This window comes from Lytechinus pictus, chromosome 17 (assembly GCF_037042905.1).
Source record: "Lytechinus pictus isolate F3 Inbred chromosome 17, Lp3.0, whole genome shotgun sequence".
Classification (NCBI taxonomy): Eukaryota; Metazoa; Echinodermata; class Echinoidea; order Temnopleuroida; family Toxopneustidae; genus Lytechinus; species Lytechinus pictus.
In genome coordinates, this window is record NC_087261.1 from 24,816,918 (window position 1) to 24,873,324 (window position 56,407).

At 37.3% G+C, this 56,407-nt stretch overlaps 1 protein-coding gene and 1 long non-coding RNA gene across 5 annotated transcripts; both read right to left on the reverse strand.

Annotated features, from left to right (window-relative positions):
- Window positions 1-6,197: 6,197 nt before the first annotated feature.
- On the reverse strand, window positions 6,198-14,179 carry LOC135153077 (galactose-3-O-sulfotransferase 2-like). The gene has a single exon (XM_064112074.1). The coding sequence runs from the start codon at window positions 12,879-12,881 to the stop codon at window positions 11,463-11,465; it is 1,419 nt and encodes a 472-aa protein (XP_063968144.1). The 5' UTR covers window positions 12,882-14,179; the 3' UTR covers window positions 6,198-11,462.
- Window positions 14,180-23,672: 9,493 nt separating this feature from the next.
- Window positions 23,673-44,725, reverse strand: LOC129280562 (uncharacterized). Of its 4 annotated transcripts, none has more exons than XR_010296244.1 (5): window positions 44,357-44,725; window positions 34,974-35,029; window positions 28,015-28,117; window positions 27,418-27,454; window positions 23,673-23,769 (listed from the first exon to the last, which is right to left on the reverse strand). It is a non-coding gene; the product is annotated as an uncharacterized LOC129280562 (long non-coding RNA). The 4 variants fall into 4 exon arrangements; XR_010296243.1 differs by having other exon boundaries at window positions 28,015-28,112; window positions 44,357-44,724; XR_010296241.1 differs by lacking the exon at window positions 44,357-44,725 and having other exon boundaries at window positions 28,015-28,112; window positions 34,974-35,213.
- Between the last annotated feature and the right edge of the window lie 11,682 nt (window positions 44,726-56,407).

Here is a 56,407-nt window from a genome sequence, read left to right on the forward strand (position 1 = left end):
CGAATGTTCCCTTAAAAGCAATATCCACAGTAAAGCCGTAGTGAGAAACATTGCCTTGTTTATAATGCAATGAAAATGTTGAAGGCACGGTCATGTATCACCACACTGTAGGCACATTTGCAATATTGCGATTAGTAGAAGTTGAGATCAGTGTGTAATTGTGCACTGATCACACCGGGGAGGGGGGATGTCAAATATATTGCTGTACACATGCGTGACCCCAAAAACGCGTTTAAAGGGTTTTTTTTTTTTTTTTTTTGGACGCGGGCCGCGCGTGCACTCGTTAAGGGTATCAAAAACACCGATTTTCAAGAAAAGGGTGGTTTTGAAAGACTGGACTATGGTCAATCGCGGGGTCAACCTTATTTAGGGTATTTTTTCCAAAGCTTTTTGTTAAGACTAGCCAAACCTGTTAAGGGTATGTTTTTCCCCCGGGGCTTTTTCCTCCTCGTTTCTGAAAAGTGTTCGGGTTTTTCCCGATTGTATACAAAACTCAGTTGTTTAGTGGCCAAAGTGTGTAAAATTTTTAGAGCCCGCGAAATAATTTGGTCAAGCATGTGTACAGCAATACATTTGACTGCCCCCTCTCCCGGGTTCCCCCTCCCACCATAAACAGTTCAGCAGTCTCATCCAAACATCATATCTGTTTCTGTTTATGGTAACTCTCTTATAGGAACTCAGCAGGACAGTTTTTTTTTGCCGGTAAATCCCTAGTTGGCACATAACCAATAAAATAGGAAACAACATTTTATGTTTAAAGGGATTGTCCGGGCTGAAAATAATATGATTTAAAGAAAAATCAGACAAACAAAGCACTAAAAACTTGATCAAAATCGGACAAGGAATAACAAAGCTATGGCATTTTTAAGATTTGCATCATGCAAATAATGATTATTCCGGTGAAACAGTTCTAGACATGTCTTCATGAATATTCAACGAGTAAATTAATGATGTCATATCCCCACGTGTTCTTTTTTTCATTATATGAAATTTGGTTTATTCAAATTTGTTCCAACATGAACTGAAAAAAAAAATGGATTGACAACTGATTTAATGCATTAGATCTTCATTGCTGCAACTTATTTAACTATAAAGGAGACATCGTTCACACACGTATGAAAAAACGAAACAATTATGATTTTATGTAATAGCATAAGAAAAAGGAAAGTGGGTATGTACTTGACATCATTAGCCCACCTAATCATGATAACGTGCATATAACTAGTTTCACAAAATATTGCTAAACTTGAAAATTCAAAAACATTGTTATTATTTTGTATCCGATTTTGATGAAATTTTCAGCATTTTGCTCTGTGGATTTCTCTATTTTTATTAAGATATGAATATTTTCAGCCCGGACCATCCCTTTAAGCAGGGACCGAGTCCCTGGTTTAGATAGTGGCTGACTTTACAGACGACAGATATTACTCTCGGGTCTTTTTTTTTCAAAGTTGAGACAATGGCAGAGCGGGGATTCATGCTCTAACCACTAGACTGGCTGGGTTCATGGTGAAATCGAGGTTAAAGTAATTCATGGTGTTCAGGTTTTTTTTTTGCACACAGAGAAAAAACTCGTTAAGGGGATGTTTGGAAATAATTTGGTTACGCATGTGTACAGCAATACATTTGACTGCCCCCTCTCCCGGGTTCCCCCTCCCACCATAAACAGTTCAGCAGTCTCATCCAAACATCATATCTGTTTCTGTTTATGGTAACTCTCTTATAGGAACTCAGCAGGACAGTTTTTTTTTGCCGGTAAATCCCTAGTTGGCACATAACCAATAAAATAGGAAACAACATTTTATGTTTAAAGGGATTGTCCGGGCTGAAAATAATATGATTTAAAGAAAAATCAGACAAACAAAGCACTAAAAACTTGATCAAAATCGGACAAGGAATAACAAAGCTATGGCATTTTTAAGATTTGCATCATGCAAATAATGATTATTCCGGTGAAACAGTTCTAGACATGTCTTCATGAATATTCAACGAGTAAATTAATGATGTCATATCCCCACGTGTTCTTTTTTTCATTATATGAAATTTGGTTTATTCAAATTTGTTCCAACATGAACTGAAAAAAAAATGGATTGACAACTGATTTAATGCATTAGATCTTCATTGCTGCAACTTATTTAACTATAAAGGAGACATCGTTCACACACGTATGAAAAAACGAAACAATTATGATTTTATGTAATAGCATAAGAAAAAGGAAAGTGGGTATGTACTTGACATCATTAGCCCACCTAATCATGATAACGTGCATATAACTAGTTTCACAAAATATTGCTAAACTTGAAAATTCAAAAACATTGTTATTATTTTGTATCCGATTTTGATGAAATTTTCAGCATTTTGCTCTGTGGATTTCTCTATTTTTATTAAGATATGAATATTTTCAGCCCGGACCATCCCTTTAAGCAGGGACCGAGTCCCTGGTTTAGATAGTGGCTGACTTTACAGACGACAGATATTACTCTCGGGTCTTTTTTTTTCAAAGTTGAGACAATGGCAGAGCGGGGATTCATGCTCTAACCACTAGACTGGCTGGGTTCATGGTGAAATCGAGGTTAAAGTAATTCATGGTGTTCAGGTTTTTTTTTGCACACAGAGAAAAAACTCGTTAAGGGGATGTTTGGAAATAATTTGGTTACGCATGTGTACAGCAATACATTTGACTGCCCCCCCCCCCCGAGCTAGAACATCTTTATTTCTTGTGCATGGTATTTGCGATGATTTCCGTTTCATAAATCTTTTTTTTAAGAACAAATTTGCACAAACAGTTTAAAGCTATTGAAATCATTCAATTTCATCGGCTGTTGGCAAACTTGAATACAGAAATTAGGCATTCATTATTGAAACAGTTCTTTATGAAACGGGACCCCTGCTACACATATTTGTTAATGGATGTCCGCAATGAAGGGGTTACTCTCTTTGGCTAATAAATAGCTTTTTACCACTTTTTAAACATAGTGGATCGACCTCTTATTTTCAGAATGATTCGTTGTGGAGGGGTAAGGGAGAGAAGAAAGAGGAAATGGAGAGTGGGAAAGAGAAAGCGAAAGGGAGAGACAGAAAGAGAGAGGGAGGCCGGGGGGCGAAATTATTTTTCCCACCGAGTTCTGGACCAATATATGAATATTCATGACTTGCGTCTTCGGATTAAGAGTACGCATGCGCGTGGACTTCGCTGTCGTAAGCATTCACGTTCAGTTGCTCAGCCTCAGAATGAATTAGCATCGTCAAATTACCGGTACCCTGACATAGTTACATAGGCCTTATAGGCTTAGATCTATATATATATACATGTATATCCAATTCTTAAACACTTATCAAACTAGCTGCCATTAATGGCAAGACATGTGCTAGGCTAGGGCTCGCTTATAGGCTAGCGCATTAACTTTACCTCAAATCTGGACCTGTCTAATGCCTAGTACTAAATATAGCCGACTAATGCCATGGTTAACTTCGAACTGGGTAATTCCGAACTTTACGTTTAATTAGGTTTAGACAAATGTTAGCTTATTTGTGACAAGCCCTTTTTTTTCTGGGGGGGGGGGGGGGGCACGTGCCCCCCCCCCCACGTAGCTCCGCCACTGATGCACTGGCGTACCTAGGATTTTCCAAAAGGGGGGCAATTTTTTGGAGTATGTTTCGTCTGCGAAAAAATGTGACAAGCCCCCCCCAAAAAAAAAAAAAAAAAAAAAAAAGATCTTCACATTCAAAAGAGGGGACATACATCTTTTTCATTGCATTTTTACATTACAAATTATTAATTTGGCTTCTCAAAGGGGACCCTGAATCAGTTGTGACTCGTCAGAGGGGCAGTCTGCCCCCCCCCCTTTGGTACACTAGTGGTTCCATGCTGATACAGCGTAGATCAGAGTCTAGATCTAGAGACTAGACTCGAACTAAGATAATTTTTTTTGGATCTAGGACTGGTTTTGTATACGGACTAGACAAACCATGGCAAATAAGCTAACATTTGTCTAAACCTAATTAAACGTAAAGTTCGGAATTACCCAGTTCGAAGTTAACCATGGCATTAATTAGTCGGCTATATTTAGTACTAGGCATTAGACAGGTCCAGATTTGAGGTAAAGTTAATGCGCTAGCCTATAAGCGAGCCCTAGCCTAGCACATGTCTTGCCATTAATGGCAGCTAGTTTGATAAGTGTTTAAGAATTGGATATACATGTATATATATATAGATCTAAGCCTGTAAGGCCTATGTAACTATGTAAGGGTACTGGTAATTTGACGATGCTAATTCATTCTGAGCAACTGAACGTGAATGCTTAGGCCCCCATCTCACTAGGAAGGCGATCGTGGCGACCATGGCGATCTGTGTAAATCCCGCAAATCGTAGCAGAATCTTCCTCGAATTCTATTTTTAGCCTGCGAGACGATTGCACTGCAACTTCTATGCGACCGACCTGCGCTGAAGGCGATGGTAATACGCTGAAAGTACGACGATGCCAATTTCTTGCGAAGATTCGAGGCAGATGTGATGCGCTGCTTCTGCGATCAAAGCGATCGTACAACGAGGCTCATACGCTAATTAGGACCTCGGTACGGTGGTGCTACGAATGAAGCGATTATGTTACGTTCATGATGGGCTCTTGAAACGATTTCAAGCAATCGGCATACTAATCGCGGCACATGGCACATTTTTCAGTCGATTGCCAACCTCCGACCAACATGGATGTCCAGAATTAGGTTGGACTTATACATCTTGGCATTCTAAAAGAACAACAGTTAAAAGTTGAATGCGAGGACAGGAGAAGGAGGAGGCCAAAAAGATACAGGGTCCGATCCTGGCTGTCACCTAAGTCATAATATACAATATTTCTAAAATTCATTCAAAAGATGTCGATGAGCCTAATAGTTAATATGAGGGATGCATCCAGAATTTCATAAAAGAGCATAAAAATCTTTGATATTCTGTTTATTTTTTTCCACAAAGTTTGTCACTCAAAAATATTTGGTAAATTCCTTTCAAATTTGCTGACAAGAAGTAGTCTACTGATGTGAGAGCACGCATAAAAAGGGAGGGGGAGGGGGGCACAATGCCAGAATCTCCCTAAAGATTGCCTTTCCCAATCAATACATTAGTGATCGCATCATTAACAAAATTTGATGTTGTCTACTGTCACTGTGGTTAGAATTCAATTTTTTTTCAAAACATAATCAATTTATTTATTTCTGCAGAGGTAACTCATTTCGTCATCAAGACATGTGAGCGTCTTTTTTCTCTTTCCAGCTGGCTAAGCAGTAAGAATTCCATCCTCCTCCTGTACCCCCTCCTCTTCCTCCTCTACCTCCTCCTCCTCTACCACCACCATAACCCCTTGATCTTCCTCTTCGACCGCCGGCCTAAGAGGGGTAGCTTGGGCAGCTTTCCCTTTTCTGGTCCTTTTTCTGGGAGGTATGTTTGAAAACGCCGTGGTATCGCCTCGTAATCTGTTGCAAATATGATAATCCGCCACCATCGGCACGGCGTTTTATAGCAGCGCGGACGGTTGTTGCGCAATCGCTGCCCAGTCATCAGCGGCGCAGCAAAAGCGCAACGCGAACGCCTGTAGCGGGCTGAGAACGTGTGCCACATGCCACCCAAAGAAGGAAGCGTCGTGGTGGAAGCTGTGTGAAGCGTGTCGAGCGCAAGGCATTCGCCTTGTACACGGAAGCAGCGTAGCAGAATTGTCTTGGGAACGGGCCTGAAAACCACGGGCGATCGGTGCCGCTTTTAATGCGCTTATACTACGCTTTATGCGTTGGGGCTCCGTTACAGCTACGAATATGTCGTTTGTAATACGCTCATGACTCGATTGTGATGCGCTTTAGCACCTCCGCGATCTCGCTACGTAAGTTTTGAACATGTTCAAAATTTTGTGGCGACCATAAAGATGGTGGCGATCCTTGCCGCTTCAGAAAAGATCAAGGTACGACGGAGAAGATTGAAAAGATCAAGGCACGATCAAGCCACGTTATACCACGCTTTGTCGATTTTTGACGATCGCAGTGGAATCGCCATCTAGTGAGATGGGGGTATTACGACCGGCATGGTCGAGGCAAAGTCCGCGCGCATGCGTACTCTTAATCCGAAGACGCAAGTCATGAATATTCATATATTGGTCCAGAACTCGGTGGGAAAAATAATTTCGCGGCCGGCGGGGGGGGGGGGGGGTGGAGGAGAGGAGAAGATATAGGAAGATGGAAATTGATAGGGAGAAACAATGGGTAATAGGGAGAGTCAGAGAGGGGAAGGTAAAGGTGAGATGGAAGGAGGAGAGAGGGAACGAGAGAAACACAGAGAGAGAGAGAGGGAGAGAAAGAAAGAAACGAGAACAAATGGCGTAAAGCCAGCTGCATTATTTCAGAATTTGTTTTAAAAAAAAAAAAATCTTTCTGTCGGACGATTTCGATTATTTCTCCATCAGTTTGAATGAAAACCGGACGGTGTAATTATGTTGTCTAGAATTTCTGTTATTTCAAGGATGGATTGAGGCCATCTGTTCCACAGCATTGAGCAAATGTGAATGAACAGGAAAGAAACATAAAATAAAGTGTTTAAAAACTTTATTTACTAATTTATTTTTACAAAAGAAACATAATCAATAAAATCGTTTCACATAAAATAGTTATTTTTACAGGAACATACAAAAACTCCATCATTTAAGGCAGATGCCGGGGCAAATACAGCCACACATGAATATAAAAAACACACATTTTTTCAATTGTTAACATGTTTGATTATCACCATTTTTTAATAGAATTTAATTGTCACAGCACAAATGAGGACCTTTTTTTTTTGCTTGCTTTCTTGTCAAAGTTTTCTCGGGGAAAATCCTGGATCCGCCCCTGCTTGGGATCTACCGAAACTTTTTTAAAGGAATACTTATCTGCGCTTGCTCATTATAAAGGAATTTAAAGTAAATTTTAACGTGCAGACGGTGCAGGACAACGAATTGCACGCTTGACATCTTGGACGCAAGCTACTTCCCAACATTTAAGATTGCGAAAAGCGGTAGACATTTTACATTTTCAAATCAATGTTAAAACACCTCAAATTGTTAAGTGTTAACCAATGAACCATTATAGTCTACCCCCTAATGAACAATTCTGGCAGGCAGTTTGTATTTTTGTATATAGATATTAACAGGATATCAAAGTAAAACAGCTTTGCTGATACGATTGTTTTATTATTTCCTGTAGAAATATGTTTATTGAAATAAATTTATAAGAAATACTACATGTTACTGGTGAGGCATATTTGCTTACGTGATCATACTAATAGTTGTCAAAATGTAAACAATCATTTTTATAATTTTGAAGAAGATATCACCTTTTTTACATGCATATGGTTCTCGCGATACGAAAAATTACTGGCTACTAAAATGAGTATCAACCCATGTCAAGTTTTATTATCGATTTCCCTTTTGAACCCGATGGCGATTTCTCTCAGTGAATACAAAAGGATTTTTTTCATGATTTAACACGGAAGAAAATAATAATCTTGAATACTCGAATGTTCCCTTAAAAGCAATATCCACAGTAAAGCCGTAGTGAGAAACATTGCCTTGTTTATAATGCAATGAAAATGTTGAAGGCACGGTCATGTATCACCACACTGTAGGCACATTTGCAATATTGCGATTAGTAGAAGTTGAGATCAGTGTGTAATTGTGCACTGATCACACCGGGGAGGGGGGATGTCAAATATATTGCTGTACACATGCGTGACCCCAAAAACGCGTTTAAAGGGTTTTTTTTTTTTTTTTTTTGGACGCGGGCCGCGCGTGCACTCGTTAAGGGTATCAAAAACACCGATTTTCAAGAAAAGGGTGGTTTTGAAAGACTGGACTATGGTCAATCGCGGGGTCAACCTTATTTAGGGTATTTTTTCCAAAGCTTTTTGTTAAGACTAGCCAAACCTGTTAAGGGTATGTTTTTCCCCCGGGGCTTTTTCCTCCTCGTTTCTGAAAAGTGTTCGGGTTTTTCCCGATTGTATACAAAACTCAGTTGTTTAGTGGCCAAAGTGTGTAAAATTTTTAGAGCCCGCGAAATAATTTGGTCAAGCATGTGTACAGCAATACATTTGACTGCCCCCTCTCCCGGGTTCCCCCTCCCACCATAAACAGTTCAGCAGTCTCATCCAAACATCATATCTGTTTCTGTTTATGGTAACTCTCTTATAGGAACTCAGCAGGACAGTTTTTTTTTGCCGGTAAATCCCTAGTTGGCACATAACCAATAAAATAGGAAACAACATTTTATGTTTAAAGGGATTGTCCGGGCTGAAAATAATATGATTTAAAGAAAAATCAGACAAACAAAGCACTAAAAACTTGATCAAAATCGGACAAGGAATAACAAAGCTATGGCATTTTTAAGATTTGCATCATGCAAATAATGATTATTCCGGTGAAACAGTTCTAGACATGTCTTCATGAATATTCAACGAGTAAATTAATGATGTCATATCCCCACGTGTTCTTTTTTTCATTATATGAAATTTGGTTTATTCAAATTTGTTCCAACATGAACTGAAAAAAAAAATGGATTGACAACTGATTTAATGCATTAGATCTTCATTGCTGCAACTTATTTAACTATAAAGGAGACATCGTTCACACACGTATGAAAAAACGAAACAATTATGATTTTATGTAATAGCATAAGAAAAAGGAAAGTGGGTATGTACTTGACATCATTAGCCCACCTAATCATGATAACGTGCATATAACTAGTTTCACAAAATATTGCTAAACTTGAAAATTCAAAAACATTGTTATTATTTTGTATCCGATTTTGATGAAATTTTCAGCATTTTGCTCTGTGGATTTCTCTATTTTTATTAAGATATGAATATTTTCAGCCCGGACCATCCCTTTAAGCAGGGACCGAGTCCCTGGTTTAGATAGTGGCTGACTTTACAGACGACAGATATTACTCTCGGGTCTTTTTTTTTCAAAGTTGAGACAATGGCAGAGCGGGGATTCATGCTCTAACCACTAGACTGGCTGGGTTCATGGTGAAATCGAGGTTAAAGTAATTCATGGTGTTCAGGTTTTTTTTTTGCACACAGAGAAAAAACTCGTTAAGGGGATGTTTGGAAATAATTTGGTTACGCATGTGTACAGCAATACATTTGACTGCCCCCTCTCCCGGGTTCCCCCTCCCACCATAAACAGTTCAGCAGTCTCATCCAAACATCATATCTGTTTCTGTTTATGGTAACTCTCTTATAGGAACTCAGCAGGACAGTTTTTTTTTGCCGGTAAATCCCTAGTTGGCACATAACCAATAAAATAGGAAACAACATTTTATGTTTAAAGGGATTGTCCGGGCTGAAAATAATATGATTTAAAGAAAAATCAGACAAACAAAGCACTAAAAACTTGATCAAAATCGGACAAGGAATAACAAAGCTATGGCATTTTTAAGATTTGCATCATGCAAATAATGATTATTCCGGTGAAACAGTTCTAGACATGTCTTCATGAATATTCAACGAGTAAATTAATGATGTCATATCCCCACGTGTTCTTTTTTTCATTATATGAAATTTGGTTTATTCAAATTTGTTCCAACATGAACTGAAAAAAAAATGGATTGACAACTGATTTAATGCATTAGATCTTCATTGCTGCAACTTATTTAACTATAAAGGAGACATCGTTCACACACGTATGAAAAAACGAAACAATTATGATTTTATGTAATAGCATAAGAAAAAGGAAAGTGGGTATGTACTTGACATCATTAGCCCACCTAATCATGATAACGTGCATATAACTAGTTTCACAAAATATTGCTAAACTTGAAAATTCAAAAACATTGTTATTATTTTGTATCCGATTTTGATGAAATTTTCAGCATTTTGCTCTGTGGATTTCTCTATTTTTATTAAGATATGAATATTTTCAGCCCGGACCATCCCTTTAAGCAGGGACCGAGTCCCTGGTTTAGATAGTGGCTGACTTTACAGACGACAGATATTACTCTCGGGTCTTTTTTTTTCAAAGTTGAGACAATGGCAGAGCGGGGATTCATGCTCTAACCACTAGACTGGCTGGGTTCATGGTGAAATCGAGGTTAAAGTAATTCATGGTGTTCAGGTTTTTTTTTGCACACAGAGAAAAAACTCGTTAAGGGGATGTTTGGAAATAATTTGGTTACGCATGTGTACAGCAATACATTTGACTGCCCCCCCCCCCCCGAGCTAGAACATCTTTATTTCTTGTGCATGGTAAACAATTTTCCCCGATTTTGGGGATAGCTTAGGACTTTGGCTTAACTCTCCACGTTTGTCTGCTTTCTGACATCCTTTATTTTATTCCACCATGACTAACCTTTGAATTCAGAAGAATGTGTCCTGCAAAATGCAAAGGAACCTTCTACATGTAGTTTTCATGGCGAAGTCTTTTCAAACTCTTCCCCCAAAATAATGAGCAGTGGGAAACAAACAGATGGTATTATACTGATATCGTTTTTTTTTTAAGATGTCGATATACCCACCATCATTCGTAAGTTGTTCACGAATCAATGTATTGCGCATACACAACCTTACAAGTGAAAAGTTTTAGCTTGCTCTGAACTTCTCTCTATTTTGTAACGCTCTATAGACTATAATTAGCTGCCGAGCACCTGCTAACCACACCCCATTGCGGTGTTAAACACAGCACAAAGATAAAAACACCTACCATATATTACGATCCAATTTTTTTTGGGAAGAGTTTTGAAAACCTTTTGTACAATGAATCATGTATTCTGACAAAAAAATTGTGAAAATACATTATTATCTCAAAAAGCAGATTATAATGGAAGGAGAGTGAATATACGAAAGGTGGTGAAAATGCTTGAAAAGCGGTAGACTACCGCCAATTAAGAGTGATAGAGCTGGCAATTATGCTGACGCCATCTCGATAAACTGTAGCTTTGATCAAATCTTTGATATTTCTGTTTTGTTGATATATATTTCCTTTGAAGCCTACTAATGAACCCGATCTTTTAATGTGATTAAATGGTAGGAATGCTGTAATTAATCATTATACATTGATGGATTCTGAAGCCATCTAGAAAAAAGCGCCCTCATACTGTCAATGTGACCACGAGACATTGGACACCAGGATGAAAGTTGTTCCTTGACATATGAAATATGAACACCGTCAGGTATATATATATATATGAAAGATCAGACGTGGCTAATTTGCCAAAGTATATGATCACGCTGATTCATCTTATTGCCCCTTTTGTTTTTTAGACTGAGAAACTAAGTTTTGATGATATGTCTATTATGGACAATTCCTTCCCTTTTTAGTGACTTGTTTGAATTGCTTACTAGAAATGACGGAAACCCTCCTTCTAGACGATGATACATTTTATTGCCCCTCTTGTTCTTTAGACTGAGAAACTGAGTTTGATGATAGGTCTATTCTGGACAATTCCTTCCCATTTCAGTGACTTGTTTGAATTGTTTTTTTGGAAATGACGGAAATCCTCCTTCTACCCTTCTTGTTCTTCGTTGAAAGATTCGTGCGAATTGCTTTGGCTTTGCCAACTTTCACTTGCTTCTTACGTATTTTACATGCTGCCGTACTTCTATCGACGTCTTGCCTACAATAAACTCTCGTATGTAATTCACGTTTAGATTCAGCAAGCGTTCGGCAGAACAACGAAGCATTCTTGCGCGGCACGCGCTCTTGGTGGCCAAAGAGATGGTCCTTGTCCCACTTTTTTGCTTCTGTTTCCTGTGTGCAGTTCTGCAATAACGATTCCAGAAGATTCCTAAAGTAAACAAGATCGGTTTCAAAGCCTGGTCCGTAGTTGTCAATACGGTACCAAAGCGTGCGGTTAAACGATTGATACAAGAGCGTGTCCGCGGCATTCCACTCGCGTATTCTATCTCTTAGAGAATCTCTCATGCTTGGACGCGTATCCTTGATCCGGATATTCTTGGCGATGTAAGCAATGTCTTGGAAGCTCCAACAGAAGCGCTTGCGCATGATCAAAAGCGATTCGTCGAAGTATTCATTGATAAGGACCAGGCTTAACTCGTCCTGAAGTTTTTGGATCCATTCTTTCACTGCGGTCGTATTTTCGTGGTACTGAGGGTCCAACCCAAGATCGTAAATCTGGTTGTTCCTTGAGTATGCCCATCTCTTTCCCATTACATCTTCCCAAGGCAAGAAACGCAAACGATCCTGGTAGAATTTCGGTCGCGACAAAAACTCTTCTATAAGCTCCAAAATCGTACAATTGGTCTGGTTTACGGACGAGCCTTTTTGCGATGTCTTCAAAAGCTCTTCTCGACATCCTTTGAATTGGGGATTTCGGCTAAGAAACGTGGAGTTACCCAAGGTACTCGTTTCATTGTTCATTGCACTTGAATTTGACTTGACGGTTATGTTAACTAGAATTGCATCATGGAATTGGAAATGATTAAAAGCACTTTCCCACTGCACACCAGGATCACGAATTATTGTCATGTATTTTGTACCCTGTGCAAAGAACCTCTCCATTACAGGCCGCTGATAACGAACATGGACCGCCATCATATTGTAGTTTTTATAATTTGGATAATCATTCTCAGCCACGTGGATAGGGGGCAAGAAATGTGTTTCCGCCGTTTTCTCCGTGAACGGGAGGTGGTAGAAATGGCCATTTGTTGACGACTGCCGGTTCAAAATGAAAGATAAATTATGAAAGAATCCATATCTATTGATTATTGACATTATGGTTGTTGAGCCCGTCTTCAATGTCTTTATGAAAGCGATGTTCTGAACCGCGCAACATGATAAAGGAAAATCCATTTGAATTCCGCTTGTTCCAATGGATGCATTACTTTCCCTCCCACAGCTTTTGTAGATTGGCATTGGCTTGGGCGCAGGAAGGTGCCATCTTTGTAGATATGTCGTATTAGACCTGCAAGAAATAAAACGTGATAAAATGAATCAATAATAATTATGCAGCATTAAGTCAGCGCTTAATACAATACTTCTTTACTAAATACTTTTACCGTGGATTTAGTATGGCTACCCTGATAGAAAGCTCATTATAGATATAAGAATAAGGCAAATGAGTTTTGTAGGGCATGAGAGAACGGTGTTGAAAATTTGGCGCTGACGGGGGAGATAGACGGTGGATGAAGGAAAATGATGAATTGGATGACCAGTCTGTTCTAATGCATGGATTACAGAGAGGTGTGGGTCAGCGGGAGGTGATGATGATGATGATGATGCACAGCATTCAAAGGCGCATTTTTGGAGGAGCCAGCCAATCTGGGTCGCCGAGAAGGGCGCGCACACAGAACTGTGACCCGCACTGAGATCTCTCCTCCCGATATAACTGATTTGGGGAATGCTGGTGGACCACTACACCGGGGTTCCCCCCTACTCTTATTCGAATAGTGCAGTGGTTCTTAACATGCAAAGGTGGTGACTCTCCTCTACACATACTTTAACATACTTTCCAAAACAAGTTTCCTAAAGAGTTGGTGTGTCTGTGTCAGTTGGTGATGTGTGCACTTTCAAAATTCTCTGCTAAATTCCACTGCAAATCTGCTATTTAAAGATATTTTTCACCACAAAACTTGCTTTGCCATTTCTCTGTGTCCTCGCGTAGATATGTCATTGACATGGAAATCAGGCACATCGTTGCTTCTTCTGACAAAACAGAAGCACATGAATTCAACAAAAGTGTTGAATCTTCACTCTGCTATAGCTAGTCACCTTGCTATTCTCCTTCTTCTGAGCGGCCAAGTTGACACAGGACCTGCAGACACATTCCCTTGTGAGTTTTGGAACAGAAATGTCACGGGAAATGACCATGCTCTCCTCTGTGACAACTGCAATATGTGGTGTCATATTGCATGCATCACTGAGCAGTCATAAGAAGTCCTTTCCAGATTTAACAGTTTCTCTTGGGTCTGTGCTAAATGTGAAAGTGTTAATGTAGAATTAACAGCTACGATCAGCATATCCGATCATTTTAAAGTAATCGTTTTGAGTTATTGAGTACTAGTGACACATCTAGTGATGCTTCATACCATCTGCAGACATCCACACCAGCCTCAGGTCATGCACCGAGGCTATACAACCACGGCTTTACTTTTTACCCTCTAAAAACAGCAGAAAGATCCTGGAGGGTATGATAATCAACTGTAACGGCCTCAAAAGCCCTGCCAAGTACACTCAGCTCAAAGCCACAATCAATCATCACAAACCAGATGTAATTCTTGGCTGCGAATCCAAGCTTGATGAAGCAACTTCTACATATAGTGTATTCCCATGTAACTACACGGTATTTCGAAAGGATCGAAATGAACATGGTGTGGTGCTTTGGTAGCAATCCATGAGTCTGTCACATTATCCAGCTGCCCTGAATTTGACTCTCAAAGTGAAATCATTTGGTGTAATTTGCAGTTCACAAATGCAAAGCCGCTTTTCATCGCAAGTTTCTATCGTCCTCCAACAAATAGAAGGCGGGATCTTGAGGAATTCCAACCCTATATCTAAGATGGTTTCCAAACACAGAAAAAGTCATCCTTATATCATCATTGGAGGAGACTTCAACCTTCCGGATATTGATTGGGAATCCTGCATATTGAGCAGTATGAGCCGTGCAAGCATCCACAAACTCCTGCTCGACACCCTTTTGGAATTTTCGCTGGTATAACTTGTTATGGATTTAACCCACCCTGCATCGGGTAACACCCTGGATCTTCTCCTGACATCTAATCCAAGCCTTATTACAGATATACAAGTACTTCCAGCCATATCTGACCACAATGTTGTATCTTTTGTCTTCTCGGGTAACCCTAAGACAGGCCGCAACCCTCCCAGGAATATTTACCAATTCCACAGAGCAGATGAGGAAGCCATCAAAGATGCTGTTGCAAAGATCTCTTCAGATTTCCTCCTTTCAAATCCAGAGCTTGAATCTGTTGATGGGAACTGGAAGAAGATAGCTGTCTTCCTCAAGAAATGCATGGAAGATCTGATACCATCCAAGTTCAGCAAGTCCCGAAGACACCTTCAATGGATCACCAATGACCTGAAAAGGAAAATGAGGAAACGGGACAGGCTATTCAAGAAAGCCCGTAGGAGCCCTAGTACGTTAAGATGGAAGGCCTACAGACTGCACCGAAATATGGTTGCTAAGCTTGTTCACCAGGAACACCACAATTATGTGAACATCATAGGAGACAGCCTACAAGAAAATCCTAAGATGTTCTGGTCTTACGTCAAATGCTGCAGGTCTGAAAACATCAGCATTCCATCTCTGAAATCTGACAAGGGTATCCACACGACTAGCAAAGACAAAGCGGAGTGCCTAAATGCTTACTTTCACTCTGTCTTCACAAACCAAAAGGCTTGTCATACATCTGTGGAAGGTTCTATGCACTATCCTGACATTGGACATTTGCATGTTAATCGCACTGGTGTGGCTAAACAACTATCAGGTCTCAACCCGTCCAAAGCCTGTGGACCGGATGAGATTCCTCCTAAGCTACTTAAACTTGTAGCTGTTGAAATCTCGCCGGCTCTTGGGTTCCTGTTCCAACAGAGCTACAATACAGGTACCGTTCCAACAGAATGGGAGTCTGCCTTGGTGACCCACATTCACAAGTCAGGTGATAAATGCGACCCAGTAAATTACAGGCCGATTTCCCTGACTTGCATCTGCAGTAAGTTAATGGAACACTTGGTACTTAGTCACATGTCAAAGCATGTAGCTGCAAACAACGTCCTAGTAGATGAACAACACGGGTTTAGGCAGAAGTTGTCTACCACTACCCAACTCATCTCAGCCACCCATGATTGGGCACACACCCTACAACGCAGAGGCCAGACGGATATTATTTTTCTTGATTTCAAGAAAGCCTTTGATCGAGTACCTCACTGCCATCTGCAAACGAAGCTAGCATACTATGGCATCAAAGGAGACACCCAAAACTGGATCATGTTACTACTCACCAACCGACAACAGGCAGTTGTTGTTCAGGGATCATGGTCATCTTGGATGCCAGTGACATCTGGGGTGCCTCAAGGATCAGTGATCGGCCCTGCCCTTTTCTTGCTTTACATCAATGACATCACTGCAAATATCCAGTCCAAGATGCACCTCTTTGCAGACGATAGTGTGATATACCGAGATATCAACACAGCACATGATGTCTCCTTCCTGCAGCAAGATCTTCAAACCCTGTCAGATTGGTCAGTAAAGTGGCTTATGGCTTTTAATGTGAAGAAGTGTGCTTCCCTTACCTTTACTCGGAAGCGAGCTCCCATACAACACAGCTACAGGCTTTCCAATGAGGTAAATGCAAAGGTCGACAAATACAAGTACCTCAGAATCACCATCTCCGAAGACCTCTGATGGAACACGCACTGTCAACTTATTGCGAACAAGGCCAGCAAAATCCTTGGGTTGCTGAGAAGAACTCTCTCACCTTGTTCTAAGAAGCCCAAATCAAATGCGTATATGGCCTTGGTTCGACCGCAGCTTGAGTATGGTGCTGAAGCCTGGAATCCACACACCTCTACTACAGCTGCATGCATGGAAACAGGGGCGTCGATCCTTTTTAAGATTGGGGGGGGGGGGGGCCAAAATCATGAATCAACTTTCCAAAGGAGCTCGATCACACAAAACAAACAAACTCACTCACACAAATGCATATATAATTATATATATATATATATATATATATATATATATATATATATATATATATATATGTTTATTTATATGACTCATGAGATAGAAACACATATCTCACCAACAAATTGATGCGAGCGCGAGCTGAAATTGTTTAGTATACTGACCTGAAAACAAGAAAAAGGTGTCTGTTTAGGACTGTTTGTAGTAACTCATGAGGAGGATACATATCTCACTACACAGATAATGCGAGTGCCGAGGGCGAGCTGAAATTTCTTTATATTCTGACCAAAAAGCTTGATATTCTAAGCATTTTTGGTACCAATAATTAAGATGGGTATCTAAAAAAACAATAGATGCGAGCGCGAAGCGCGAGCTTAAAATTTTCGATCTGAAAAAAAATGACAGTTTAATGGACTTTTTAATAAAGAACAAGATTATATCCAACAAAAGATTATTGCAAATCGAAGCGCGAGTTCTTTTGAGGTTTAGAACTGAAAACGGGACATTCTATTCACCTATTTAATCATGAAAAGTATGGGGTATTGCTATAGAAATGATGCGAGCGCGAAGCGCGAGCTGAAAATTTTTATATTCCAATCTGAAAAGCGGACAATTTGAGCACGATTTTGAATAAAGAACGAGTTGTGTAGCTCAATCTCGTTTGCTGATTTCTCTGTAACATTACCGTCTTATTTTATTTTTGCACATGCGGAATTATTGGGGGGGGGGGGGGGGGCAAAACGATATGTTTGCCCCCCCCCCCAATATTTTCATTGGTGGGGCGATCGCCCCCCTGCCCCCCCCCCCCAGGATCGACGCCCCTGCATGGAAAGGGTACAGAAAACAGCTGCTCGCTTTGTCACCCGCGACTATAGAAAATCTACATCAGCCTCAGGACTTGTCTCAAAGTTGGGATGGGACCGGCTACACACACGTCGTCTCCTTGCACAAAGCACTATGCTCTATCAAATACAACACCAGCTTGTGAATATCCATCTTCCACACTTCATAAGCCAGGCTCCATACATCAGTAGAAGAGATCATATGCTAAAACTCTCTGTACCACAAGCAACGATTGATGCAGACAAATTCTCATATTATCCCCCTACCATTCGTATCTGGAACCATGTACCAGCTAAAGCAGTTACTGCCCCATCAGTTGATGTCTTCCGGGGGGGGGGGGCTGCCCTTCCTGTCATCAGAGGGTTAAAGCCTCCTGTAGGTTCCAGGATGCTGTAAGCACTAGGAGCATGATTTTTGCTTGCACTTCACCAATTTTATTGTTAATAGAATTCCAAAAAATTGTCTGCACCACCACCTGTCACAGCACATGCCATCCCAGTTTAGCTTGGAAGAGCTGCTTAAGGGATTATTCCCTCACGGTTCAAGGTACACGGGGCCTCCATTTAACGTCCTATCTGAGGGACGGAGTTCCACTGTAACAGAGCCTTCATCTATGAAACAGGGGAGATACGTTTACACACAACGCACTGGCTTCAGTCACCCGCCTAGGGTGGGCTCGAACCCACGATCTTCGGTTCGACTGGCAGACACTTTACCGACTGAGCCAACTTCGCTCTCAGGTGGAGCTGATTAAAACAGCCAGGAAAGAGATTTGTGGCATGCCATAATCGCCTACGTCTCGTGATACAGCATTTAGAGAGAGAGAGAGAGATCGGACATTCGACCGCATTCAAGGAATTTTCTTCAAACCGGGTACTCATGTACTTCACCTGGGTGGTGAGTGGCAAATGTGGATAAACGCCTTGCCAAAGGACGAGAGTGCTGCGGTAGGATTCGAACCCCGGACCTGTGATTTAAAGCAAGGAAACTTATCCACTGAGCCGCAAAAACTCTACACATTGAATCAACAATAAATTATTGACTTATAAAACACGATATTCTGAACTATGTCCCCTTCAAATTCCCTGCCCTAGGACAGATTATAAAAGCAAATCTTTTAAATATATGTTGCTGCCCTCGTATTTAATTCTCTCCCCTGTGATATAAAAAAATACACGTTCCTCCATGCATTAAAAAAAACCCACTGTAAATCATTTTAATTCTGACTGTCATACATGTAATTACATTGAATAACTTGATGTAAATGTAATAATTCCATGAGTAATTGTTGACTCACTCTATATCTATATAATATTGTGTTTTACTTTATTATATGTTACATACATTGAATTGCTATGATGTTGAGTTATTTGTTACACTGCAGGGCGCCTTTGGAAAGCAGTTTTGCATAACTGAACAGGCCTACCCTGCAGTATAAAATAAAGAAAACCAATAAATAAATAAATGTTTATGAGGGATCCATCTTTAAAAGTGATAACGGAAATACTCTGAATACTCTTAAGACAGGGAATAAGTTCAGAGCCCCTCAAAGAGAGAGAGAGAGAGAGAAAAACATCGCCAATTCAAATGTGATGAATTCACATTAAAAACCTGCATGAGTAATTATGGTTAGGGTCTACCTCTGAAACTATAGGGCCTACCACGACCCGGATATATTAGGCTTAAAGGGATATGCTCCATGCTGAAAATAATATGATTTGAACATACAAATAAAAATCAGACAAACAAAACAGTGAAAATTTGATCAAAATCAGAAAAGGAATAACAAAGCTATGGTATTTCAAAGATTTGCATTATTCCGGTGAAACAGTTCTAGGCATGTCTTCATGAATATTCAATGAGCAAACTGATTATGTCGTATCCCCACTTGTTCTTTTGTATTTTATTACAGAAAATTAGGTTTATTCAAATATTTTCTACTAGAACTTTAAAAATGGATTGACAACTGATTTAGTGCATTAGATATTCACTGCTGCAACTTATTTCATTACAAGGGAGACATGAAACAAGTGGAGCGCCTCTGGCAGTCTCACCTGCATCACACAATTCAATATAGCAGCAGTGCTGACTTTTAAAACTACTATAAAATAATTATTCACAAAAAACACCGTTCATATAATGATACAATACTACGTTCATTGACAATAAATGACATTTGACCTTGATCATGCGACCTAAGACATGTTCAGTGATAATTGATTACTCTTAAACTTTCAGAGTTATGATGGTTATTCAACAAATACCCTCAACATGGCCAAAGTCCATTGACCTTTGACCTTGGTAATGTGACAGAATGTTCAGTGATACTTGATTACTCCTATGTCCAAGTTTTATGAACAAGACCAATACATTTACAGAGTTATGGTGGTAAGTCAACAAATACCCCCAACATTGCCAAGTTCATTGACCTTAAATGACCTTTGACCTTGGTCATGTGACCTGAAACTCAGGCAGGATGTTCAGTAATACTTTATAAACCTTATGTTTAAGTTTCATGAACTATGTTCATATACTTTCTAAGTTATGCTGTCATTTCAAAAACTTAACCTTCGGTTAAGATTTGGTGTTGACAACGCCGCCGCCGTCGCACAGTGGGCCAGCTAGAATGGGTTGAAAGTGCGCCAAAAATATATTTCGAGTTATATTTTTACTTTAACATGTTGATTAAGGGTAATTTTGGGCGTAGAATCGACTGAACATAATTTAAAGCCGATGTGACGTCACCTTGATACCAAATTTTGATTGGCTACTTAAAACCTATCTGTGAAAAGACAAATTACGCTAAACAATGTGAAGTATATAAACTTTGTGTTATGTGCTCCTGTCAGATTGACCAGAGTGAATGTTGGTTTATGCTTCTCACATGCCTAAAAAGTGTGTATGAGATGCCAAAAATAATTTTATGGCATCAAAATGATCATTAATTAGATTTATAAAATCTGAAATATATTGACCGTGCTTTATCAAGCTGTGTTGACTTGTGTAAAACGCAGAGTATAAATTATAACACCACGAATGTATCACTATGAGGAGGGATTTTGGCTGAAATTATTCTACAAGTAAGTTTTATCTCTGGAAGAGTTGTGGGTATAGCCCTTATTTGCGTTAGCGACCTTTATTTTGTTTACATTATGCCCGGAATTCATGTCATTTTCATGGAATGGAAGGGGAATCGTCCTCGCTGTGCAAAAGCGAACGGCAATGTACACCCATACGGTGCGCTACGACGACTGCGCGGTATAAACATGACCGTTTTTTTAACAGGTTTTGGGGGTGTTGTGTCAAGTAAAATCGGCTCTAACATGAAAACGGGCAAAAACGGGCAGCTAAATTTGGTATCGACTTAAAGCTTAGACATCGGGAAAAATGATGCTTATAGAATTTAGACGGAAATCCACGGAAATCTAAACGTTTCTAATGTAAATGCAAAAAACATGGATTTTAAGCCTATTTCGAGGAATAATCATCCTATAAACCTCCTGAAAGATGTCTTTTATCTACTTTGAACCCTTTCACACGAAAAAAGAATATATCAGGATTATGTGGGAGCTATTTCAGATTCCTACATGAAAAACCCCATGTGAAATGGCCTGTTTTTCAACTAGGTTGTCATATACGTGACATTTTGCAAAATGTCACATTTTACGATTTGAGGTAGGAAATGAACAACCTTTATGCAAATTCCGGAATGAAATATTTTGCCAAAGTATTCTTCAAAGTGTTGTCTTTCAGCTGGGCATAACAAAAATTAAAAATCTGAAATTGCCCAAAATTACTTTTGGCGCACTTTTGTTTCGCCCCGGCCCACTGTGCGTCGCCGACGGAAAAGCGGCGCCTATAGTCTCACTCTGCTATGCAGGTGACACAAAAATGACACAATTATGATTTCACGTAATAACATGAGAAAAACGCAAGTTGGGTGCAACGTAACAAGCCTCCCTGATGAATATTCATGACCGAAGTGAATATAACTTTTCACAAACATGAAAATTCAATAACTTTGTTATTTGTGATTCGATTTTGATGAAATTTTCAGCATTTTACTGTGTGAATTTTTTATTCAGATATAAATATTTTCAGCCCGGAAACCCCTTTAAGAATTACTTCAATTCCCTTATCACTAATAGAAATTGTATCCATAGTCGACCAAAATATAGTGGTTGTTTTATTTTCTCAAATGGATTGCCCTTTCTACCTCTCTTAAGGGATGGTCCAGATTTCAGATATTTATATCTCAATAAACAGAGTATATTCCACAAAGCAAAATGCTGAAGATTTGATCAAAATCGGACATCAATAACGAAGTTATTGAATTTTAAAGATTTGCATTATTCCGGTGAAACAGTTCTAGGCATGTCTTCATGAATATTCATTAGGTGGGCTGATGATGTCATATCCCCACTTGTTCTTATGTATTTTATTATATGAATTTAGGTTTATTTAAAATTTTTCTACCAAGAACTAAAAAAATTGGATTGACAACTGATTAAGTGCTTTTTATTGCCGCAATCATCATAATGGAGACACATCATTTACACATGCATGAAAAAATGAAACAATTAAGATTTCATGTAATAACATAAGCAAAAGGAAAGTGGGAATATGACATCATCAGCCCACCTAATGAATATTCATGACGATGTGCATATAACTGTTTTCACAAGATATTGATAAAATTTAAAATTCAATCACTTTGTTTGTCATCCGATTTTGATGAAATTTTCAGCATTTCGCTTTGCGAATTTTACTCTATTTAAATATTTTTGGCCCGGACCATCCCTTTTCATTATAAATTATCATCTGCAAATTGAAAGCAAAAAGCATTGTCCTTTTCCCCTTCAAAATTATGTATATATATATATATATATATATATATATATATATATATATAAAAGAAGAGGGCCCTTTGCATAACGTGTATTACAGCGCGTCATGTTCTATGTACACTTGTAAATAATTCAGCATCAACGCAAGACGTAGCTTCCATGTATCTCTTTATTACAAGCTTTCGGCCAATGGGGCCTTCATCAGGCCTATAATGCATTGAAACAAACAGAACAAACCATACAAATAAGGTCGAAATAACAAAGTGAATGTGTAACAAAGGGTACAGAACAGAAGGGTTACACTAAGATAACAAAAATAACAGAAATTAACAACAGAGGGGGTTGAGTACAGAACAGAAGGATTATAGTAAGATAACAAAAAATAACAACAGAGGGGGTAATGACTTGAACGAGATGGTGGAATACAATAGAAACGATTGGGAAACTTAAGTGTGTGAAAGGACAAGGTATTTACCGGCATTGAAATTAACTTGGGATTCTGTTCATCAGGAGGAGTAGTGAGTCTTGTGCAGGTAATACTGTGAAAAAATGAGGATTACTTGAAACATTATCCTCATTTTTTCACAGTATTACCTGCACAAGACTCACTACTCCTCCTGATGAACAGAATCCCAAGTTAATTTCAATGCCGGTAAATACCTTGTCCTTTCACACACTTAAGTTTCCCAATCGTTTCTATTGTATTCCACCATCTCGTTCAAGTCATTACCCCCTCTGTTGTTATTTTTTGTTATCTTACTATAATCCTTCTGTTCTGTACTCAACCCCCTCTGTTGTTAATTTCTGTTATTTTTGTTATCTTAGTGTAACCCTTCTGTTCTGTACCCTTTGTTACACATTCACTTTGTTATTTCGACCTTATTTGTATGGTTTGTTCTGTTTGTTTCAATGCATTATAGGCCTGATGAAGGCCCCATTGGCCGAAAGCTTGTAATAAAGAGATACATGGAAGCTACGTCTTGCGTTGATGCTGAATTATTTACAAGTATATATATATATATATATATATATATATATATATATATACACATATATATATATATATATATATACATATATATATATATATTACATATACGCTTTGGTGTGCTGGATATCATTTTAGACATAATGAAATAAGACTTGTCCGTTTGTTGAAATCGAGATGTCTACATTAATGATATTTAGAACTCTCTCGCAAATATATACAAATTAATGGGTTTCTGTCTCGTTTACGTCCGTCGAGTGGGGTTTCTCTTTCCTGACAGATTTCCATCTATAGACCAAAGTAAACAAAATGAATATCTTACCGTAAAACATTTGAGCTTGCTATTCCTTGGTTTAGTTGTAAGATAGTGAATGACATCAGAAGGGTTGTCAAGGCAACGAGCAGTATAAATGTGTTCTTGGACTAAAAGTGGGGAAAAAAGGCATGATATGATTAGGGAATATTTTTACATCTCCCGATATTATCAAGTCATAATAATGTAATAATCAGATAGCCGGAAAAATATTTTAAGATAGGGCATATTAATAAAAGAAAGCATAAGAGGCATTTATTTAGGGGTGAAAAATGTTACGTCTAAATCTAGGGCCTTTTCACGCGTGAATCTTGAATCTTAATTAATGATGATTGCTGTTGTTATCGTGACTGTGATCAGCGTTCTTGATTCTAATCATGTTTTAGTTTGGTTTCACACGTGCTAAATATTCGTCATCAATCTTATTTTTCACTGGAATCATGCAATTTTTTTACCGTGTGAAAGGGCGGATAGTTCTTCTGTTTTATAGATTTCCGCTCTTTCACACGATACAAAAAAATTTAATGAATATAATATCAATATGATAAAAAAGAAAAGAACAAGTAAGGATATGGCAAAATCAGCTCGCTCGTTGCATGTTCATGAAGACATGCATATAACTGTTTCACCCAAATAATACAAAGCTTTGAAATAACGTTACTTTGTTATTTCTTATTAGATTGTGATGAAATTTTAAGCTTTATCTGTTTTTTTTAGCCTGTACTCCTGGGGAGCGTTTCATGAAAGGACTTGTCGGACGTTATATCCGACAAGTCCCATTTTATCCGACAGTTACCATAGTAACAGTACCTCTCAGCCAATCAACATCAGAGAAAGATGTCAGATCTGACAACTTGTCGGATGAAAATCTTGATGAAACACTTCCCAGAACAGCTCGCAGCGCGTTGACAGTAAATGGGAGATTTTTCTTAAACAAAATCTATTTTTGAAAGATGTTCCCCATGACTTTATCTTATGCCCAAGATTATTTTACATTACATTTACTAGTACTTAAATAATCTTATAATGTTATGTAAGTGGATGTATACATATGCCGACTGTTCGATTCTATCTGATACCCAAATGGATTTTTTTATGATCTTGACTGGTTAGAAAGTAATCGCATGGTGAGAAATCAGCATATGGATGAGTTTACAATGTAACGGGTCATTCTAAAAAAAATGTTACAATTCACAAAAAACGTGTCTCAACTATCTTATGGCCGCTAGCTTCACAACCCTGAACATTTTCTACAAAAATATTATCAAGACAATGACATTAATAGACTAGCTCCTCAAATCATATGCGACCAGTGACTATTAAAGCTCTAATTTTATTACAAAAGCCTTTTATTTTTGCTTTTGTTAGAATCGACACTGTCTCTGGTCAGTTTTAGATTTTACTATCATTCTCTTTTAAAGGTAGTCTGTTTTTCTTACTTTCATTAATGTCTGGTGAAGGCAGCTTGGTGTAAACGTCTGACATATTGCGCTAATTCTAGTATTTGATGATCCCTTTGTGATTATTTTCACTTTTAACTTTGTCCCAAATTCATTTTAACTCCCGTAACGAATACTGCCACAGTTTTTTCTCCCTTTCAAACTGACTGATATTATACGATAATGTGTCTGCAAGTAGAGTGATATTCATTAATAAATAATTGATAAGGGAATTATCATATGTGTTTCCTGTATTACACGGAAATGAAGGACTATTCTTAGAAAATGAAATGTATGACTACACAGCTTTAACATCCGTAACGCACCTTAAGAAATTGCACTTTGGCAGTTCTGTTAAGGATTCAGTATTATATAGGATGAGAGACACCTTTCATAATAAATACATTTTTCAAAGGTAGGGCTGCTAAATAAGGACCATGTTGGACCATAAAGCATAAAGACATTAACTTCCGTAACGCAATAACTTCCGTAACATTTTTTCTTGAAAATGCTACAAATTTGTGCTTTACTGAATCACTCCGGATCATACAGATATAAATCATATAAAGTACCTTCCACCTAGGTACCCATAAAAAATCATAGCTTTTCATCCTTGTCAATTATTACACAACTTATTTTCAACATCACTTTGAAAAGAGGGAAAATTAACAACGAAAACAATTTCCCGAAAATTATATACGATATTAAGTGCTTAAACTTCTGTATAGTCTAACCTGAAAACTTGACATTCTAAGCATTTTTTTTATGATCAGGATGTTATATGAATCAAACTATCAATGCGAGTGCAAAGTACAAGCTGATTTTTTTTTTGGTATTCTGACTGAAAGCTTGACATTCTAAACACTCTTTGTACCAATTACAAGGATGGGTATCTTAATTGATGCGACTGATTTTTTTTATATTTTGATCTGAAAAAAAATATGGACATTTTAATTTGAGAACAGGATATATATATCCAATAAACAATTCTTGCAAATGTAAAACGCGCGCTTTTTTAGGTTTAGACCCCAAAACGGGACATTCTATTAATAAGAATGGGTGTCTTGCTAAGGAAATATTGCGCAGCGAGTGCGAAGCGCGAGCTGAAAATAAGTATCATTCCAATGTGAAAACCAGACATTTTAAGCATGCTTTCAAATAAAGAGGATATAAACTGAATAAAAAATAATTTCATGCAATAAAATACAAAAAAAATGGGGATTTCATGTATATACACCATGAATCAACTCTTTAATATTCATGAAGATATGCACAGACTAAACTCAGTGTTTCACTAAAATAATGCAAATCTTTAAAATGGCATAACTTCGTTATTCCTTGTTCGATATTGATCATATTTGTAGTATTTTGTTTGTCTGATTAATATCTGTGCAGATCATATTTTTTTTCAGCCTGGATGAACCCTTTAATGCGCATGAAAAGCGCTGAAATAATTGATATAGGCCTGCTGACATGAAAACATGGAAAGAGATATTTCAAACACTCACGGTTTGTTGGAATTTAGGAATGAAAAATATACGTATTTCGATAATCAAACATTTTGGCTATTCGTCTTTTTTTTGAACGAAAGATGTGCAATGATTTTTATGGTACTTTTTGTTGTATGTTATTTGGTAAAATCCTGCTTCTGAAAAACAATATTGAATATTTTTTTTATCTTGCAAACATTTTGGCTTCGGTAAATAAATTTGTTGATACCACTTCTATTTCAATCATTTCAAAAGTGATATAATTGAGTAACATAAGTGGGCAATGCTAACGATTAACCTCCGTAACATTTATATACAGTGCTTGAGTTAGTCCGGTCAGTACTTCAAATTGACGCTACAGCGACTTGCCCCTTTTCTGTTGCCACTTTCTCATACATGGTACTTTCACAATATGCATCTTTCAACCCATTCTGTAGACTTCATTTTTACGATTTCCCCCCATCAATTGTTGCATTTTTCTGAGAATGACCCTAACGTGTAAAAAGGACCCCATGGAAGAACAGTGGTATTTTATTAATACCGCTGAAATGGGCCATCCTCCATATGATCTGTACGTTATGTTAAATTGAACATGTATACATTTTATTTTTATATGAAAATAAATACAAACAACCAATGACCGGATTACTACAATTAACGAGGTAAACGAAGTTCCCTTGAACAGTATTTTATCCTGGAGTGTTTAGGTATGACGGAACTATACACTGAAATATGAAAAAAGCATGTATTTAATGTAACGTGTAAAATTAGTATAAACCTTGGTACATGATTAAAGGGATATGTCAAGTTATGAAAATATATTACTCACTGTGCATGTTCTGTATGCTGCCATGGTCATGTATATCCTGTAGGAGTGTTACAAGTTTCGGGGGGTTAATACGAGTATCAGAAAATTGAACTAAAAAATAAATGTTGCTGGATGATTTTAAATGAAGACTTTTATATATATATATGCATATAGCATTTCCATTTATTTGAAAGCAGGATAAAAGAGCATTGTACATTAAATGCTTTGCTCACGGGCATAGGAGCCGCGGCCGGGGATCGAACCCCGGACTTTCAATGTATAGCCAGGCGCCTTAAAGCACTCGGCCACGGCACCTCCATATTTGTTTTTCTCGGATACGCCCTCTGTTTCTCAAACTTAAATTTTGATCATACATGTGGACATAATAAATAGGTTGAACTAATCGTCTATTAAATCACATTTAATTGCCATACTCAGTGGCAGATCCGGGTAGGGGCACATGCACATGATATTCTCATTCTGAGAAATGGAGTATATCTGGGTTAACGGAAAACTCTTGCTGTGTGTTTAGGGGACAGCAAATTATGGAAAAGGCTTATTTGATAGAATAATTATAAATAATCTGCACAATGAAGTATACAAGTAAAATGATCTTACCATAACACTACACTTCATCCTGATCTTGGAGGACACTTGGTATATCAATGTTAATCCCAATTCATCAGCTCTCGGCACATCTTAGGCATTGTAGTCTTCTGCACTGTCAGCAATCAAGTGAGAGAGAGAGATGGGGGAGAGGGGGGGGGGGGGGAAGGGGAGGGGGAGGAGACAGGTGTATGAGATGCGAATTTATATTTATTTTAATGACAGTGGGTGTCATTCTGATAGACACGGTCTAGTGAAACCTGGGTTAACCTAGACTACACTTTTATGCCAACTTGTCAACTTATTAACCAATTAAAAATGATTTGTTTTTTCCAGCTTTGAAAAGTTGTAAAAAAAACATCGAGTCGTGAAATGGGATGAATAGGAAAATTATGATAATAAAATAATGTATTTTAATGAATTAATCAGTTCATTATATTTGCCAGGAGTAAATGGAAGATTATTATTAATTAATCATTCCATTGTAGGGTGGTATGAAATTCTAGTTTAGACTAGGATTAAACCCAGGTTAAATTATCTGAATATCATCCATGTAGTATGTTGTCTGCTGAATAAAATTTCGACCTTGAATATTTAGACCTTGGTATGGGCGGCGATCAGAGAGAAAGAGAGGGAGAGGGGAGGGGGGGGGGTATGTCTGCGCCTTTCCAATTACGAATTTTGTAACACCAGGGTCGTCCCGTATTCAGACATACCGGGGGCAGATCTAGCTTTTTTCAAGGGGGGGGGGGTGGGTTGAACAGAAGGACTATCACCCGCGAAGTGGCCAGCCGATTTTTTTTTTGGTATTTTCAGGGGCGGATCCAGCTTTAACCAATAGGGGGGGGGGGATATTTTTGTCCACATTTTCCCCGGTCGTCATCACAAAGTTAATTTTTGTTGGTTTCTTTAAAGAGGTAGTCTTATTTACTTCTTAACTTTATTCTAATAAACATTTCTGTAAATGCCCTGATTAAATAATGCGATCGCGCGCTATTTTTTTTGAAAATTTCCTTTATTTTCTGCTGAATATTGAATATTCTGATCAATGTTTGTAATAATGAACAAGATGCGTATGTAACTAAATAATTACTGATGAAATTACTGTTTGCATTTACAAAGGGTAATGCTGATCAACAATCAAATAATGCGAGCGCAAAGCGCGAGCTGAAAGTTTTGACATTCCTACCTAAAAACTGGTTATTCTAAGCACTTTTTCTAATCATGAATAAGATAGATAATTAACATATCAATTTTATGCGAGCGCGAAGCGCGAGAGGAAAAGAATGAAAGTTTGAACTGACAATAAGGACACTATTCATATTTTGTCATCATGAAATGGATGGGTATCTTCCTACATGAATAATGCGATCGCGAAGTGAGAGTACGTGTAGATTTTTTGTTTTATTCTGATCTGAAACTAACCCAGGGAGCTCCGGCCCACGAAGATCTGAGATCTGAAACTGGATAATTCAAGCATATTTTTAAGAACAAGCTGTTTGTCTTAATAAACATGTGTGCGAAAAGCAAAGCGTGATCTCTTTTTATTTTATTTCTTTCTTTAAATTTAGTCCTAGAATCTGGGCATTATAAACACATTTTTTTTCAATATGAAAATCGAGCGTATCTTTCTAAATCAACAATAGCGATACTACAAGGGGCATGTTTCAAGCACTACTTAGAAGAAGATATGGATCGCACTCATGCGAGCGCGAAGCGCGTGCTACTTTTTTATATAAATATTCTGACCAAGGAACGGACTTTCTAGGCACATATTGTCATCAAATGAGAAGGATGAATATCTTCCCATCTGGAAAAGGGGACATTCAAGGAGTAGGAATTCATGAAAAGGATATCTCATAATCTAATAGGCGCGAAAGCGCGAACTTCGTTGATATTAAGGCCTGAAAACTAGACATTAGTTTTAAACACTTGTAATCACGAATTGATATATTGTAAACAATTATTGTGAGCGCAAAGCGCGAGCCGAAATTTTTGATGAGCTGTCATGAACAGCTGGGATTTAAAGTAATTTTAGATTTCACACTAGAATTATACTCATCTCTTATCTCACTGATGAAAATGCGAACTAAAAAAATTAAATATTCAGATCACAAACAATTTTCTGAGCACTTTTTGAAATGTCAATTTGTAAAACAAACAAAATCAAATGAAGCTCGATGTCCGAGCTGAAATGTGTTTTGTAAATTGACTTCAAAACCAGATATTTTAAGCTCCAATTTAGCCTATTGAGCAATTAGATCTGTATCTCATCGAACAAGCAATGCGAGCGCGAGCAAATATGTACGTTGTATACATATAGTGACATGAATTTTTATCTTCAACTCTTCACCTCACCTTCACTCGTCTTCTTTTTTTTCCTCTCCTCTTTTCTCGTGTCCTTTTCCTTCTCCCCCTAATTTAATTTGCAGCCCAATTAAGGGGGGGGGGGGTAAACACCATAACCCCGCCTCTGCATGCATACAAGTCTCACGCTTTAGGCGTGAGACTTCCGCCTTAATTTGGACTCTTGCTCATCCAAATCTCATTCTCACGCCTGGATCACAGCCTATCCCCACATAGGGTACACAAGCCTGCGATCTCCCGGCGAGTAATGGATATCTCATGCAAAGCTGGCACGGTTTCTTGAACTTGGCATCTACTTATGAAGAGTTTAGTTGCAAAAGGGCTTAGGTCCACTTTGGACCATTCTGAGAAAAAACATGTTTTTTTATTCTCACTTACTGCAATATTCTTATGAGACACTAAATTGTCATGATGTACTACCCTATCATGTGAACAAAAAATTGGTTATAAAAGACATCTACCTGTCTTAAATTTTTTTCTATGAATTCTTTTAAAAATTATCATTGTGGACCTAACCCCTTTTGCAAGTAAACTGAAATGAATCCAATCTATTTTGATTAAAAAAGTGATTTTTCTTTGCCACTTTTATTCACGTTTTCATGTAAATTTCAAATTTTCTTTGTTTTCATCAAAGCGACTAAAAATTTAGAGGTTTTGAGACTGAAAACAATAAAATTTATGAACAATGGACCTAACCCCTTTTGACAAATGAGCTCTTAAGAAGAGTTTGTTTGCAAAAGGGGTTAGGTCCACTACAAGAAAATCAATTTTTTTAATTCTCCTATATTGCATATTCTTATGCGAAACTAAATTTTCAAGATTCCCTACCATGACAACATAAAATTGGGTATAAAAGAAATCTACTTTTATTCATATTTTTCAAAATATTATTTTCCAAAAAAAATTGGTGTGGACCTAATCCCTTTTGCAACTAAACTTAAATGGACCTAACCCCTTTTGAAGAAAAGGGTGATTTTTCTTTGCCATTTTTGACCAAATAATCAAATTTGATGAAAAATTGACCTAACCCCTTTTGCAAGTGAGCTCTTCATATAGACCTGCGTAATAGTCAGGTTCAAATTTGAGAAAAGTAGACTGCCTTAGGCAAATCGTGTTAATGCTGAATTAAGAAGTGTTTAAACATAATTTGAGGGCGCTGAGTCCAAATGTATTGTTTGCCAACCTTGAATTTAATGTTAAAATCCTCAAAATGGCAAAAACGATATGGCTGCCATTCTACGCCCTTTTTTGCTCTATTTATACTCCCAAAACTTGCAGCAATAATGTTTTTCAATTGTTTTTGGTACTATTTGATGTCAGGAATAACATACTAAAAATCTATCAAAATCCGCATCCGGGAAAGTGGTTATTTTTAAAATGGCGTCTAAAATGTCCGCCATTCACTGAAGATTAACATATCCAACTCTTTATCCACCTTAGACATCCATTTTCGATGCATAGTCAATGGTGTTGAGGATAAAAGGTTTACTGACACAGGTAGAGTGAAGCACGCCAGGGTACCTGGAAATCCAAGATGGCGTCCAAAATGGCTGCCATAGCCTAAAAATTCACAATTTATCTATTACCTATTTTAGTGTCTTTAATTTGGGTTTTATTCAATGGTGGTTTTAAGGGTCGAGTAGTATATTGGGCAAGTTACAAGGAGATTCGGCGATCCACTATGTCAAAAAATCCAAGATGGCTTTGAAAATCTAAAAACCCTAAAAACCGAAATAGTTTGTTTAATATCCGCCTGGGAAATATGATATCGGTGTCTAATCCACGGTTTAAATAGTCAAGTAATACGTTGGGACAAGTTACAAGGACAGTCAGTGGTCCTGTATGTCCAAAGATCCAAGATGATTTGCAAAAATGGAGTCTCAAATGTCTGTCGTTAAGTTAAAACCTACACAGTTTGTTTAATAACCGTCTAGCTAGAGAATATGATGTTGATTTATAACCTGTGGTTAGAAGGGTCAAATATTATATTGGGACAAGTTACAAGGACAGTCAGTGGTTCCAGTATGTCCAAAAATCCAAGATGGCTTCCAAAATTAGAGTTTACAATGACTATTGTTACCAAATAACTTACATAGATTGTTTAATATCTGCCAGGGGTATATGATTCAATATGTTGTCTAACCCTAACCCTTTGTTTAAATGGCCAAGTAAAATGTTGGGACAAGTTACAAGGACAGTCAGTGGTCCTGTAAGTACAAAAATCCAAGATGGTTTGAAAAAAATGTAGTCTCAAATGTGTGTCATTAAGTTAAAACCGACACAGTTTGTTTTATATCCGCCTGGCTTATATGATTTTGGTGTTTAATCCATGGTTTAAAGGGTCAAGTAATACATTCGGGCAAGTTGCAAGGACAGTCAGTGGCCCACCATGTCCAAAAATTAAAGATGGTTTCCAAATATGGAGTCTAATATGGTTGTTGTAACCTAATAACTGACATAGATTGTTTAATATCTGATTATGTGATTATGTATGATTATGTTGTCTAACCCTTTGTTTAAAGCTTCAAGCAATACATCATGTACATTAGGATAAGTTACAATGACAGTCAGTGGTCCTGTATGTCCAAAAATCCAAGATGGCTTCAGAAAAAGTAGTCAAAGATGGCTGGTGTTACTTAATAATGGACATAGTTCATTTAAAATCCACCTAGAAGATATAATTTTGGTGTCTACCCTATGGTTTCAATGGTTAAATAATACTTTTGGATTAGTTACAATGGTATGAAGCAGTCCATTTTGCCTAAAACTTCAAAGATGGATAAAAAAAAATGCGTAGAAATTAATCCATTAAGTTAAAAATAGTCATAGCTATGTGAAAAAAAATTTGATGTCTACGCTATTTGAAGGCTCAAATGATACATCGGGACAAGTAACAAGGATGGTCAATTTTCCGGGTTTTTTTTCAAAAATAAATATCCAAAATGACTTTTAAAATTGCGTAGAATGAATGTTGTTCCCTATTCATGAAACCTTAGAATAGTTCTAAGCACTAAAATGATGTGTCTTGAGGTACTTATCAGCTTTTTAACGGTACTTTTTAGGTAAAAGTGTACCCCATCTTTAGGATTTACACCACCGCCTAATTATGTACCTTGTAACACTTATCTTAAGAGCTTTAAAAACATAGCAGAGACACCAAAATAATGGTTCTACATGGGATAATATAAATTATGAAGTATTGCCATTTTTGTATCAATGGTGGCCAATCTAAATGCAATTATGCGAGCCTTCTTCAATTTTTGGACAACAGCGTATCCCTGCAATATGTCTTAACCTATATTATTTGACCCTTGAAATCATGGGAAAGATACCAAAATGTCTTAAGGTAGACAGAATATGCACTTGCATCCATTTTTAAAGAAACATCAACCATTTTGAAGTCATCATGCATTTTTTGACAATCTGCACCACTGACAAATCTTGAAACTTTTCCAATGTATCCAATTTTCCCCTTGGAACCATAATTTTTTCTTTTCTTTTTGGTAGAGTTCCCAAATTAGGTTTACTACGTGGATATCATATTAATTTGGACCATTTTAAAGTTACAATGTCCTTTATTGACGCAATTTTTGGAAGGTAATCTTGGATTCTCTGACACACTCACTGACTTTCTTGTAAACATGTCCTGATGCATATTTGACTTGAAAGCTTTTGAATATAAACTAATTTCTTGACGCTGCAGCAAGCAATAGATTATTTTAATTTTTGGATTTGATAGTACGACTGCCGTTTTGGACGCCATCTTGGAATTCCAGGTACACTGGACGACATTTTTTAAAACTATAATCTGTCTCAATAGATTTAGTTTGACCCTAAGTTTCATGAAATAGATAATTATACCCTAAAAGTTATGACATTTCAAAAACTTAACCTCGGTTAAGATTTGATGTTGACTTCGCCGCCGCCAAAGTCATTGCCGCCGTCAGATAGGCGACGTCCATATCTTGCTTCTGCTATGCAGGCAAGGAAAAATCGGCGAACATTAAGTAAAAGTTATGATGTGATTTTGCCAGCATCTCCCCAAAATTATCAAACATTATATTGGCTATATATTATTTGTCAATCAGCAGCTGTGAATCACGGCAGCCATCTTGGAATTAAAGATGGCTGACGAATCAATCAATCGGATGCTTTATGTTTACAACCCTGGGTATCAAAAATATAGCATAGACCCAAATTTCTGAAACATAATCACCTATACAAATTGTTTAATAGGGGTAACCGCATTCAAAATGCCGCCATTTTGTTTTTTGCCAATTTGACGATGAAAACGTCGGCAAGTTTGGCAAACAGCATTTTCGGATTCAGCACCCCTGAAATACCTTGAAACGATTGATAAACCAGCATTAAGACAAAATGCCTAAAGCACTTTTTCTGAGCACATTTTTGAAAATCCGGACCTGACTATAAGGGAAAGAGGGGTAAACAAAATCTCACGAAATTGCCGCGCATAGGCCTACAATAAGGTGAAGGGTTTTTGAACTATAATATAAGAACCCCAGCTAAATGATCAGAGTTTTGAATTCATTGTCGAATCCGAACGTTTTCTTGAGAACTACATGTATAAGAAAATATAGGCCTACCTCATTGCTGACCACATGTATGTATGCATGTAATGCATGCTCCTCCGTGGCAAATACTGTACATGTAGAAAAGATACGATCAATGTCAATGATGATAAACTCCGAATGGATATATGAGATAATTTAATCGGACAATGAAAACGATTTCTTCGCATCGTGAATGGCATTGACATTGCATTGACTGAATGCAGACTCTCTCCGTTGAGACTGAGCATTGCGATCTGTTCACCGTTTCGACGTATAGATCTACCATGAAAAAAAAATATATATATTGGCAACGTCGTGCAGGCGCGCGCCTGCAATATGACACTGGACATGACCTTCATACGGGATGAAGCGGGCTGTTATGATTTCCTTTCTCTTTCACTCTCTCTCCCCGTTTCTCTCTCTCCCGCTTCCTTTTCCGACTTTCTCTAGCATTTCTCACCCAATTCTCTCTCGCGCTCACTCTCTCTCTCCCTCCCCGCGCCGCCTCGATGCTGATTGGCGCCGCCTGCGCGTTTCCGTTTTACACCCTGGCGAAGGCAATCTCCGTAAAAATAGCTACAAAGCGACTAGAGAAGAGTCTACACACGTCGCTGGCTTCTCTCCAGACAACCGCATCTACACTGAACTCCAGCACAGAGTTGATCAGTGGCCACACGGCCAAGGCAGTTCATGTACAGAGAACAGTCATGAATTAAATCCCCATTAAATCCGAACACGCTTTTGAAGTAGCGTTGTAAACACAAGGAGGTGTAAAACCTACAATTCGGGCAATAACCAACATTAATCTAGTAAGCAGTACAGTATGTAGAAGTCCAGTTGTTTCCACATAAAATTGTTTCATAATGATTCTAAACGATGAATTAAAATATACTAGTTAGTAGCAGTAGTAGTAGTATAGTATAGGTGATAGTAGGAGTAGTAGAACTCAAGACTAGAACTAGTATATTTTAATTCATCGTTTAGAATCATAATGAAACAATTTTAAGTGGAAACATCTGGACTTCTACATGCTGTAGATTCTCCTTCGTTTTGTACTATTGTTATTATTGTCGTATTATTATAACTGCTTACTAAATTAATTTTGGCTATTGCCCGAATTGTAGGTTTTTCACATCCTTGTGTATACAAACGCTACTTCAAAAGCATGTTCGGATTTAATGGGGATTTAATTCATGACTGTTCTCTGTACATGAACTGCCTTGGCCGTGTGGCCACTGAACTCTGTGCTGGACTGAATTCAGTGTAGATGCGGTGGTGTGAAGACAGGGACCTGGGAACGATTTTTTTAGTGGGGGTGCTGAAATCTCTCCTCAAAGGTGGGGGGAAGGGGACACAATTGAGTTTTCCATAATTACACACACGCACACACACACATACGCCCTCCCGCGCACACACACACAGCTCTATGGGCACCACACACACACACCCGCCCATCCACACACACACATATATATATACACTTATATGACAGTCACTTCTTAGCTTTCTTCTTATAAAAGAACGTTGATATATAATTAGATAACTCGAGCGCGAAGCGCGAGCTATTTTTTTTTTGGGGGGGGGGGGATTTCATGTATTTTGTCCTGAAAATTTTGAGCAATGTTTGTGGTCCTGAACAAGATGCGTATGTAACAAATAACTGCGAACGCGATCAGATATTTGTTATATACGCTCTGGTCTGATCGAAAGGGAAGTGTTATAAGGACTGTTTGCTGTTAACCATTAAGACGATACATATATCAACCATCAAATAATGCGAGCGCGAAGCGCGAGCTGAAAAATTTGACATTCCGACCTAAATACTGGACATTCCAAGCACTTTTTGTATTCATGAACAGGATAGGTATATAACTATACAATTGATGCGAGCGCGAAGCGCGAGCAGAAATAAAAACGAGATTTCAGACCTAAAAACGGGACATCTTAAGCACTTTTCTAATCATGAACAGGATAGGTAAATAACTATCCAATTGATGGAAGCGCAAAGCGCGAGCGGAAACAAAATTGAAATTTCAGACCTATAATCGGGACATTCTATTCATGTTTTGTAAATCAAGAAAATGATGGGTAATTGGATATATTCTTACATTAATAATGTGAGTGCGAAGCGCGAGCATAAAATTTTTTATATTCTGATCTGAAACTCAACACTCAATGTAATATGGTTTAAACAGATAAAGAAAAATCAGACGAACATAAGAATAAAGATTTGATCAAAATCCGACAACGAATATCAAAATTATTGCATTTTAAAAATTAGCCTTATTCCGGTGAAACAGTTTTAAGCATGTCTTCATTAATATTCAATGAGCAAACTGATGATGTCATATCCCCACTTGTTCTTTTGTATTTTATTACATAAAATTAGGTTTATTCAGCATTTTCCCTTCAAGAACCAAAAACAGTTGAATTGACAACTGATTTAGTCTATTCATGGACCTATGAAAGCTGGACATTCATCGGTTAGTTAATGATTTCACTAACATCTGACTGTCATTGTCATGTGAATAACATTCTCTTCATATTGATCTCCTGTGATACCATTATGGTCGCCGTCAATTAAACCATGAGTTACAGAAGCTTTCGGTGATTAGACATTTAACATTAGACAAATTGTATGCGCAGAAGGTAATAAATTACCTGAATTCTCGGAAATTAATGTGCAGTTCTGGTTTACAAATGGTTATCTTAGTTCCATGGTTTTTATTTGGAAAAATGTATGAATATTTCAAGATAGAGGCTGAAAAGAAATTGATTGATTGTAATTTATAATCCAGAGAAACATGGTGGGTTTCTTGTAGGGGTCGTCCCCCTCTCGTTGTTAGAAAAGTCATTATGAGTGTGCAGAAGCGTGCAAATCGATAATAATAAATTTGATATCACAAAAATCGTCTGCTTCTCAATTTGCTGTTCCAAATCTGAAACATCTTAATTGAAAGGTATAATCTGCTACAAGACATCAGCCAACAAACGGCAAAAAGAGCAAAACATTCCTTTGTGAAGATCAGATTCGCCTTGGTAGTCGCTATTGTCAAAGCACCTGTATGTTATCATTAATATGCACATAATCAGGAGACGGCGACTATGATTGCATCAAAAGAATGCTCGCGTTAATCGTCCATTTCTTATAGGTCCATGGTCTATTGGATATTCTTAACTGCAACTTATTTCATTATAAGGGAGGCATATCATTCACACTGGTATGAAAAATGAATCAATTTTGATTCCATGTAATAACAAAGAAACATGATAGTGGGGATGTGACATCTTCAACCCACATAGGCGGAAATCCCAGAGGGGACAGGGGGACGTGTCCCCCCTACCAAAAATAGGGGGACACAATATCAAATGTCCCCCTACTATTTTTGGTCTTTCATGGAGAAAAATACATCACTTCACAATCGAAATAATACATGTATTTTGGACTAAATGACCTTACATTTTGGGTGAAAACCTTTTTTTTTTTTTTTTTTTGGGGGGGGGGCTTGTCAAATTTTGTTAGGGTTAAAATGACCTTACATCTGGGGTGATAACCTTTTTTTCTGCTTGTTAAATATTCCAGTCCCTGGTCCCCCTACCTTTGGGGACAGATTTCTGCCCATGTCAACCCACCTATTAAATATTCATGACGACATGCATATCACCATTTTCATAAAATATTGCTAAACTTTATAATCAAATAACTTAACTATTTGTTATAAGATTTTCATAAAATTGTATTTGATATGAATATTTTCAGCCCGGAATAGCCCCAAAAGCAAGCTGCGTAATATCTGAATAAACATGCGTGCGCGTGTTTAAAGTTAGACCTAGTATCTGGGCATTGTAAATACATTTTTTATTATAAAAATCAATAATGCGAGCGCGAAGCGCGAGCAGAAAATATTTGATATTCCGATCTGAAAAGGGTGAATTTAAACACTATTTTAAGTACTGTGTCGGAAAAATCTGAAGTGGGGGGGGGGGGGGGGTCTACAAAACGTCGTTCATTTTCATTATATTTCTGTCATTTATCAACTTACCACTAGATTTCCAGGAGGTGCTGCCTATGGAAAATAACACATGCAGCACCACCGCTTCCCAGGACCATGGGGAAGAGCGAAAAAGACTGTGAAATTTGATTTCTATTGTCTGACTTGTAATTGTTTATACAAAACACGGGCGGTCGGGCGCGCGCACACTTGATTCGACATAAGACCTGGAATTTTCAAGTCCAACCACACCCATATCCCAGATGTCCCTCCCTGCTATCGAGTAGTGTGGTGTACACTTTGGTTTGCACCGTCGCACAGTGGGCCAGAATGAGTTGAAAGTGCGCCAAAATTATATTCCGTGTTATATTTTTACTTTAACATGTTGAGTATGTGAAAGACTATGTATATGATTTGCGATTGTCGGATGTGATAATGTACATTATAACATATATGAAAAAAAATACAAACTGAAAGGGAACCTGATTTCGTGGGGGTGCTGCCTATGGAAAATAATACATGCAGCACCCCCAGGAAAATTTCTGAGGGTGCTTCAGCACCCCCAGCACCCCCACTTCCCAGGTCCCTGTGTGAAGAGAAACCAGCGACGTGTGTAGACTCTTCACTAGTCGCTTTGTAGCTATTTTTGCGGAGATTGCCTTCGACAGGGTGTAAAAACGGAAACGCGCTCGCCGCGCTACGTTCGAACTCTCCCAAGATCCCAACACTCACTCATCAACACATTCATTCGCTAGCACTACCCCCACTGCGCGCGCGCACACAGACACACACACACACACACCAAACACCGCATATCCTACAGGCCTCTTATATATACGCATGGGTCACACATAAAAAAAGCCCCGGAAAAAAAACACACCGCAGCATTTTCTCTCACACACGCACTCGTCACAATTTGGTACTAATATTACATGTACCAGTCACTATGACAATGATTTCAACGCTGGCCTGTGAGATGATTAGAGAATATGTAGAGAGAAAATGCTTGGCACAGTGCATATATTATTATATATGTATATATATATGATATATATATATATATATATATATATATATATATATATAATCGAACTGTACGGTAACTTCATATTAAAATATTGGTTATGATTAATGCACCTATAATTAATTATCTTCGCTATAGATAGCATATTGTATTGTATGTATCACTGTTAATACTTTATATTTTGTATTTTGTATATTGGTTTAGATCCTGATAGTATAGTATAGTATTTATTTTCCGTATTTAAAAAAAAAAAAATGCAAAATGCAAAACGGATGGATAGCCCATTTTCAGTTAAGTCGACATGACTATACTGTTCTTCCATGGGGTCCATATACAATACAAAGTAAAAAGTAAACACATATGAAACAAGCATAACACACATGTATACGGTAAATCAAACAAAATAACAAAAATGACATGATATATGTTGTTACTAATAAGAAAAGATCATAAAATTAAATAGTTTGGCAAGAATTTACACTAAATATTTTTTTAATGAATGAATTAGGCTGCTATCACGTTATTGAAAAAGGTTTTCACAAGGAGCAAGGAATAGAAAATGAATAATATAAATATACAATGAATATAAATGAATATGTAATCATTGTAAACTGTCATAGTAACACAGGATTCTGGTTCACGCATACAATTTTAAGAGGACAACAATAAGAGCGTAAAAATATTGAAAGGAATTCAGGATAAAAGTACCGATTGCATTGAGACAACATCGGAATAAATATATAAAAACATGTATATACACTGATTGGATTCATATGAGAAGTAAGAAATAAAAACCAAAAAGGAGAATGCACTTTGTGGAACTATTTAGTGGAATAAGCTCAAATTCAGTTAGTAATTTAAAGTTTGTTAAAAGAACAATTGGGAAATGGGGAAGAAAAGAAAAGGAAAAAAAATGGGGAGACGGGGAAGAAAAAAAAAAAGAAAAAAAGATATAATATTGACTTTATGACAAGGTAAGCAGGTCACCGAAGTGAGATGATAATTTAGTTTTGAAATTTTTAACAATAGGAGACAATTTTAAGTCCAAAGGTAGGGCATTATATACCTTGGTACCTCTATATTTAAAGGATTTCATAAGGAATTCTGTCCGTGGTTTAGGTAAAAGTAGCTTTTCGCCATAACGAAAATAGTAATATTGAGGTGCGACCTTGAATTCATTACGTAAATACTGAGGAGTTAGTTCGTGCATTACCTTGTACATAAAAACAATACAATGCTGATTTCTCCTTTTGTTAAGAAATTGCCAGCCCAGAGAATTATGCAACTCAGCGACAGATATGTGTGACTCTGATTTTACTCTTAATATGATACGAGCTGCTCTGTTCTGTACCTTCTGGAGTTGTTCGATATATTTATTACATGCTGAGCTGTATCTTACGTCACCATAATCAAAATATGGGAGTATAAGAGACTTATAAATGGAGTTTACAACTTATTCATTCAACGAGCGTCTTAATCGTCCTAGAAAACCAACCATCTTACTTACTTTCTGGACTAGTTTTTCGTTTTATTCCAGGTCAAAGTTTCATCACAAATCAGTCCTAAGTACTTAAATTCACGCACTTGGTTTATACGGGAATTGTTTAATGTTACATTCAAGACATTGCATTTAGCAAGCATATGTTTACTTCCGATTAGGATGCATTCTGTTTTATTACAATTGACACTCAGTTTGTTATTATTCATCCACTTATGAACATTATCCAGGTCGGAGTTAAGAGCTGACTCTACGTTTTGGATAGATGGGTGAGAAAAGTAAAGAACCGTGTCATCGGCGTACAATTGAACCTGACATAATTTCACACAGTCCATTAAATCATGTATGTACATGATGAAAAATAGTGGTCCTAGCAGTGAACCTTGCGGGACTCCGCAGGTAATGTTAGATTCTGCAGAAAGCTCAGAGTTGACAAGCGTCCTACAAATTCTGTCGGTCAAGTAACTTTCCATCCATAGCAATGGAGTACCCTTTATCCCAATATTAGTAAGCTTCTTTAGAAGAATTCCCCAGTCTACGGTGTCGAAGGCCTTTTTGAGATCGACAAACACCGCACCGGTATACTCTTTCTTATCAATTGCATGGTACCAGTCATCAGTTACCTTGATCAATGTTGTGATCGTTGAATGTCTTGCCCGGAAACCGGATTGTGCCGGCGAGAGAATATTGTGAATATGTAAGTATGAGAGTACCTGCCTCTGAACTATACGTTCTAAAATTTTTGACACACAAGGAAGGAGGGAGATGGGTCTAAAATTTGATGGAATGGTTTTATCTCCACTTTTATGAATTGGGATGATTTTTGCAATCTTCCATTGTTTGGGAAATTTGCCCGTTTTCAACGAGAAGTTTATCAAATAGGTGATGCTGGGTGTTATTTCGTTAGCACATAATTTCAAAACGAATACAGAAATGCCATCCAGTCCCACTGATTTCGTGTTTCTTAAATTTCGTATGATATCGAGTACATCAGTTTCTTTTACAGGGGAAAAGCCAAATGAGCCCTTTACAGTACATGTACTTGTGTTATCCTGCAGGTCTCGGGGAATGTTTGGTAATTTATTAGCACGATCGCTTCCAACGCTAGAAAAAAAATTATTAAACTTGTTTGCAGCTTTTGAAGCATTATGAGGGGCATGCGCCCGAAAGCTTGATGAAGACTGGTATTGACCTTGCTACGGCCCTCTCTATACTTTTGATATCAAATATATATATATATATTAATATATATATATATATATATATATATATATATATATATATATATATATATATGTATATCTGGTCAGATATGCATATCGACCACCACGCTCTCCATCTCTCTCTCTCTCTCTCTCTCTGGAGTGTGGGTGGGTGTGTGCGCGTGTGTGTGTCTCTTTCAGCGTAAACCAGTCATATTTATGCTGATATGGCTGCTGTTTTTGCTTATTTCTTCCCATTTTCAATATATAGGTCTAATGTATTCATAGTCCATGAACAGCTAAAACAATTAATCACCTTTTCTTCAAGTTTATCTTAAGAGTGCATAAACTTTGTATACTTCTCACTGTTCTATCAATCGTCATCTATGTACATTGCTAGTCTTCACTGTTAATGCCTACTGATGTTGGGGGTAGTTACATCATCATCATTATTGGCTCCTATCAGTGCCGGTGCTGTTGTTGCAATTGAGGCCTGTATTTACTGCACATCGAGGTACAAACAAAAGATTTCAGGATCCTTTCTTCCAAAGATCTGCAATACATGCTTGTTCAAAATATTTTCTACAAATGACGTACTAGTATATTCATACATTCACTGTTTTCTTGAACATTTAGTATGCTTCTCTTTGTTTTCAAAAGACATTGAGCAAATTTTCCGAAGAGAAAGATAATGACATTGATGGATTTCCATATACTTGATATCGATCGGATCAATCGTTACTCTTTGTAAGACGGGCCCTGGTTTCTTAGTGCAGCTAAATATCGTTAATAAGGCCCCCCTTTAAATTACCAACTGACGTTAAGTGTCAGTATTGCCACAATTGCCCCTCCCAACCACATTTTCAAACATCTCATTACTCTTCGAGATATGTATATCTAATGTATTACCAAGTACTTTAACATTCTTTGTTTGATTGAAAAAAAAAATCGTGAAATGAAGAAAATGTGTGACCTAGTTGTATTAATAATGATCACACCCTTCGTTAAAAAAACTCCATGTACTTTATAATCGACAAAAAAGAAACTGAATCGAAGTTGACAAAAACTTATGTAATTCGTTTGCTAAATTTTCACGTCGATGGTGAAAATCTGATTTCAAAAAACAAATTCTTGTGCTGTAAACAATTTGAATCGAGTTGGAAGCAGATCTTATCAAATGATCGGACATCAACAACATTTATTGAATAATAATTTACAAAACAAAAGTCACACTTGGTGATCGTGCATTTACACTTGCTGCCCCCAAACTATGGAATAGCCTGCCAATTGATATAAGAAGCTCTCCATCCTTGACTCTCTTCAAATCAAAATTAAAAACATATCTCTTTAGTTAAGAAAATAAGAAAAGAGCTCTGGACAAGCGCAGCTGAATATATTCATATAAAACCTGCGGTATACAAATTAATGTTTATTATTTATATAGTAGCGCAAAGCAGGGCCACTCAAACATGAATATACACAATATAATTATGATTGATATAATGTAATTCCCTCTTCACACCTGTATGCTGTAAAGAGCTTAACGATCGATTTGTTTTAATATACATGTAAGTGGCATAAGGTATTACCATTAGGCCTGTTAATGATAACGAGGATACTCAAACGTGTGAAATGCTAGTGTATATGTAAGATTTACAAGTAATGTGATTCAGAGAAATTTAATAAGCCTGTATACTTACCACAATTTCCACATCGACATGGCAGATAGGCCTATATGATATGAGGCAGAATACTAAACAAGGAGATTGACTACGCCTTTTTAAGAAAAAACGGATTCTTCATGGAATGCAATATTGACGATACAGCATTATTCTCCACCATATATGTTTTGAAGCTGCACAAAAATTCGATATGCTATGTGTCACAACCACGAAAAAGTTCAATGCAGAACAAAATGATGTTTTGAAAACTTCTCTCATCGGATCAATGGTAGTATAAAGGCCTATCCGCCTCTCCTCTGCAACTTGATCTACATCTTATTAACAAATAAGAACCACGCAAGGTATACAGAACATTGTATTTCGACAAAGAGATAATTAATGTTTAACTAAGCCTAGCAACTTAACACCACCAAAGTAACGACACTTTATCTCAAAGAGTATTAAATCAAAGGCCTTATCAGTCAGGGGCGTAGGAACGGCTTTGAAAGTGGGGTTGGGGGACCATGCATAAAATCACAATCAGATGGTCATTGTTACGTTTTTGTGAACGGTTTTTGAAAAAAGGTGTGGGGCACTGAAGGCCCCTCTCCCGGTTACGCAGACCCTGGCAGTAGCCTAAGGTTCAGTTGGTAAACTGCTTCAACATCTTTTCACTGGTTGGGAATCTATGACGTCATCCGACATGTCTTATTTAAACGAAGTTGTGATCACATGCGCTTGCTTGTATAAAGAAATATCACATCATTTGAAAATATCAGGTGCATGAATGAAAGGAATTCCAGGGAATTCTACAGTTACCACAATTTTTAGATTGATTTGTGTGCCTCGATCCTTGTGAATATCGTTTTTTATGGCAGCCACTTTTGAATAAGAAATTAGAGGGAAAAGGATGCTACTGAGAAGCGGACAAAAAAGTTATATATGTGTTTGTTTCATTAATTTTAAAGTAGAAAAGAGTATGCGCAATATATTTTGAATGAATCCAAGGAGTTGTCAGATCTGACAACTTGTCGGACAAAAGTGTCGATGAATTGCTCCTCTGTTTATCTACTAACAATTCGAACCAATTGCCATTTAGCGCATTTGTTGTCGTCCAGTTCGATTTCAATTTCGTGTAATATCCACTTCGTCTAATTGCGTTAGGGCCAAGATTCATGAATCAAATTTTTATAGCTATAAAAAGTACAAAATAAGAAGAGGTCGAAGTGGTAGTAAGGAAGACAATACATTTATCAAGAATCTGGACAAAGTGTAGTGTAGACCAAAATGGTTCGACCTATGTGGTATTAGACTATCTGAGTATAGACCAATTGCTTTTTAGACCAAGAGCATATAAACCAAATTGTGTGCTTCATTTTGCCATCATTTCGCCATCATTTTTGTTACCATTTTTTTTCTTTAATTAATGACATCCAACTGAACAGCATGCGTCTGTTCCTCAACAGCGTATAACCTGTCATATGAGTTGCTTTCAATTCACCTTAACACTAATATTCTGATCTTGGCCTTTCATTTAACTTGCAAAAGAGTCGTAATAGTTGTTCTCTATGAATTCAAAATCTAAAGCCTTACACAACCGGAAAATTCAATATTAATATCGAATTGAAACCGTTTTCCCCCTTTGCATTTTTCTTCAGGTTTTGTAAACTGAGGTCAGTGGGCATGGTGGGGGGGGGGGGGGGGGTGGGACGATATTATTTACACACTTTTATTACTCTTTTTATTTGACTTCCTTGAAGCGCATGCATCGGAAGAAGAAATCTATATCAATTTTGTTTTCATTTATTGATTTTTCACATTATATATTGCATGGGTGTAGTTTCCTTATCACCTCCTATCTGCAGGAAACGTCTACTTCAATTTCTTTTCTTCGCATTAGTCTAATTTTCCTTTTCATTAATTCGATCCATTTATTTGTTCTTACATGCTATTTCAAGTAGTCAAGTTTCAATAGGATTGATGATGTCTGCTATCGAGTTATTTGTTTCTTTCGATAGTTGGTTTTGTACTTTGCATTGTATACACAGCGGCGTAACAGGGGGGGGGGGGGGCTAGAGTAAACAATTTCCCGGTCATATCATGGTATGAACAGGCGTAATGGTGTAATGAGGCGACTATTTTGAGAAGGCTAGATATTGCGTATCGGCCAAAATTTATTTTTAAAGAAGAGTTGCGAGCGAGCGAAGCGAGCGAGAAAAATTTTGACCGTTTTAATACAAAAATCCAATTTTGTGATAGATTTTTACATGATATCCAGATAATAACATATTTCACTCTTCTCTCTTTAGATTCCCTTTTTGTGGTCTGTACGCCACTGTGAACAGGATTCTTTGCGGCAGTAGCGTGAAGAGTAAAAAAAAAAAAAAAAAAACGAGGTGCAGTATAGCACATGTGCTAAAAAGCTGCTTTATATAAGTCCCGAGCGAGCGAAGCGAGCGAGAAAAAAAATCACCTTTTCATTAGAATCTTTTGAGCTATTTTTTCACATTATATTCAGTAAATAAAATGATATCGGATACACTTTTCCTTTGCTTTTCTTTCCTCCTTTTTTGTTCTTTTTTGTAGAACTTTTTGGAGCCATGGCCCAACACTTCCATACGCAGTGTTGTGCGGTTGGGGTCCGGGGCGGAGCCCCCGGAACTTCTTAATATCAAAGCCATTTAAATCTCGCAGATTGCCGCTATTTTAATCAACTCGCGGGCATATACAGAATATAGCTTTTACACAACACATTTATTCTACCAATTTGCGTAATGAACCAAATATTTTGAGGGGGCAAAACATAGCAATGTGGGACAAATTTGTAAAAAGTCGCCAGCGTGCAAAGCGAGCTGGAAAAAGAAATTGCCTATTGAAATTAGATTATAATTATGTGATAGATTTTTCCATTATATTCAGCAAATAACATTTGTTTCCATTTATTTCATTATACATGGTCTCCTATAATTTCTTTTATTTCCTCTTGGGTGTGGAACCAAGACCACCCGCCGCCACGCCTGTATGGGCTTATAGCACAATGTTGTATGCAGTCCATCTTTCTTCCGCTCTTTAAAGGGGAATCCAGCCTTGGCCATGGTGTGTTGGGAAGGAGAAAAATAAATTAAACAAAATGGTGAAAGTTTGAAAGAAATCGGACAAGCAATAAGAAAGTTATAGCTGCTTTAAAATTGAGATCACTAATAGTATGTAGATTTAAATTATGACAAGGGGCAAGGACAACATTCCCATAGGCCATGTACTTTATTATCAGTATTTGTGGTTTTCTCCTAAGTACCCGTTCCCCTAGGGCAGTAATCTAAATATAACCCAGGTAGTATATTGTTTAATGTCCTCATGAAAGAAAAATATAACTTGAAATTTTAGCCATAATATGTATTGGAGTACATTGAAGAGCAATCCTTGCCTTACATCACTATGACATCCCATATGCGGCCAATTTGATGTCTCCATGAGCATAGTTATTACCAATATTTCCAGCTTTTAAAAATTCATAACTTTCTTGTTGTTTGTCCAATATTGTTCAAACTTTCACTTATCAACTTGTTTGATTTATTTGGGTTGGATTCATCGGCAGCCCGGTCGTGTTATTATTTTTTTCTTGTCCCTTTTCTTTGTTTTCCAATTTAGCTTTTGATTAATTACATTCTACTTTCGTTTCCCGCTATTGTTTGCCATTTTGTCATCTTTTAATTTATTTCCCACCGTGCTATTGCATTACTTAGGCCTATTTCGGAATGAATCGTTCTTTCTCAAATGTTCTTCTTTCGTACATTTTCCTGCTTTCCTTCCTTTTCCATAAAAAAGTTTTTTCTTCGTTTTCTTTTCACTTTTCCCTTTCCCTTTCCTTTTGTTTTCCTCCTTTCCTTATCCCCTTTTCTTTCCCTTTCCCTTTCTTTCTCCCTTCTTTTTTATTTTTTCCCGTTTTTCATTTTTTCACCGGTGAAATCCGCCAGGGGGGGGGGGGCAGCTTGCCCCCCTGCCTGTTACGCCACTGTGTATACATTTCAGGATGGTTCACAAACCTCCTTTAAAAATTTCTGCAGATCAATTTCAAATTTCCCGTGATCTCCGTAGACGCTATGAAATTTAAATACATATATCATGTATATCAAAATGTGTAAATGAACATCTGATTTTTCAATAATGTAAGTGCTAAGACATATGCTTATCCTAGTCATTTTCTTTTCTTGATTTGAACAAGGCAGTCATTAGATAATTATACATCGTGGAACTTAATGGAAAACTTTTCTTTTGGCCGATTTAGAACCTTTAACTACCGCAAATTTCCGGAATCCCCCTAATTAAGCCCTACTTATCACGTTGGTAAATACACCAATGGTCTCTTTAAACTACATATTCCAATGCAAATGTTTCCAATGTTGTACTCTCTTTTATTAATTTCATATCATCGCTGTTGAAAGTTCATCGATTTTGCTGGTAGACAGAATAAAGGAAATTGATACGAATAATAGATTAAGACCGCGCGGTTAATAGTCACAAGGGCCTTTAACTATATCAAAACACAATCCCAAACACATCACACACCCAACCATGGAAGAACTTACACACTCAAATTCCAAAGTACAGTCCCACCTCTCTTATCCGGACATGCTGGGACCAGTACCAATCCGGATAAGGGCTTTATCCGGATCTGTGAGACCCATTGTTTACTACACTGCCTCCCAAATTGTAGCTACGCGTAATATATCGTAGTGGGCGTACACAGGCATTATTTCGGTGCTGTCAGTGCAAATGCAAGTAATAATAATAATGATGGTATATATGTATACATTGCGTATCAAAAAAAAGTTTACACTTAGAAAAAAATATGTAAAATTATACATTTATAATATCCTGAAGATTTTTCCACATTTTAACATTGGTACAGATCCATTCAAGCAAATGACGTCGTAGCTGTCGAAAAATATTTCCGCTTGAGTGAGCACCACTTACTTATGAAAAGTTAATGAAAAATGATTTGCGCAGAACTTTGAAATAGTTATGCAAATAAAAGTAGACCTTAATCATGAAGAACAAATTGAATTTAGCTAGTAAAATTGATTTGAAGATATCTTTTACCTTTTTAACTTGTTTCCTTGCCCAAAACACTTCGAAGAGTCCATTGCGCCCCACCCCACTCCCCCACACACAGAGGCCATCGTGACGATATTTGCTTTACACTGAGCTGTGATTTACATGAAATGGCTTAGGCTTGATTTTCATTTTGTTAATCATTGTCAAGCTTGGAAAAAGTGTGGAGAAACAAGTATTAAATGAAAAATGAAATGCAAACCCACTTCAAATGATAAAAACTTAGTGAAAAAATGCTGGAGATGTCTGATATAAACTTTTGTTTAGATTTAGTTATGTCCTCAGATCCAGCTGGCACAAAAGGGTAAAGGTTGTGCTTACTAAGTGTTGAAATTTCAATTTGGGTGGCAAAATTGTTACAAAATGCTTGAATGTATCCATTTATTACAATTGACAAAAAGTGCAATGGGAAATGTATGAGAAATGTTTCGCAGGGTAAGTTTGATTTCGCCCTTTCCCCTTGACACAGCGTGAAAACGAGCATTTCTGCGCAAACAGATTTCTGCGAGCTTTACAAAAATGGATAGTGTTCACTCAAGTGTAACATTCTGTCAAAACTTTTACTTTCATTGGATAGATGAGACCCAAACCCAAGATTATATGTGAAAAAATTACCCACATGTTGTATATTTTTTAATTCCCAGGGCTTTTTCAAAGTGTAAACTTTTTTTGATACGCACTGTATAACAATATTAGCTGGATTTATAAAGCGCTTTTTGCCTGAGGATACAAAGCGCTGCTATTATTACCCCGGCTTTAGCTCAGCTGCCATCACCGGCGCTCAGTGCATTCAAGGAAATAATCCTGCCGGATACCCATTCACTTCAACTGGGTCGAGTGCAGCAGTGTGGATAAATTTCTTGCTGAAGGAAAACACGACATGGCTAGGATTCGAACCCACGCCCCTCTGTTTGAAAGGTGAGAGATGAGAGTCAGAACCACTAGACCACGATGCGCCCACACACACACAGACACACACACAAATATATATATATATATATATATATATATTATATATACATATATATATGGGTGTGTGTGCCTGTAAGGGTGTGTGTGTGTGTGTGTGATGATTCCACGGTCACCCGCATTACACTTTTACGTGTCTTTTCTAATTTTGATCCAGATTTGAAATAGAGCCAATAATAAAAATTTTGGAAACTGTCCGCTTTTGCTTGGAATCCCCCATATATAAAATAATTCCACACCAAGACATAAAACTGTCTAAAAGACACAAGAGCCATCCGACAATACAATTATGTAGATATTAGGAAGGGGGGGGGGTGAATACAACAGACCTGACTAATGTATGGTAGCCACTATGGGGAGACACATTTACAACGTCAAAACAATGAAAAGTAATTTAAATGTACATAAACATCACGATAATTATACATTTTCTAGCTTCTATTATAATTTTTTTTTCATGATGGGAAATGTACAAGGGTTCACAGCATTTTACGAGCTGAAAACTTGAGATTTTGTGTGAAGTTATATTTTAGTGAATTAATTGATGATTTCCGATACACTATTTAAACAATGAATGAATGAAACTGTTTGTGAAAATTATGGGGCTAAAATGTTATCATTGTTCATATAAAATGTATATATACATGATATATGTCACAACTTTCACTTGTAATTCTACAAAATATTTTTTTTCTAAAGAAATGCGGTTCTACTTTTTCAAACCTTTCTGCATTTCATGAAACCATATGGTTTGTCTTATTTTCCAGATTTTTTTTTGAACAACATGGTTCGTCTTATTTTCCAGATTTTTTTTTACAACTTGAAAAAAGTATTAAAGGAGTTTCAATACCGTATATAAAAAAATAGTGATCATCAAGGGAAGTCCAAATAGTTGATTGATGTATTTTTTTTTACATCTTATAATAATTCCTAATTAGCATGCAAGAGGAAGTCATCTTCCAGATTAGGGTGAATCAATTATAAAGGTTTTCTTTTCATGTTCAGTGACAAAGAAATTAACCTGCTCTGACCAGTGGAAATCACCAGTTTAGCTGAAGGGATTCACAAAAGAATACACCTACATGAAATCAATTAAATTAAATGTATTTCACATGGCATATCGGGGAGCTTCGTGCATGTGAAATTGCAAAAGCAACACTTTAAAAAGCCATAACTCCTGTAGAATGGATTTTACTTTCAGTTGCTGGTATATTATTTCTGTCATGGATAGTGAATGAGAACCATAAACCTGGGCCCGTCTTAAAAAAGAGTTACAATTGATCCAATCCACCACAAATATGGAAAGCCAGCAACGTCAGAATCCAAAATAGACATTTGTTCAAGATATTTTCTAGGTATGATGTATATTCATACATTCACTGTTTTCTTGACAATTCAGTATGCTTCTCATTGTTTTCAAAGGACATTGAGCAAATTTCCTAAAGAAAAAATCATGACATTGATGGATTTCCATATACTTGAGATTGATCGGATCAGTCGTAAATCTTTGTAAGACGGGGCCCAGCGAACAATTGAAAATTTGCGATGATTGCAAGACTTATGATTGATTCAGGAACTAAGTATGCATTGCAATCGATTGCAAATTTCCTTTTGAGATTTACAAGTTATAAATCAATTTTAACTAAAGCAAACAAATATTATATAGTTGTGGCTGCAACAAACGGACTAGCGATCTATTGCATATTTGCAGTTGATTGCAAGAATTGTGATTGATTTGGGAACTAAAATTGACTTGCAATCGGTTGCAAATGAAATGAAGAGTAATGCCATCAGCGTGGTCCGTTTCATAATTTTTTTTAAAGAACGAATTTGCACAGTTTAAAGCTATTGAAATCATTCAATTTTATTAGCTGTTGGCAAACTTGTTGTAGAAATTAGGCATTTGAAACGGGACCCCTGCTACACGGACACGTAAATAATGGATGTCCGCGATGAAGCGGTTACTTTTTTTGGCTAATAAATAGTTTTTATTACTTTTTAAAGATAGCGGATCTACCTCTTATTTTCTGAATGATTTGTTGTAGAGGGGCAAGGGAGAAAATGAAGAGGTAATGGAGAGTGGGAAAGAGAAAGCGATTTGGAGAGACGGGGGGGGGGGGGGGGGTGGGGAGGAGAGGAGAAGATATAGAAAGTTTGAAATGGTGGCACATCCGGCCTGTGGCCCCCTTTGAGAGCCATGATCTAGATGTTTAATGTAAAGCCGTTCTTACACTAGTGTGCCCCCCTTTTAGAATATTGTGCTCCAGTTTTCCATAGCAGTCTTGAATGAATAAATGAATGAATCTTTATTTCGTTTCAATTCCGATATCAAACAACAACAACAACAGTAAATCATTGCGATATAAGTAAATAGCAAAGAACAAAAGTAAACTAGAATTTTAATTCGTCATGAGGACGAATTAGGTGATCTGTCTCTGATTTCATGATCAGGAAGACAATCAACATTTTTATTGAGATCAATATGATCATCATGATGAAAACTGAACTTCTCTTACGAAAAGAACGTGTTGAATACTCTTGAAAAAGAGGGAAATGAAAAAGTTGTGTGAAAAAGTGTAGGTCATACACATATTGTACAGGAACATTGTACATTAAAAGGGATTTTAATCTTTTTTATTGTCCAATGTTTTATTTAATATACATTGTAATGGTCATAAAGGACCATTTGTGAAATGTTGAAAAGAAAAAAAAAGAGAAAAAAATTATCATGTTCACCCCGGCCCCCTGGGCTCGAGCCCTGGACTCTGAGGACGCAAGGCTCATGCCTTACCCATTGAGCTACACACTTCCCATAGACTTACACATAAGCAAAACAAGAGGATCTCAAATCCAATTTTGCAAGTGAAATACGGGCATGATCCCGGCATCTGATCGGAAAATGGAGACCACACCTGCGATAGCTTACAATCTCAGCTACAACATACTGTACTCCAAGCTCAGAGAAAACCGACAAAAAGAAATGGAGATATGGCTCGCGAAATAGAGGAATGTAAAATCCAGTTTTGAGAAAAAGCCATTTCCCATAGAGATTGCACACAAAATGAGCGAAAATGACATACCCCTATAAATCGACATTTTCAGGGATAATCCGTTCCTTAAAATGTAAAAATGCCAACTCCTTAGATAGAGTGAGTCCTCGGCTACAATATATAAGAAACTGAGCGAAAATTGACCAATATTTATGGAGTTAGAGTCAAATTTGCATAATTATGATGACGTCATAAGTAGCAAAATGGGAATTTGAGTTCCGACGCCATTTTGATGACGTCATGATAAAATTTCGGGTCAAATGTGACATGAAATCATATCTCCCATCCATACTCTATTCGAATATGAAAAAAAAATTGGGGGTCAACGGACTACCTGAAGAGCTATAATGAGTTTTGTATAGGCATGTTTTTGCACATATATTGTCTATGGTTAGTGCGCGCGCGCGTGCGTGCTGTAAACTTTGATGGAGGCTAATTCCATTATTACTTGTCGTAGAAGGTTGATCAAGGTATCAAATTACTCAGAATTATATTATCAATGCATTGATATTTTAGAAAATGCCGATCCTATGTTGTATAGTGCCGTTACGCGCGAGAACGCGCACGTGACCGTGCGCGCGCGCAAACTTTTGAAATGCTTAAAATGACCTGATTCGTACTCTACTTTGGTCAAAAAGTGATTTTGAGCATTTTAAAATTTTGACGCGCGCGTACGCGCACGTCGTGACCTTTATATGACCTTTGATGACATGGACAGTTGACCCTTGACCTGAAGTTAATGTGATGTAAAAATTGTTAATTTTTTAAAATTGATAATGAAGATATGATTGATACAGGGACCTGGGAAGCGGGGGTGCTGGGGGTGCTGAAGCACCCCCAGAAATTATCCTGGGGGTGCTGCGTGTATTATTTTACATAGGCAGCACCCCCACGAAATCGGGTTCCCCCCTGTATTAAAAAAAATATGTTATAATGTACATAATTATCACATCCGACAATCGCAAATCATTTACATAGTCTTTCACATATTCAAATAACATCCCTCCTATAACGCGACTCAATCAAGCTCCAACGGGGCCCGACCGCCCGTGTATTGTATACAAAAATTACAAGTCAGACAATAGAAATCAAATTTCAGTCTTTTTCGCCCTGCCCCATGGCCCTGGGAAGCGGGGTTGCTGGGGGTGAAGCACCCCCAAAATTTGGGGGTGCTGCGTGTGTTATTTTCCATAGGCAGCGCACCTCCTGGAAATCTAGTGGTAGGTATGATAAAATGACAGAAATGTAATGAAAATGAACGACGTTTTGTAGAACCACCCCCTTCAGAATTTTCCGACACATTACTTGAAATAGTGTTTAAATTCACCCTCTTTCAGATCGAAATATCAAATATTTTCTGCTCGCGCTTCGCGCTCGCATTACTTATTTTTATAATAAAAAAATGTATTTAGAATGCCCAAATACTAGGTATAACTCTAAACACGCGCAGGCATGTTTATTCAGATACGCAGCTTGATAGGGGGGGGGGGGGTACTCCGGGCTGAAAATATTTATATCAAATACATTTTATCAAAAATAAATAAATTTTATCAAAATCTGATAACGATTAGTTAAATTATTCAATTCTAAAGTTTAGCAATATTTTATGAAAATGGTGATATGCATGTCGTCATGAATATTTAATAGGTGGGCTGATGCTGTAACATTCCCACTATCCTGTTTCTTGTGGAATCAAAATTGTTTCATTTTTTCATACCAGAGTGAATGATATGTCTCCCTTATAATGAAATAAGTTGTCAATTCAACTGTTTTGGTTCTTGGAAAATATTGAATACACCTCAATTTATATAATAAAATACAAAAGAACAAGTGGGGATATGACATCACCAGTTTGCTCATTGAATTTTAATGAAGACATGCCTAAAACTGTTTCACTGGAATAATGCTAATCTTTAAAATGCAATAACTGTAATATTCTTGTCTGATTTTGATCAAATCTTTATTCTTATGTTCGTCTGAGTTTTCTTTATCTGTTCAAACCATTTTACATTCAGTGTGGAGTTTCAGATCAGAATATCAAAAAATTTCTGCTCGCGCTTCGCGCTCACATTAATTTAAGAATATATCCAATTACCCATCATTTTCTTGATTTACAAAACATGAATAGAATGTCCCGTTTTCAGGTCTGAAATCTCAATTTTGTTTCCGCTCGCATCAATTGTATAGTTATATACCTATCATGTTCATGATTAGAAAAGTGCATTAGATGTCTCGTTTTAAGGTTTGAAATCTCATTTTTATTTCCGCTCGCGCTTCGCGCTCGCATCAATTGTATAGTTTTATACCTATCCTTATTATGATTAGAAAAGTGCTTAGAATCTCTCGTTTTTTTGGTCAGTGCATGAAATCTCAATTCTGTTTCCGCTCGCGCTTCGCGCTCGCATCAATTGTATAGTTATATACATATCCTGTTCATATTTACAAAACGTGCTTAGAATGTCCAGTATTTAGGTCGGAATGTCAAATTTTTAAGCTCGCGCTCGCATTATTTGATTGTTGATATATGTATCGTCTTCATGGGTAACTGCAGAACAGTCCTTATATACACGTCCCTTTCGATCAGGCCAGAGCGTATATAGAAAATATCTGCTCACGCTGATCGCGCTCACAATTATTATTTGTTACATACGTATCTTAATTGGACCACAAACATTGCTCAAAATGATCAATTTTCAGGACAAAATACATGAAATTTCCACAAAAAATAGCTCGCGCTTCGCGCTCAAATTATATATTTATGTTCTTTTATAAGAAGAAAGCTAAGGAGTGACTGTCATATATATGTATATTTATATATGTGTGTGTGTGTGTGTGAGGGTGCGTGTGTGTGTGTAATTTAATATTGAAAACTCAATTGTGTCTGTCCCCCCCCCCTCACATTTGAGGAGAGATTTCAGCACCCCCACTGAAAAAATCGTTCCCAGGTCCCTGGATTGAT

Bases quoted from the DNA above. Each gene is read 5' to 3' on its own strand.
- LOC135153077 (XM_064112074.1), bottom strand. From the start codon at position 12,881: ATGCCAATCTACAAAAGCTGTGGGAGGGAAAGTAATGCATCCATTGGA.